Here is a 72089-nt window from a genome sequence, read left to right on the forward strand (position 1 = left end):
TTCATTGTTAATCATAGGTAATATATATCAAGTTAGTTAAGTTTAAGTTCATGTAATAAATTGGTCATTGTCATGTACAAGTCCAATCCTTTTAAGGTTAAACTTTAATTTTTAATTTGTGATTTACAGTCTCTGATCTTAACCTCAGTGATTATAGGCCGATCTCCAACCTTCCTTGTATCTAAAAAATTCTTATAACAGCAGTCGTAAAACAGCTAACTGATAATGTGCAGAGGACTGCTTTTACTGAGTTTCACTGAGGTTTCAGAGCTCATCACAGCACAGAAACAGCTGTAGTGAAAGTTACAATTTATCTTCTCATGGCCTCTGACAGTGGACTCATCTCTGTGCTTGTCCTGCTAGACCTCAGTGCAGCGTTCGATACTGTTGACCATAACATTCTATTAAAGTGATTAGAGCACGCTGTGGGTATTACAGGTACTGCACTGCAGTGGTTTGAATCATATCCATCCAATAGAGTTTGTTCATGTAAATGGAGAGACTTTTTCACACACTAAGGTTAATTATGGGGTTCCATGCAAGGACCAATTCTGATTATACATGTTTCCCTTAGGCAGTATCATTTGAAGGCATAGCATACATTTTCATTGCTATGCAGATAATACCCTGCTTTTATATCTACGAAGCCATTGGTGAACACACACCAATCAGTTAAACTGCAGAAATATCTTAAAGACATAAAGACCTGGATGACCTCTAATTTCCTGCTTGTAAATTCAAATATTGTACTCGGCCTTGAAAATTGTAGAAATACGGCATCTAATCACATGTGTACTCTGGATGGCATTACCTTGGCCTCCAGTAACACCGTGAGGAACCTTGCAGTCATTTTTGACCAGGATATGTCCTTCAATGCACATATTAAACAAATATAGGACTGCTTTCTTCCATTCGCGCAACATCTCTAAAGTTTGAATTATCCTTTCTCAGAGTGATGCTGAAAAACTAGTTCATGCATTTATCACTTCTATCCTAGACTACTGTAATTCATTATTATCAGGCGGTCCTAAGATTCCTTTAAAAGCCTTCAGTTGATCCAAAATGCTGCGTAAAGAACGAGCATATTTTGCCAATATTTTTTTCTCTAGCTCTCTTCATTGGCTCCCTGTTAAATCCAGAATCGAATCTAAACTCCCTTTCCTCACGTACAAGGTCTTGAATAATCAGGCCTCATATTAAATTAATGACCAAATAGTAACTCAATAGAGCTCTTCACTCTCAAACTGCTGGTTTACTGGTGTCTCCTAGGATATTTAAAGGTTGAATGGGAGGTAGCTTCTGTGGAACCTGCTTACAGTTTGGATTCAGGACACAGAGACAAGGGTAAACCAAGGCAGGCAGGTTGGTCTGAACTAGGAAGCAGGATTTCACAAATTTAGCACACTCCTGGGTTACCCCTAGATTTTCTGATGACTGTCTATAATTAGAAATCATCAAATGAATATGTAATTTAGCTTGACCCTTAAATGACCCTTAGAATCTGGACTCTTTTTACCCTAAGGAAAAAAATGCCACCTTCCAAAAACTGCAGTAAAATTATGGTAATTTTTTTTCCATTTTAAAAGACCCATAGTTTAAAGGCCAGTATGTTTACATAGCTCCACAGTCAATAATTGGTAACAGCATTGATTTATTTTTTCTTTAAAAAAACAAAAACAAACTGACACTCCTGATCCTAACGACAAAAAATGACAGGTTCCCGAAAACTGCTGCAAAAATACTGTGTAGTAATAATTTCTTCTACTTTAAATCATTATGTATTTTAAAGCTGCCAGCTCTTCGTCATAGTTGGTAGCATGGTGTGCAGGTATATATTGGATGCTTAGAATTTTGTGTTGCTTAACCATTTTAAGCTAATTTCAGGAACTGAGGGAGCAGTTATCCTCTGGCAAATGTGAGCTTTATTCATCCTGGGCAGCCAAAATAGCATGAAAATTAAAAAAAAAAAAAAACCCTGAGTGGCACGAAATGTTCCCAGAATTATCTAAGGGTTAAATAAGTTTTCTTTCAGTTTCTCTGAGTTCAGTATTCGGTTAGTTTTGTGTCTGATAACTGTTAAGTTGAAGTAATTGTTTGTTGTTGTATAATTTGTTAGTGGTTGTTCCTCCGTGTGTCTCGTTTGATTGGTCAGCTTTTGGTTCTGTTGGTTGGAGTTATTTTTATGTTCCTGTTCCTGGGCCCTGTATTATGCATTGATGATTGTGCGACTTATTTATATTATTTATATTCATTCATAATTTATTATTTATTTTACTAAAACTCAATTCCTATGACATTCCTGGACAAACATAGACACAAAAACATTTTCAACATACAGTTAGGTTTATAAGTTTTGGGGCAATGACACTTTTTTCTACATTTTATTGCTGTTGTATGCAACACCACTGTGGATTTTATTTCAAATAGGGCAGTAAAATGCAGACTTTCAGCTTTAATTAATAAGGTTTAACAAAAGTACTTCACTGACAGTTTAAAAATTACATCTGTTTTTATAAACAGGCCTCTGAGGCTTGAAAGGAATCGGACAGTTGACTGATAAGCAGCTTCATGGCCAGGTGAGACCAATTCCTTCATTATTTCATGACAAAATTAAAATCAACTCCAAATTAAAAAATGAAAAAAAAAATCCAGAGGTGATTCCAAGTGTTGAACTTGCGTCTGGCTGTTAACAGGAACTTTCAATACAAGGTTAAAAGAGATTTTGAATAAGTGGTTGGTTTGAAAAAACAAAATAAATATCAGAGAGATAGAAAAACCTTCAGAAGTGTCTAAATCTACAATATAGTTCATTTTAAAAAGAAATTGGCTACATTTGAAACACTAAAAGACAGAGAAGAGCACAGAAAACTTTGCCATAAAACATCTAAAAGACTCTGTCCAGAGTCTGCCAGCAATGCGATAATCTTTAAGTTAGTCACCCGATTTCAAGCCAACAGAGCATGGGAACACAGCATGTATTGTTGGGTTCTAGGTTTCACACTGTCATTGACAGCAATCATTATATTTAAAATTATGTGAGGGGAATTTTGTCCAGTTACTGCTGAAAATGGGAGACTAGTATGCAAAAAAATCTTTCATTAATAGTTAAAGCAATTCTTTTCCTAAGCTGTTTAAATAAAAGTGGAAAGTCAGCATTTCAAAGACGTATCGATTGTTTGCTTTATAATCCACAGTGATGGTATACACAGAGAAAATTACACAGAAAAGCCTCATTAACAGAATACTTATGGACCTTACTGTAGCTTTCACATGCATCTACATCCAGTCACAAACATGCACTCAAACGTACACTTACATATAGTTGTGAGTAATCCCGAGCACTTTTTTAACAACTCTTCACTAAGCTTCTGTCTAAAAAGAAGGGAAGTTCACCAACTTCTGCATTTGTCCATAGCAACTTGTGTAAGGCTCCATTTCAGTTTAAATCATCATGACCATAAGATACTGAGGCAGAGAAGGTGAAGATTTAATTAACACTGAATATGTGTTTTCTAATGAAATTCTGTGCACCAATATTTCCGGATCAAAGGTGTGTGGACCCAAATGACTTTGAGCTGAGAGTTTGCGAAGAACGAAGAATCAGCCTTAAATAGTTGTTCAAACTGCATTTGGTTGGTTTGCTTAAGAGAGAGGCAGGTGGGGCGATCCTTGCTTTCGGTTATAACCCCCGATCAGTTTTAATAATTACTCTTTTGGTGGCGAGCCAGTCCTACTTTATTTTCTTTTAAGTTCATATTTTGAGCATAAAACACCTTGATCAAGTAAGTATTATTAGGTAGTTAAGATCATAGCATTGGCAGCATAATATACATATAAAATAATACAATATACCCTTTGGTTTCGGCACAACTAAAAAATGTTTACTCGGGTGTGCAATACTTTATTTGGTTGCATGATCAAACAAACATAAATCTGTCAGTCATGTTACCTTCAGTACAATAGTTATTCTTTTCCATTTCCAGGATATATGTAATTAAAAATCACATCAGATAAGGCTGCTGGATTCTATTACTGTACATATCAACTCCTTCAAAAAGTCAAACTTTATCATCTAAAGAATGTTTCACAGTTGGTTTTCATGTTAAAATTCAATCCATAACAAACTTTCCTTCGATATATTTGAGAAAATTAAAATTACATATCTTAGCTGAAAGCTGGAACATGAATTCCTAATCAGAGTAAAATGTAGCTTAATTCATAATAGTGTCCTTGCTGAGTTAGATAACATGAAAACGCTGCACAGCTTGCGCCTTGCAAATTTGCTTCAAGCTCTGAACCAAAACATTCACTCAGTAAAAGGCAGACAGTTTAAGAGATTTTAATGTGCTTTTTCATACAGTATATTGTATGCATATCCAGCATGGCATTTCTCATACATATAACTCTCTTATATCCAGGGTTTAAATGTAGAGCTGAGAGGATGATTAACAGTCAGTCTACCATAACATTACGTTTGCCATACAGCGATGGCACTGTTCGGCTGCCTCAGAGGCTTACTTTGTACTCGAAGGGCATAATACTGATTCCAGCTGTTTGTAACCAAGCCTCCAACTTCAGAAAGAAATGACACTAAGAAACAAATATCTAAAAACAATAAGTCTGCTGGGGTTGAGTACAATATTTACAGAAAACAAAAGAAAACAAAGAAAAACAGAACAAATACAAAGTTGGAAAAGACGTCAGTGAAATCAGCCACATCCTAATCATCCATAAGTCTGAATATACATGATTTAAATCCACAATTCACAGCTGTTTAGAGGCAAAAAAACTGTCCCCTGCTTTTTTTAACAGGATCAGTATGACTATCATTTCCATCATTATCATTTTACTCATCAGTGTCTCTTTTATTCTCTATTTAGTCTCGTTTACTTTATCCAAAGTAAGGGTGATCGCTTTGGAAGTTGTAGTCTGGACACACTTTCTGAACCAGCTTATAATCAATGCTGAAGAAAGAGATGAAGATGCAGATCACCTTGAAAGGTTTAGCACAAAGCCAAGCAGCGTGGGACTGGGTGTGCTCTGTGAAGCAGGTCTGAGACGGATCATACAGGCAGGGTTTGGATTTCTTGGATCTGTTGGTTTTCTCGTACTCGACCCGACAGTTTAAGGTCTTTGCCTCTTTTGGATCGATGGTGGACTGCTGTGTCTCCTGGATCTGGACGTCCTGCTGGGTGTGGGGGTGCAGATGATGCTGCTGAAGGACCTCAAACTCAACCACTTTGGTTGGTGGCACGATACTGACCGACACATTCCCCAGGCTGGAGGAGTTGTGGCGAAAATAAACAGTAAAAGTCCCATTGATGTGGTCCACAATCTTCCCTGTCACCAACAGGCTGAACTTCACGGTCTTGACATTGAAGTAGAAGTCCCCCCAGCCAAAGATTTTCTTGGTCTTCATGGCTGTCTTTAGTGCAGGTTTACGCTTGGAGCGGTAGCCTGTCTGATCCACTAGCAGGGACTGGTTCCGGGCCAGCTCATAAGGGCTATAGGAACTGTACGGGGGTGGCTTGGATTTCACCGGTATCTGATCGATCGGTGTGGAGAAGATGGTTTGGTACGGCGGCTTAACTACTCCTCCAACGGTGCCTCCGCCCATGCCGTATGGAAGAGTCTTCATCACCGCCCCCACTGGGCCCAGATCTGAGAAGTCCACTTGCCTCTCCAACCCTTGGACCTGCAGAAGAGACAAAGAACAATCAAATTTTACTGACAGTGTAACTGACAATGCTGCACTTTGCCTTTTCATGTCTTTTTCTACCAGACAGACCTTTCAAAAACACAACAGCATCCATCCATCCATCCATTTAACCCAGCTCCTACTACCATAGTTCCAAGTTTTTAGGAATTGTAATTCATTCTTACAAATGCTACTCACTCATATCTATATTTTCATGTCTCAAACTATAATGCCAAGCTCCGCATATACCGAGAATGTTTTGAGTTTTAAGTTAGATTTAGTTTTACTGCATGTTTGCCTAAAAACCAAAAACCTTTTAGCTATTCTTTGTCAAGAACAGCATCCTGTAAAATAGGACTCCATTCATATTAGATGAGTGCCAAACAGCTGATTGACTGAGAAACTGATCAAGTGTCAGGACCCCACTAAAAAATGTCAAATTGAAAGTGATTTGGAGGGGATTCAGTCTGGGAAGGATAAGTATTTACAGTCTTGGAGCAGTTATTGGATTTGGTGCATTTCTCAGAGGTATTTAATATTAAATAGTGGCTGCCACATCACTCCTGTTCCCTGTGCTGGCTAAATGCTACAATATAGAACTCTAAGTATGGAACCAACGGCTTGCAACTAGTCCTTGGCTGACTTTGTATCTTCATTTTTAAAGAGGTAAAGACAGAGATCAGAGGTGCTACAGTTTATTCTTTGTTCTGTCAAATGAAAAGTAAATACACATAATGTGATATAATTCAAATGTGTCCAATTTCAATTTGCACTCGTTGTTAAAATTATAAATATTTCAAAGGTCACTCTTTGGTAGCATTCATGTTTACCTCCCACAAGTTTTCTTTTTCTACGAGCATCCTAGTTGTTAGATGTTGCTACGTTTCATGTCCTGAATTCAAGAGAAAAAATAGATCTATTTTTGTTAACACACTTTAATTTTGTTGTCAGTGTTGCCACAGAGAGCAAAACAACTCTACATGTAAAGTAATGGATGTGAGCCTTTGTTTGTGCAGACAGCTTTCTGCCTTTAATCCACAGCCTAGGTGGTTATTCACAGGGCTGATTGACTAGAAATCTTGCTCTGCTCTCTTATATGTCTCATCAATCACATCACTGCCATGCTCCTATCCATATGCATGCACACACACACACACACACACACACACACACACACACACACACACACACACACACACACACACACACACACAGACTTTGAGCTTGAAGCTGTCATGAAGTGACAGTGCCAAGTATTACAACTATTCAGAGGGGTTACATGCGCTTCCCCTGAGGCTGCATTTGGATGGAGTTTAAAAAACTATTCTCCCAGTTGATAAACAACACCAACCCAAAAAACAGAGGTACAGGATCACATCTTTGTGTCTAGTTAGGTTGGGACATTTTCTGTCTTCCTTCATTTGTATCCAATGCAGTGGGACCAGCAGCTTTATGCCTGCCTCATCTTTCATCAACCTCCGACCTAAAAACAACTACATATTGCTGCAGATGCAAAACAATAGCACTTATATAGATTCTGATATATTCCATGCTTGAGGCTGTTGTGATTTGGTGATATATATATAATTGAATTAAACTGAAATGAATTTAATTAACATGCCCGCAGAGCTGATTTTTAAGTAGATTGATTGAAGAGCAAATAAACGGTAGTGTATCGACTGCTCCAGGATGAACTTATAAAAGAAGAAAGCTTTAGATGAATGACCAGTGACTGGGATAATGTCTAACTGCAGATTTTCAACAGACCCCAATTCCCTCTGGTGCACTGACAGCAGGCATGTGCAGAGGTCTTGCAATTTTAAGTCTGTGAATAGATGATGTGAGCTGACTTTGGCATTGACAGGTAGAAACAAGCTACAGTTGATGGCAGAAAAACATCAGAATATGTACAGCAACAAAGCCTGTGTACAGTGCATGCAATATGGGGACTTCCTGTGAATGCGCTGTCAGCAGTGCTGTCAGCTAACTCCATGTGTTGCCATCTGTCAGGGTAACACTCTGCTGGTGCAGTCCTAATCATTACTCAAGCTTGTGGCCCAGAGTTTAAACAAGCACAATCATCATAATCCAGAAACTTCAGCGGCAACATCTCACCATGAACCTCAACCTAACCTTCAGGGTCAGCTGTACGAAGTTTTAAAGTGATTTTATTCTGGGGGGGGGGGGGGGGGGGTCTGAGGCTGACATAAGTCCTTCTGAAGGGGGAAAAGCAACTGTACATAGTCAGCAACTTTAACAAGTGTCGATCGAGTGAAAAAGATGAGTACAGAGAAAGGCCCTCTTCTTCTGTGGCATGAAAATAATAAAATACCAACACAAACCAATAAATAGATGGACTTTTTATTAGCATGAATATGAAATTTTTTGTGCTTGACAGTAAATCAATTTAAAGGGTGAGGATATGTTAGAATAAATATCAGATATTTTCTCTTGACATGAAATCCATAAGCTATAGACTTTTTGAAACAGCAGATGTTTGCTATAAGGTCATATCAGGCTGCCGCACTCAGTGAAAGATTTGAGAAATAAACCTTCATGCTTTTCTTCCTCCTCAGTGCCTATTCAGTTAAGTTACAATGAGTCAGAAGTAACTTTTAGAGCAATAGCCAGAGGGGCACTGCTGAAGTCATGAAGAGGTGCTGAAGCTAAAAGCACACAGGTGCGCACACACAACTAAAAAGTAGTCACTCTTTCAGCTTATGATTTCGATTTGAATGGAACTTAGAGTTGTAAGTGGTAGCCAACCCTGGGTAAATTATATAGTTTGTGATTTTTTCATTGAAAAGACGTTTTTGCAAATGTTTCAGTGTCGGGAACTCACAAAATAGTTGTCAGGTCATAAGTAACTCATAAGTGAGGCCAGAGAATCGCATTATTAGCCACGTGGCAATTTTAGAACTTTGTGGGTTGACCAGGTATCAGCAAATTATGGATTTCAATGTCAGAAAAGAAAGTGAAACTCCCACAAGAAGACAATAACCCCTAGCAGACTAGAAAATTCACCAAAAATACCTCAAGAAATGCAAGCTGAAGCTTTTGAAGTGGTCGTCAGCGTCAACTGACTTAAACATGATTGAAAATCTGTGGGAAGAACTCTGTGAAAGACAGAAAAGATATCTCTTGAAACCGAGAAGATGAAAACTCCTTAAATCAAGAACTGAATGACTCTAAGCCAGTTACATATGTGTGTGTGTATCTATCTATATCTATCTATTTATATATCTATAAGTTTTGTTAATCATTCTTTAACAATTCCTTGTTAAAGATTGCCAACAATTGCAACGACAACCACCACCCAATGTAAGGGTTATGCTACAGCATCCCTAAATTAACAGTATTCGTAATTACCGAAATACAACAGTAATGGTAAATCCACCGCAATGCATGAGTTCTTTAATCCAAATTATATTTTTAATACTAGAATATAATTAGTGTGTTTAGCTTTGAATTTTCAAATGTACAGTTTTACAGAAAAAACAAAAAACCCCAGAAAAAAATAGTTATTGTTTGATTAAGATCCCAAATTACAGTCATTCACTTGGATTCCTGAACAGAAAAATTTGTTTTAGTGGTTGAATGTTATGCTTGATTAATTTCTGACTTCTCAGAGAGGTCCAGGGTGCCGACTCAAATTGGAGCACTGGAGCATATGACAGGTGGACTCGTAAATTTGTTAAGCACTGTATCTGATCAAATATAAGCTTGTATGCATGAAAAAGTGTGGCCATCTACTAAAGAGACTGACTGCCATCCCCACAGCCCCACAGCTGGCTAAAAATGAATCTAGGTGCAGCTAGCTGGGAGAACACAAAATTGTGGATGACAGCTAGTTTTACGTTGTACTTTAAAAGAAACACATGCATCACTCGTCTACCAAAGTAGCTACATAACTCCGAGGTTGTATTTCTTATTCTCACGTTATATCTGAGCCACTGTTGTCAAGAAAAAACAACTCCATTAACACACACAGTCAGACTTGGGGACTTTTACAGCTTTCCAGCAAACTTAACATGACTCAAAAGGAACATTTCCGTATAAACCTGACTCAGGGGTTGGTGTGAGTCCCCTCTTTTTCAGAGGGAAGCTTTTACACGCTTCAACATGGCATTAGTGTTTCCTCCAATTAGGGATGGGACTCCTGTTTGGTTGTATGCTGCAGGAAATCACAGCAGAGCACAGCATAAGTATTGTGGTGAGCTTATACATATGTATGATCCAGACAACTCAATAACAGCACAATCACAGAAAGAACAATCAGATTACAGCGCTCGGGAGATAAAGGGAGATAGTGAAGAAAATGTTATTAGTGGAGAAGTGAGATGAGGAGAGGAGAGAGTAAGAAGATCTTGTACATTTTCTAGGAATAGGGAACATTAATCATCTTTAAATTTCATTTGGAGGTTCATATGAGCAAAAAGCAACCCTTAGTTGCTGCGTAGATGGAAGGCCTCCAACCTACCTTAAAGTCCATACAAGAATGAAATGTAGGAATTTGTTCAATGAGGAGATTATCAATGCGGCTGAGACAAAACTGACAGACAAAGCGATGAGACACATCTACAGGCAGGTAGAGAAGGCTGTAGTGAGGGAAAGAAAGACTATGTGATGAGAGGCTTCACACTACCCTATTAAATAAGGTCAGATGAGCTCTACAATTGACTGCTTAAACCTGTTATATTACATGTCACCACAATTAAGATCTCTTTTCATCATTAGGGAAGCTTTAGATCAATGCCAGCACTTCTCCCTCTGCTCCCTCTTTCTTTTGCACTCTCTGTCTATCGGTTATCTGATCTTCTGTCTGCAGTTTGCTCACTCTCACATTCATCCATAACTTCCACACCTTCCTGATAGCAAGAGTATTCAGAGGAAATGAACCATGCTCCCCGGCTCCTCAGCCCACACCCGACTCCCTCTCCTGCCTCACGCTCTCCCATTCTTCCCCCGAGGACAGATGTGAAGATGAGAGCTGCTTGTCTCTGAGCTCTCTCCCAGGCTTGTTCCTTTGTTTAATTGGAGTTTTATTGGTGACAATCAATTCATTTCTATCTGCGCTCCAGGCTGCATTGATCTGCTGTCACACAGGAGAGTCAAATGTACAGTTCCCCTCCCACAGCACTACAAACCACAGGCTCTGATGCCAGCTACTGATTGTTTTTTCTTAACTTTCTGTTTCAAGTGCCTTTGCGATTAAAAGTAGTTATCTCATTTTTCTTCAAGAAGACTTGGAAAAGCTGCAAAATGTTAACTGAGGACCAGTATTGGTCAAGTTACTTGAAAAAAGTAATCAGTAACTAATTACTGATTACTTCCCCCAAAAAGTAATCCCGTTACTTTACTGATTACTTATTTTCAAAAGTAATTAATTACTTAGTTACTTAGTTACTTTTTAAAAACACGATTTACAACCTGAAGAGGTGATAAAGCGATAGAGCTTTCAGCCCAATTCTACTTTTTCTGCATAATCCATCATACAAAATGTAATCAAATGGAAAAGTCTCTTTTTAAAACTTGTTTTATCAGTTTTAATCTTTTAACTTTATGCATCAAGCAAAAATGTAATTATATGCAACATTCTCTGACTTGAATAAATTAGTTTAACATTTAAACCTATTTTCTGCACATTCCAGCACATAAAATAAAATATTTTTTGTGTTTACACTCACTCTTTCAAATAGATGCAAGTAAAACACAGCAGAAAATAAATAAAGTCAAAGACTAAGCGGTCCTTTTGCTCTATTTTCACCTGTAAAGCAGGACTGCGGTAGGCGGAGGTTTACCTTGGTGCAGGTGTGCCGCGGTCAGTTGCGCATTACGTCGTTGCGCACTCGGTGCTTGCTTGGAAGTTTAGGGGTTTTTTTTCGCTGTAAAAAGAAGTTTTCTTCCCACGCACAACGGACACTAATGTTTTTGTCACTTTTTATGGAATCAAACTCAAAGTAAGGTCAGTACTTCCACGCTTTAAACGCTGCACGCTCATACTCTCTCCCACAATCGATATGTGATCCATTGTTGATCTGCACACAGCTGTTGTCACTAACGGCGCACTCGCTTACGTCACTGTCGTGAGACGTTCTCGCAAAAAAATCATGGTTTTAGTAACGCAGTAACGCAGCGTTCCTACGGGAAGTAACGGTAATCTAATTACCGTTTTTGCAATAGTAATCCCTTACTTTACTCGTTACTTGGAAAAAGTAATCAGATTACAGTAACGTGTTACAAGTAACGCGTTACTGCCCATCTCTGCTGAGGACAATAAGATGTAAAGCTGAATGCAGATCTTTTTTTTTTTTTTAACTTTGAAGTTCCTATTTATCCTAAATGCACCTTCACCATTTCTGAAAAAGGCAAATGCCATCAATCTGTGCTTGTGGAAAGCGAAGGATCTTGCAGTAAAAAAGTTCTCTTTTTGTAGTTTCGAACTTCAAAGATGAAATTTGTAGACATTTCTGTTCATCCACCACTGCATTCTGAAATATGCCGGAAAACCCTGAAAGGGTAAGGCCTTTCATTTCTCAGATGACCCTGACATCTTTGAAACAGTTCAAGCAAAAGGAAATCTGAGTGTCAGAGTCCTGTTTAGGAAAATCTCGACAGATTATAAGCTGTTACATTAGTTTGGTTCGCTTCATCATAGCTGATGTATGAACACCTTCATCTGAAGAAGGCTGTGCCTTTAAAATGAAGGGCGGTATTTGAACTGTCCCGTTTTACTGTGCTAATGCATGCATTTAACAGTAACAAGTCCAAAGTGATCAGAGCATGCATTCTCCCAGCACCCCTGCCATTTTGTTTTCCTCCTCGCTGCGTTGCAAAGCGAGGTGAGAAAATAGCTCAGAGGTTGCAGTACTTAACAAAACAGTCGTATCGCCGCTCTCATAACTCTGAATCAGCCGAACCAAACACAGTGATGGATGGTGACAGTATCTTAGCACAAATTCTTTAGGAAGTCAAGACACACCTGAACACACAGCACAACTAAATGGAAGATGATGTGTGTGTTCTCAGCTGATACATCTGTACAATAATGACAAAAGCAGTTTAAATACTGGAGAAGAGTTTTGTACTCAGTTGATGTGATTTAATAATATTTATTTTTTAATATAGGCAACCTAAGAAATACACCTGCCTGATGCATGTATGGTGTTATTTCATACAGCTGTGCATATAAAAAGGCAGATTCACAAGCGTTTGTGCTTGTGTGATTCAATGATTACTTTAAGGTGCTTTCTTCACATAAAGAGTTATTCTTTGATTAAATTTGAAAGTTTTTGTGACTGATGGAGTAATTAAATGTCACTGACAAAACATAGGATATAACAAACTGATTTTGGACATTACTGACTTAAGGCTGACTGGATCCTTCCCTTCAACTATGCCTCCTCAGAATTATCCAGTTACTGTGATGTTTTTTTAGTGATAGATAATAATCAAAAAAACACAAATCAAAAACTGATGTGGAAAAATCCCCTCAAGGGATGTCACAATATACTGATAGTTTATGATGTTTTTGAGTGAAATGTTCTCAGCACATATGATAACATCACACATTGCAGTGTTGTGCTTTTGTCATGCATCTGAATATTTATGAATATGAACTCAGACGTTTAATTGATTTAAAAAAAAAAAAGTAAAAAAGGTTACACATGAATTCGAGTAATAACATTATTACAACTTTTTCGGATAAAAAAAATCACAAAAATGTGATGAATTCTTTTGTGCAGGTCAACTTATGTAACTGCATCTTTTCGTCCTTATTCACAGCTTGTGTTATTTTTCAGGTCATATTTGTAGCATTATTATGCCTTATTTTATAAACCAGTCTGTGGTGCAGTGTTAGATGTTGCTGCTTCTAGTAAAAGGAGCAAGATGTGGAGTCTGGGGCATTTACAGTGCGTTGAAATGACATCAAAGATGCCTGCCGGAAGACAGGAATTATAATTTGCATCTGTTATGAATATGATGCTTAGAAATATAAGATGTGGATAAAAAGAAACATCTCTGAGAACGGATGGAAGTTTGATGACAGAGTAGTAATTGAGCTACGTGTAGACTGAGAATAAAATAAAGCTGAACTGAACATATCCGATGGTGGTAGTGTGGTACTGTAGCTCAGACGTGCTCAGTTTTTAACAGCAGTCACGCTGCACTGTTTTAACAATAATCATACTACAAAAAAAGAAACTTTTTAACTTTTAGCCTCCCACTCCCTGCCCCCCCCCTCCAAAAAAATGAGAGAGCTGAAAATGACATTTAATTACAAAAAGCAAAATAAAGCCAGGAGGAAAGAAGATAAACCAGTAGGGGAAAAATGGAGCAAGAGACTGTTGAGAGAGAGAGACAGAGAGGAAGAGGGGGGAAGAAGAGGGGGAAAAAAGCAGTAAAAGCGATTTTGCAGTCCACTGGTGTCGTTCGATTATCATGAAAATGAAAGCTACTGAGTCAGGGAGTATCAGGGAGCAAGGAAATGGAGCTGAGACAGATAACACAGCAAGGGAGAAAAAGAAAAAGAATAAGAGAATGAGTGTAGAGAAAGCAGAGAGGTCTGTAAGACAATATGAGGCGAAAGTGCAAAGAGAGAAAAGGTAAAAAGACAATATATATACGACACAGAGTGAGATTATGAGTGCAATAAGACAAAAATGAGAAACACTTCACCCCATAGAGATAATCAGAGGTTTCTTGAGAAGTAATATCTGTAATATTGTTTCAAGAAGACCAGCTCAGTTCTGAAAAAAATCACTTGAAGAAGAAATAAAGTATTTTTCCATATTTCAGACTAAATTTAATAAGCATTTTAGTTCATCATCAGCTTTAAAGAATCTGTATTTTTTAGTGTGTAGAAAATAAGGTAAATAAAAACAAGGTTTAGTTTCAAGGAAGAAAGAAAGAGATGCTTCTCTACCATTTGATGTCTATATTAGAGGATTTATGAGGGTATTGAATGCTGGCTTAAGTGTAATATGCTGACAATATTGCAAAATATTGCAGATGTGCTAAAATTAGACTAAGGGGGAAATGTAGAAAACTACAATGTCTCACAGTTATGGGAATTTCAGGTTTGTTTTATTGTCTTGGCACAACAAGGCAACTTTAGAACTTCCAACTGTTGTATATTGAGACATATTTTTACACAATTAATTAACATTTTAATTTAACCAAGTCAGCCAGCGTGAGTGGGAGTTCAATTGCTTGAAAAACTGGCCAGTCATTTTTTTTTTCACCAAGCAAGCAGAAGATCTACAACAAAAACCCAGCGGTGAAAGAAAGGTCATTAGAGGTCAGGCAGCTTGTTAGACAACACATCCATGTGTCTGCATGTACTTTTCTTTACAAAAAAAAAGCATAAAAACAAACAGAGAAAATAAAAAAATATAAACAGAACATCAAATATCTTGCAGTGGACCCATCATGTACAAATATGTGCATGTATTCAAGCAAATGAAACATTATTTGGAAAGAAATTGCTGTATTTTTTGTTTTTGAAGACTGAGATTACAAGGCCAAACATATTCTCATATTTTTGCAGTAAATAAGAGGCTCCATTTGGCTTACGATCCTTTTGACTATTACTCGTTCAATACAGTTAAACATTACACCTGCAACAGCAAAGCCTCACCTGAAGCTTCTTTATTTGCATCATAATCTAAATCCACCTGTCACTCTTATCTGTGTATTCCAAAGATAAATATTGCTGTCCAGTGATTTATAAATTCAGCAAGGCCTGCTACAACGACAAACTGAAATAATTATGTTCTTCTTACATTTGGAACGACATACCTCTTGTTATAGCACATGGGACTAAAAATAGCCTTTGCAACCACAGAGATTACCACATTAAATAAACAACGTTGCTCTTGTTAACACAGTCTTTTGCAAAACGCATTATGGTACTATATTAAATCAGGAGACTCCACAGTGACTGGCTAAGTATCAGCCACTGCCAAATAAACATACAATGCTAAGAAAACACTGGGCATCGCTGCCAGCATTGTATGTAAGTGCTTTCATTCAAGTATGTTTAAGCAGTGCTGCTACAGCCAAATCGGTTTTAGTTGTTTTTCAGTGGCATTTAATCTTCATCACGTAACTACTCCCACAGGAAACAGAATCTATGTGCTGCTGTAGACCTCCAGAAAACATTTGTTTTATTTATTACCCCCGCCAAGGAGGTTATGTTTTTGGTAGCGTTTGTGTGCGTTCCTGCGTGCCTGTCAATCTGTCTGTAAACACAATAGCTCAAAAAGTTTTGAATGAATTCTGATAAAACTTTGTAGGGGTGTAGAGTTGCGTTAACAATCTACCAAAATTTGACTTACATCCTCCAAGGTCTTAAAGGTCAACTTAATGATTTAGAATAATCCTTTAATTGTGCCACAAGGGGAAATTTGGGTGTACAAGCAGCAAGAAAGACACGTATACAAACAAACAGTACACAAGACACACAACAGAAACCTACGCAATTTTTACATATTTACATCAAGGACAATTATTGGTTGAAAACAAAAAGTCTTACAACTTAGAATCATGATTGTTTCAAGTGTAGTGTGTATTGTCAGGATATAGAAAGTAGATTTCACATAACAGCAAATATGACCTCTGACCTCTCCTTCAAGGTCGATAGATTGACCTGAAGGTCAAAGTGATAATAATGCTATATAGAACTATTTAAAACTATGTATGGGATCCTAAATAATACGTTACTTTGTCCTGCTCGCCTCTTCTTTAAGGTCGAATAAGGTCAAACTTTCATAAAATGTCTTTCATCCTTAAAACTATGTTTAAAATTCTACTGCCTTTGTTTGTCTTGGCAACATTTAGGAAATGATTTAGGTACATTCAGGCATATAGCAATTCTAAATGTCCCATTATAGTTTGCATCCAAATATCATGTTACATTTGACCTCTGCTCTCACTTTTACATTTTACACCTGCCTCTCTTTTAAGTTAACCCAAAAAATGCATTCTTTTTTACCACACTATAAACTTCTTAAAGTACATTTAAAAAGAAGAAAGAAAACAAATTGAATCTGTACAAAATATGATACTGCTCCCTTAAGCGTAAACACTGCCCAGAGAGTGAGTTGCCTTGGCAGAGCTTTGTGCTCTCTCTGTGGTTAGTTAAGATTAGCTAATACAACTATAATATTAAAAGTTTTGTGGATACGTAAATTACTTTCAAGTGCTCAGAAACTCAGAAAATCATCCACATATATAATTACAAACATGAAAAACTAAAAAGTAACCAGGGGTCTGTAAAGGAGGAGTTAGGAAAATGAAAGTTAAAAGTTTGAAAAACTCAGAGGCAATTGTTCATTCCATGCACTAATGTCTTATCTCTGTGGTCTTCCTCTTCACCTCCTGCTTGGAAGTTTGTTATTAAGCCAGTAAGGTATAGGTAAGTCAAATTTTATTTATATAGCACCTTTCATAATAAATATCACAAAGTACATCACAACAAAAATGGAAAGAAATAACAAAATTCAAGATCTTTTGTCTGATATATCCACTAACCTTACACCTCAGAAAGGTCAGGAACTTTCCTGAACAAAAGATAACTAATTGTACTTTTCTTAACTTCACTATATGCCGAAACCACGTCAACCTTGTCTCTCTAACTTATTTTCCAAAACGTGTGACCTGAGCTGTCCTGCTGATGCACTCATTTTTAATCCTGTTCCTCCTGGGCAATCCCAGTGAAGACCTTTACATCTTCAACTCTGCCACCTTCAACTCGACCTGCTGTGCAAGCAGCAGAAACATTTCAAAAACGTTTGCTTAACTTATCATTTTTATCTTACATCCAAGTAGCAACAGTTTAAGATGAATGCTGTGTCTCAAGTCCACACTTAGTACTTTTTGAGTGCACAAAAAGGGAAAAACCTGCGGCTAAATGAAGCTCATTGGATGGTGTACTCATAATGGTAAAAACAAACAAAAAAACTGCCATTTCTTACCATCTATGGTTGTCATCTTGGCTACAGAGAGGAAGCAGAGAGGCCACCAAACAATTTCCAGACAGTAAGAGAAGAATTCACTCTTGATTCCTATGATAGCTAGCATGCTAACTGACAGTGGCAGTTAGCATAAAGCACACATGCTACATACAGAATGTTGTAGCACTGTTTTTTAAAACTTTTTCTTTTTTAATCTTATGTGTTAAAATAGTCATCATCACCGCAGAAGGACTTAGCACGGTGTGGTCCGAGGATTGACAAGTCAGAGCAACGCTCACGGTCAAATCTCTATTTCATCTTGCTGTGTTCAATTTTTGGCAGCACGAACATGTCAAAAAGCATTTAGCGCACTATGGGAAACGTCCAAATAGAGAGACTAGCAAGTTCAAACAACTACCAAATCTTTTTAAGAAAAGACTAAAAAGATTTGGTGAAATTTTACTCTAACTTGAAGGGATTTGAAAGCATTACAGCTGTATTATTATTTATTATTAATAAAATTAATTTGATTTGCTTCAAAGGGCAGTTTATATGTTTTAATGTGCAGTTTTCCTTTTATTAACAGAAGAAGTAGAAATTAAAAATATTGGAAGTATTGAACAAAAAGAAATATCAGCTGTGGTTACTTCTTTCTACACAGTCTGTTGGACAGTGATGACGAATTTTAGTGAGGTTAAGGTCACTCATTGTGTTTAAACCTTCCTTGGTCAATGCATAAGAATCGTTACAAAACAACTAAAATATAGATTAGTTAGAAAAGACCTAAGACAGCAAAAACAAACTTTACTGGACAAAGATAACTAATTGTGATTTCTTAAAATCTTTCCTTTTTGCAATTTACCACAAGCTTACAATACCTTTAAAACTAACTTACAAAACAGGATGCTGAAAACACTGCTAATGTCCCATTTGTTGCATTCAGTATATTTACAGTATTGCTCTACGAAGTTTACCAAAAGTTAAAATGCAGGAAGATGACACGAAACACAATTTATCTATGAAGCCATTAGAAAACTTCCCACTGAAGGGCCAGACTTCAGGAGTCATATTTGTCCACTTTTGTTCCCTCTATCTTACTGATCACATCAGATCAACATGCTAAAGTGCTTTTGTCTGGCTTGCTGGGTGGGCACACTCCCTTCATGTCTCCACTGATGCAACCGCACCACCTGATCAATCACCCAAAGCAGGTCTTTGGGGACACATCTTAAAGGAAGGGGGGGGGGGGGGGGGGGGGGACAGAAGAGCATGGTGTCATCAGCAGAGAAGGGGTGCCTTGTTTGCATGCAAGATGCTGGGTAATGCATCAAAAGATGACAGCTTCCCCATTCTTCCTTAAATAAGAATGGTGAGACTCTTGCTGGCTGTGGTTTAACTTTAATCATTCATCTAAATAACTGTTGCAGAAGTCTGCTGCAGGAGGGGCTGCATCGCCAAGCAGGCTGCCATGGGCGTGGAGAATATGAGAACTGACGTTGTACTCCTGGATTTCTCATTTGTAAATGTGTAAACATATATTTGACTCAGATTGGAAAAGCACTAAAGTTCCCCCCCACCCACGCTCCTCCCCTCCCTTGCAGATTTATGTATTGGAAGAGTTTGAAATTCATTGAGATTAGGTTCGGAGGAGGGCTCTGTCGCAACGAGCGACATGTTGAGCAGCTAAGTGACAGTGATTGATGCCCTCTGTGTTTCACAACTTATCAAGCGCATATACACACACTCTCTGCAAACAGATAAACAGCAAAAACACCGGAGATAAATAAAGAATCAAACGAACACAGGGGACTGGCAAAGAAAAAAAAAACCCAACTTATCTGCATAATGAATAGACGAGATGGAGGAAAACAGAGAGAAGAGCGGCAGAGATTCCCAGCGGGTGAAACTGAGCTTGGGAGATGTCAGTTGGGAAGAGGTACAGGGACACATGGGCTTGTGACGACTCCGACAAGTCACCCAGGCGGCAAAATAAAGCCCGGCTTCCTCAGATTTGTTTCCAATGCTCATCAGTAGGAGAGCTGGATGACGGATGGACTGGCACTGGGCGCAACGCGAGCGTGTCAAAGTTACTCACCATAATAAAGACCTGCTCTTTTTCCTTTCCATTCGCCTTCCCTTTTTTTCTCCCCTCAATCCCTTTGCAGTCCTGCTGCCTACAACCAATTTCATTTCATTTTAAGCTGCCTTCATTTGTGTCTTATGCTTGTTCTATGTGCTTTTCCACTAATTTGCAGCATTTAGGGTATTGAAGTTGGTACATTCGCATGGTTGCTAATAAATATAATGCCACAATCATTTCCTCCCTTCTTTTGTTCTTATTCTTTTTTATCCATTACCTTCTACCTGCTTCCTTTCTTTCATTTATACCTGGATGGATCTTAATTTCTGTTATGCCATCTTTCTGCTAGCTACAGTTTCATTTTTTGGTTGTTTTTCTATCTGAAAAAAATTCCTTTGTTACCTCAATATTTAAAGAAAATCATAAAATTAAAATTTCTTTAGCATATGTCTCTAGTTTTGATTTGATTCTTTAGTTTCTAGTTTTTTCTTTAGTTCCTTTAGTCATTTTATCTTTGATTCAAACCTTGTTCATGTCACCGTTTGCCTTGTTTTACCACCAGCCCACAGTCCTCTCATATTCCTTGATTTCCTTTTTTCCTTATCCTTACACTGCTGCTTTCCTTCTTTGACAGTTCATCATTTACATCCATCTATCCATGATGAGATTATGAAAGTCTTCTGGTACTGTACTTTATTTTTCCTTTTTTTTCCACTTCTATCCTTAATGTTTTCCTTGCCACTTTTTTTGCCCTCACTTTCTTCTTTTTCCTTATCACACCCTCTATCTTTTCATCCAATCACTCATCATTAAGCTCATGATCAGATCTGTGAATTATCCTTAATTTCCTTAAGCTCTCGCCTTTTTTCCATCCATTCATTCCTCCTAAAGTTCCTCATTCCATTCTCCATAACTGCTTTTTTCCCAATACATTTCCACTTATCATCGACTACACATGAACACAATCCTTGCTCAGTTCCATCTTTCCATCCTGCTCCTTTTCTTTTTCTCATCCCTCGATTTGAACATTACCTTTTGACTCAAAATGGTGATCAATGAATGTACTGCTAAAGATCACTCAACCTGAAGTATATTTAAAGTATTGAATAAAACAAACGTATTACAAAATATGATGGAAATTCTTTCTGTGATTTGAACAATGTTAAATTACAGCACGGATTCATAATCATAAAATCATGCTCACCATGACGATTTCTACGGATTTTGTTACAAAATGACAGCAACAGAAGGAGCTGCTGATAAAAAAATACTTCATGTTAAAAAAGGAGCTACAGTCCTTTTCAAACATTGTGCATAAGTGCAAATAACTACTACAGGAGTTTGAGCGATAAAAATAAATAAATCAAATAAACAAAACAAAAGTTTATCGAACAGACCATTTTACTCAGCTGGAATAGATTTGCAAGTCAAACAAGTACCAAAGCAGTTTGTTAAATGAACAAAACTGAATCAACCAAGCAAAGATGATGGTTTACACAACATGGAAGATCTGATTCAGATACCATTTGGTCATGTTTATTTTTTAACAAAAAAAAAAGTTAAATAAATATGGCAGTCTCTTAATTAACAACAAGGTAAATTTCACAATATTCCAATTTCTTTAATTTTTTTTTTTACCTTGATCTCTTTTCCTTTTATTCCAGCACCTCCTGCTTTCCGACATCTACACCCCATGGCAAGAACACAGCTAACTATTGATCTATTGATCCATTTAACTTAATTACTTCCACTCTTTCTCCATAAATCTGTCCTTTCTTCTCTCCTATGTTTCCTCACACTTCGATTCTTTTATCCTCTATTCTTTCACACTTCTGAGACCCATTTCGGAACTGCTGGCAAAAGGGAATACTAATACATATCTGGACGTTCCCTGGTGTGAAGGATGCTCTCCATGCATTTGGGACCTAAGCTGAGTGGGGACGAGTGGGGCCAAAGCTCAGACCTGTGGGGGGATACATGGCTCTCGCGCTTGGGGCAGACTCTCTTCACCAAGGGTGATGGCAGACTTAATTGGAGAGAAAACAGTGGGAGGTGCCAGTGAATAAAACTCCTCAGAAACGCTGAGGTTCAAGTGAGGTTCACTTGAAGGTTAAGCACACACACACACACACACACACACACACACACCTGCGTCAGAGCATGAAGTGACAAGGATCCTGTAGCATTATTAGCACAAAGAGTGCAAAGGTATGAAATATATCAAATATGATTGTGAATATAAAGAACTAAAAAAACTCCCATATCAGAAAAGATAATTAAACATACGATCCAGCACATCCTTATACTATCACACAATGTATAGGAGTTTTCTCCTTAGTTGCCTTTTAGATGCCTTTGCCAGTGTATAAATCACCCAGCTTCAAGGACGTAGCATTGGGACCCCTAACTGGGATCTTTCACATCTACCATCTGGATGCAGAAAACCAGAGTGCTGACCAGCGGCCCTGCTCTCATTCTGTTCCTCAGGAAGAGATGGGGGGTGGGTGTACACTGTAGCTAGAAACCTAATCAATCCAACAACTGCTCATATAAAATCCTTTCTAAAGATGTAGAGAAGTCGAATTGTGCAGTAATGATATTTTGAGAGCGAATGAGAAAGAGAGAGACAGGGGCCAGAACAGAAAAAAAGAAAGAAAACCTGTCAGTGTCTGCTCATCCAGAACTGTCCGAAGCATTCGTTCACACGCTCGCTTTTTCTTTTTCCCCCCTCTTTGCTCGCCCTCCTCCAGAAACCCCGGTCTTCCATCATTCAAGTTAGTTTCACACTCTGAGGCTCAATATCAAAGTAGATATGAAGCAGAGAAACACAGGATTGTCTTTCCACAGACAATTGTGTCCACTGCGTTTATTTGTGTCATGGTATCCAATGGTGTAAGTAGGCCTATATGTGAGCCACCTGTCTGCTGTCTTTCCATCAGGCTGAAAATAACTGAGCTCCCTCCACCCCCCAACAAAAGACAGTCGCTAGGGAGTATCTGTCAGTCAACACACGCGTCGAAGCTATTATCAGTTAGGGTTGCACTAATGACACTGTCTCTAGTTACAATACAATACCGATACCTGAGGTTTGGTTATATGTAGCATAAAAAATATTAAAAGACTCTGAAGAAGAGACTGGGAATCATTTTTTCTATGTGTGTAAGTTAAACCACACTTAAGTTAAACATTCTTTTCCAAACTTTGCAAAATAAAATGTAACAAATGAAAATAATTTTGCAACGTGATCAATACGGTGACCATAAATATTACCCATTCTCCGGCTCGCTGTAAAATCACAGAGCACCTAAGGACAGATGAAGTGTAATATTATTAATTGAACTGATGATTATATGTTAGTGTAAGTGCAATAAAATCTTCCCAACAATGTGACGAGTGACAGCAAAGATGAGAGAGAGAGAGAGAGGGAGGGAGTAAGAGAAAGAGAGCAGCTGACAGGGAAAGCACTGTCGTCATCAATGAGCTCGTCATTTGTCTCAGCTTACTTTGACCACAGTCTGTGGTGAAGTACAACGCTTTTGCAAACATACAAATAAAAGATGCTGGCGTCTTAGCCACGAAATGCCTTCAAAATGCTAAACGATTTCTGTTAGCTTCCTTCATACTGTACTAGGTCTAATGCTAGCAGCTTGCGCACTGCTGATGTGTGGTATTGAATACAATGCAACCTTGTTATTCTTCAGCAGCTGCACATTATTATCACACAATAAAAAATATAAAATATAATTTAATAACAAAATATTTTCAAGATCTAACCACAACAGTAATTTGCATCCACCTTTGCTCTTCTTGTCATGTGAGGTGCAGTTAGCCAGAGCTCCAGTGATGCTCGATTGAGTCTACATTTGAGTCACACATCACCAGCTGTTAGCACTTCTTCTTTCACAGCCTGTTTGTGCTCAGTAGTGTGTTTTTACCTCACTGGGGAAGTAAAAACACAGGTTGGTTTTCACCTCAAGTGGGAACAGTTTTTTTGCATAGTTTACAAAGTACTGTATTTTTGTTCTTTAAATTTTATTACATTACAAGTTAAAATTAAACTTTGTATTTTTTAAAATGCTGTATTTCATTGGAGGTTATTGGTGAAATTCCCCTTTTAGAAACGAAATTGTTATTGGAGGCTCACTCCTGGCTCTTGTTCTCAGACATTCCTGGCCTTTTCTTGTTATAGACCTCACTAGGAAATGTAAATACAAAGATATTGCGATATGACATTTTTATATCATGTAAAACAGCGGTCTCCAACCTTTTTTGCACCACGGACCGGTTTATGCCCGACAATATTTTCACGGACCGGCCTTTAAGGTGTCGCGGAAAAATACAACAAAATAAAACTAGTACCGGTACCGAAAAAATGAAGATTTATTCATAACACACGTGAAAAGATCCAGGAAAACCGAGTTAACGATAAAAATGATAACAAAATAACACTGAAAACCAAAAAACCCCCTAAAAACCATACATTTCACACCTGAGCCTCTACTCTTGCGGCCTGGTACCAAACGACTCACGGACCAGTACCGGTTCCGAGGCCCGGGGGTTGGGGACCGCTGATGTAAAATGTATGCGATATTATCACAGGTGATATACTATGGCACTAGCCTAAACAAAATATCAATATATAAGAGATTTGAAAAGCAGTGTAATTGGAATAAAGAAGTGCAAGAGAACAAAACACATGAGAAGCCTGGTTATTTATCTCTGAAACTTGCTACCAACAAATTAACCTAGCTTAAAATTGATCCAAAAAGATGGTTTACAAACTATATTGGAACCTAATTACTCACCGATTTCATTTATTTGTGATGCTTATTTTGGTGTTTAACTATGTTCTCTAAACAAAACCTATAAAAAGTTAACATTTGGCTAACTGTGATAGCTGCATTTGTATTACTGACCAGCCTATTCACTTCACTCATGTGGATTCAAGAGTGGCTATAGACAGAACAAGTCTTGTGACTAATAGTCTAGCAGGATCTGTGGTTCAATTACACTGTGGACCAGCTCTTCTCTGTCCCTGGGCTAGATGCTTCACTGGAATAACTAACACACATACAAACATATACAGAAGCACACACCAGAGTGCAAAAACACACAGACTTTATAAATGTGATGTCACTGACCAAAGGACAGCAGCGCTGATACATTTCTCTCGTTTCTTCCTTAAAGATATGTCCAAAAGAAACATACTGGAAGATTGGATATTGGCACTATCTAAATGAATGTTTTCAGGCCCCGGGGAGGCAAAGGCTCACTGCACCGTCTGGGTCTTTAAAAATCAGGGGACAGATGATGAAAAGCTTGGCCGATGCAGTTTATCCACAATGTGAGAAAACACAGGAAATGAACAGTGACCTATGCCGCCGAATTCCTGCCGTTTCACAGAACTCGTTCAGATTTAGCAGATGGAATTCTTGACTGTTGTTTCAAGCGAATTCATCCTTTCACTCAGCTACTCGCCGGGCTTTTGTAATTTTGAATCCAAGGACTCGTGATATTTCGCATCTTGAACAAACAAACCTGATTAACTGAAAAATTTCAGTGATGTTGCGATCCGTGTAGCACAGCCTCACTTTGAACAGTATATTCTTAAAAAGCAAAAGAGCCTATAAAGCCATTTCGGCCTTGGCATTTACAGAAGAAAAACTGATGGTCGCTACAAAGCATGACTAGAATTTTCTTGAGCTTCCCTACTGGTCCGACCAGTTGAAGAATGACAAAAACTGAGCCGACTGACACGCCCACACGCACAAACACCCACATGGCACAAACACAAGACAGGTCTAAAGATCTGGTGTCTTTCCAGAGCAGATGGGTGGGTTGGGTGAGGGGTATGGGGTGGGCCTGGTGGGTGGGGGGTGCAGGAGAGCGTCAATCTGTCATTACTAACAAGCCAGGAGACTCGGAGCCAGGGCAGGTCACACACACATACACACACGCTCGTCGTCCTTACGCAGGCATCACATTCCAACTGTGGCATTCCTGCTAATTAGAACACAAATTAATGATCCAAGCAAGTGAGACAGGCTGGCTCTCCCTCCCTCTAGTCAACATTTAGCCTTCCTCTGAGTTCCCACTTCCTCTGTGCTGGCTCCCTCCATTTTATTTTGCAATTCACCCTTTCGCTTTTATTTTTTTTCTTTCATAATGTTCCATATTGCCTCGCTGTGCTCCTTTTTCGTTTCTCTGTAACAGGTGAGTGGAAACAAGCTGTTTCTAATCAGTTAAGTAAAGCAGACTTTGTGTGATTATTTACAGACACTCTGTGATCTTTCACTGGGAGATTATTGACAAAATCAGGTGGAAGATGGCTGTAGAACTTCTTCTGCTAATGTTTAAACAAGTAAATATGTAAACAAGGTAAATTGGTAGCTTTGATATTAAATCTCATCCAATGTTATTATATTTCTTATACACCTGAGTTTCTTTCAGGTTTTGCGTCGTTATCGGCTGTGCCATCAACAAAAAAACAAACAAACAACTACAACAAATCTGTTTATTAGCATTATGGAAAAGCTTGTTAAACATAGGAGGCGAGTGGCCAATCTTGCAAGCTTATATTTTTTGCTGTATATCCCAGTGTTGTTTGCTTCTTATTTATGATAAATGGTCGTTTTCTTCTTCTCATAATGGAAGAAATCTGACTATGCAAAGGCATACATGAAACCTGAACATACGATCCCTGCTGTGTTCAACTATCTCCTCCACGCAACACTTTAATGCATGTTTTTAGTCATTTTAAATTCCCATCCGCTATTATTATACCAAATGGAGCTGGTTTCAGTATGTGGATAAAAGGGTTCACTTTAGCAGCAGCAGCACTTGAAAGCTTGAATTGCCTATACATTTAGAGATTTTTTTCTTTTTTGACGCTGCCAGATAAAAAGAAAGTTTTAATAAAGCTTGTCACACGTTAAAATCAAAATCTTCCCCCATCTCTGAATCCTGCAGCTTTTCTCTCTCTTACATTAATTTTCCACTTGCATTATTGTGAAATAATCAGCGCATAACTTGAAGCCACAGTGAAAAATGGTCTGTAAACTTGCCAAAGAATTGCTGCTAGTTCCCTCAGAGCTCCACCGCTGAATAGATTGCTTGTTCTTTGATTGTATCTGTTTGTATTCCTTCAGGAAGAACAGTGATAAATTCTGGGGCAAAGTCACAGTCAACCACAACAACAGCTATACAGACTCAATCCGGCAGCAGTCTTCGGCGTCCAGGACACCTTGCCTATGATGCATCAGTGGAGACTGACCTTGAGCTCTTGGTATTAAGGTCAGGAAGCATCATTAGTTCTGTTTCCCCACTGCAGGGCTAAGAATAGGAACGTGAACACAATCACTCAGTCATCATCTTTGTTTTTTCACACAGTTCTCTTCTTCTTTTTTAGATCAGGGTTTGCTGGAGCGACTAAAACAATTAAACATCTTGCTGTACCTCATATGAGCACAAGTGGGATTAAATCAGAATTAGACCATAAAGCTCTGATTAAGCGTAGTTAAACTATTAATATTATCTGTACAGCCAGCCCAATATGGAATCAGTATGTCTTTAATGTCTGTATTTTTTCTGATGATCAAATCTAATCAAATTCCTTTTCTCCTTTTTTTAATCTTTTTTTTTTTCAGTTTTCAGTTCAGTTCATTTTTATTTCAAACATATACATTCACCAACATGTCATAAAAATCTTTCCATGCAGTTGTTTGAAAAGGAGAAGGCAGAAGCATATACTTATTTAGCCCTTACATGAACAGAGCATGGACATGTTGCTACATGCACACACACCTGTTATTACGGTTAAATCTCCCTAAGGTAGTGTTTCAGGCCCTGAAGTTCCAACGGCTTTGATTTAAATTAATAAATGATCCATTCTCTGCTTTAGAGTAAAGTATGCTGGAAAATATCACCATATACAGAACTGAGGGAAAGAGTTCCTTTTGTTTTGTTTTTTAATAAATACAAATCACCTGCAGTTGACAGCTCACACCTTCCATCTCTGTTTCCTTCAGTCCCGGTTGGGGCTCTGGCTCACAATCAATACCTTTCACAGCTAAGCCAATCTGCAATAATAAAAGCATTACAGACAGGGAAAAATAACATCAAATCTTATTAAATATGGGAGATAGTCTCGTCCTTTCTACTGCATGTCTTCCTGTCTCTTGTTGCCTAGGTGATCAGGAAACCACTACGTTGGACAGATCATTGCTGTTGGCATGATCCCTTAATGTTCCTGGGTGATCAACAGGCTCAGGCTCAGGGCCTGTGTTGTGGGTTACAGGTTTGAAGCTTAGCATTCTGCTCATCTCTCCTGCCAGCCATGTATATTTCACAGGATTGTCTTTTATATTCAGTCTGTGGCTCAGTGGAGCACTCATCTTTATTTCATTTTGTGGCGTTTTTTAATTTTAGCCAGAGTTTTTTGCACTCTCCTCCTCCTCCTCTCCCTCCCTCCATCCTTCCTGACAACCCCCTCTGCTGACTGAATCAGTAATGGCATAATGCATCTTGCACTATAAAACTTTCACCAAAACAAACAGTAACTTTCAGCAATTCAATTTCTGCCCTTACTGCACCTAGACTGGAAAAGGGTGAGATCTGCACTGTACTCATATTAAGGGTTTTTTTGTCTGGCTCAGTGTTACAACTTTATCACATTAATGTACAGTTACAATAGATTAATTTCATTCTAATGGAAAATTCACATGAATCTATTATGGACATTTATAGAATCATCTTTTTATTCTGTCATCGCTAAGAAAAAGTCTAAGAAAAAAATCCTTCCTTCAGTGCTGGGTTTTTCCAGAAAGCCTGATCCTTTCAAGATGCTGAAGCATCTTCTTCTCCATATCTGAGCTCCTGCATCGATGTGCCATTGGTAGTAAAGACTAAGTCACTTGTCACCAACCTGATTTCTCCAACCCAGCTGTGCCAAACTGATACATAGCGTGACACACACGGGCCCTCACTAATGGTGATGACAACAGCAAGCATAAACTGGCCATGACCCAACTCTGACTGGCTGTTCGTTGCAAACATGTGGGAGGGGCTTCTGAGCTCAGTGCTCACACCCAGGTGTGTAGCATGCTGAGGCGATTGCCACTCTGTGAGCACATACAGATCCAGAAGAAAAAACCCAAACCAAAACAACTGACCAACCAATCAAATGAAAAAACAAACAAACGTAAACATATATATATATTTTTTGTACATAGTTTAATCCCGCAGATAATTTTAGTTTCATTTTCTTAAACTTAGAGATTTCCGGGAGTGAGGTGTCCTCAGTTAACCCTTTAAAGCCGGTCGGAGCGGCACGCTCCGTTTTGCATAACTTTTGTAAAATCCCGGTAGCACTGCAACCACGTAAGCTAGCACAATAATTTTTTTTGCATATGAAATCGGAGGAGTCGTACTTACATCCATACATACATGTGCCATCAGCTTGTCCTAGGTCACAGTTTCCTTCCACATATAGCTTTGCAAAAACTGCATAAAAAGCACTTGCAGCAACAAAAACATAATATTCCAGAAACACGCTTTGCCAATCCGATCAGCTGTTTGTAACACTTCCTACGTTCATCAACTATCGCACGTCTGCCATGTCCTGCCTGAAACCGAAAGTGATTTCATTTTGCGGAAATGTAGTTTTTTACCATCAGGGCCTTATGAGCCTATACTGGTGTTTTTAAAAGTTATGTTTGACTTTATGACTTTCTGTGTCGTTTCTGGGATGCTTAGGACTCATATTGCACTGCTGGAAATAGTTTATTTTGATGCATATGCTGTTTTTTTTGCAAATTTGCATTATAATATTTATTTTTGTTTTTCCTGCAGTATATAAAAATTGGTGTATTTCAAAAATAAAACTATGAAGACACTCAAAATAAATTTCCTGTGGTGGGAAACTATTTTGTGCAACTTTTTTGTATTTACAGTTTTGAGGGATAAGCCTCTTAAATTTCTCTAACTAGAAATATATGTTAAAAAAACAAAAACGATTTAAATTTTTTTTGTAGTTTATTGCACTTTTTTGCAATTTATGTAATTACTATGCACTTAATGCATACATATTATTAAAATATGGGCTTTAATGGTTGATTTGATGTATATCAACTTGAAATGCTCCCAAAAACGGCTCCACAGCATGTAAAAATATAATATAAGCTCTGGCGCACTTGGTTCTGTAGGTCTTAAAGGGTTAATTGAGACAAAGGAAATTAGTGAAATTAAGATTGACATGCTTACACTGTGAAGAAAATACAAAGGTGAATTTTTCAAAATCAATGCTGCAGTTTCTATTTCCTTCGCTGACAAGAGCCATCCTCCAGGTTATATTTTTAAGCCTTTATTACAGACATCCAGAACTGATAAGAAGAAAGAAAGATGCAACACAGGAGTCCAACCAGACTCAAAGTGGGCATGGTGAAAAATGTAAGACTAGTCAAAGAACTCTTATGATTCCTTATTTATATGACAGTGAGCATTGCACTAAATAAAGGTACCTGCAAGGGAAGCAAGCTTTATTACTATACAATGGAAACTTTCTGCTGATCTCATTTATAAATGGATAATTTCACTTGTTTAGAATAAACTTTATTAATTTGTTCTCAGTTTTTAAATCAGCAATGTGTAATGTTGTTAGTAAGTACTTCCACTTAAATTCAGTGAGGCACAAAAACAAACTAGTATAAATACTTAAGTAAAGTAGGTAAAAGTACAAAGTGAAATCAGACATGAAGACTATATTTTTCTCTCTCTTGCGTAAACTTCACCTGTAATAAGAATGAATGTCTTCTCCCCAGTGCAGATATGGACTATCTTGTACAATTCCTAGCTATAAACCTTTACAGTGTCCTTGGAACAGCTCTAAAAGGCAACAACAATTTTAAGATTGTCTCATTTCAGTTGGTTTGATGTCAAGGGAGCGTTTAACCCACAAACAAACCAATCTAACACAGTCTGTTAGCTTTGCCAATACATCCTCAAGTCAATACAGCCCGCCAGCCGTTCTTTATTTACACATTTGTTTGTGGTCTTGGTAAAGCTGTTCACATCCCTGTTGGGCCATCCCAATTAACTGGTAATGGAAAACTAGACTGAAAGTGAGCCTTCTTGAGAGTGCTAGAATTATAATAAATCCAGATCAATTTAAATGACAACAAAAGTGGAGCCAACTTAAATTCATACAGTGGTGTTTACAAACTGCTGCATGGATCATACCAGAATAGTGTGAAGCAGTGAGAATTCTTCAAAATAAAATTGAGTGTGGAGGTTTTTTTTTTTCTAACAGGGAACACTACTGCTGGTGCACCATCTCAACCTTTTTCTTTGATGCAAAAAAATATGTCAAACTTGAACCTGCTTCTTTTTCTCGCTTTTTGAAGTATATACTTTGATTTTAAGTTCTTCTAAAATTTGTGTGTTAAAATAAGATCTAGTAATTAACTGTCAGTAGGAAGTAATGCTATCTATGATTATGGTTACTTTTTTCCCTCTCCTGTAAGGGAATAGTTACACTGTAAAAAGTAAAGCAAAGCCTCAGTTACGCTGACTTTAACGTCATAATAACAAAGACAAAAAAGAAAAAAGTTCCAGGAAAGGTTTCCTTTAACAATTTGTATTTTTTTAATATTTCAAATTAGATGAAGACGATAAATGGCATACATTTTTCAACCTTGTGATTTAAAATATATTTAAATATATACAGTCACCGCTACCTGTTTTACACCTTGGTACAGTAATACCTCTATTGCCTTCAGAATTGCCTTAATTCTTCATGGCAGGGATTGAAGAAGGCGCTGAAAACATTGTCAGAGTTTTTGATCCATATTGACATGACAACATGACAGGGCTGCTGTAGATTTGCTGGCTGTACATCCATGATGTGAATGATGTGAATCTCCCATTCCACCAAAGGCTCCACAAGATGCTTTATTGGATTTAGATCTGTGGAGACCATTCAAGTACAATTGATTCATTTTGAGAAACAAGTTTGAGATGATCTGAGATTTGTGATATGTTGTGTTATCTTGCTGGAAGCAGCCATCAGGAGATGTGTGTGTTACAGGGATTGACATGGCCAACTACAATCCTCATGTAGACTGTAGCTCCACCTGAGGGGCTCAGGGGGCAAAAAGAAAACATCTCCCACACAAATACACCAGCGCAGCAGTCTCAACTGTTGATACAGGGCAGGACGGATCCATGCTGTCATGTGGTTTATGCCACACGGCCAATCTCACAGCAGAAATCGAGACTTACCAAACCAAGTAACATTTTTCCAGTCTTCTATTGTCCAATTTAATGAACCTGTGCAAACTGTAGCCTCAGATTTCAGTTCTTAGCTGACAGAAATTGTGCCAGAAAATCCTAGAAAAATCAACATTTTCTGAATTCAGACCAGCTTGTCTAGCAGCACCATGTTCTGAGTCACTTAAATCACCTTTTTTCCCCATTCTGAGGCTCAATTTGAACTTCAGCAGGGGTCTTGGCAATTTGCGAATTCACCAAGTTGCTGCGGTGTGATTAGCTGATTAGATATTTTTGTTAACGAGCGGTTGAACAGGTGTGCCTAATAAAGTGGCAGGTGAGTGTATATTTCTTCATGACTCATTCGGAGGGCACAAAGCAAATAGCATCAATAAAACAAAGTACAGTCATGAGGAATACAGAGAAAAAGACTGAATTTAAATTAAAGACACGTATCACAGATAAAACCGTCAGCAAAGTGAGTCACTGCCGATCAACTGAGAACCAGTAATTTTTATACAGAGGATTTTATCTAAGCAGCACCACAGAGACTTTGAATAAAGCAATGAGGAGGTTGATATTTAACAGCATCTCTACTCATTTTAAAAGCTTCCAACAAAATAAAACACATTCTTTTTGCAAATATTGAAACAAAAAAACAAACAAAAAACCCTCAAATAGGTAGGTTATTGGGGAAGAGTTTCATAACAATTTAACAAATTACATTATGAACGGGGGTTCACCCATTTCTATGTTTTTTATGTTTCCACGCATCAACACATCTTATTTTAACTCTAATCAGATGGATTTCTCCAAAGTAGTGGAACTCTTTTCATTTGATCAGCTGAACGACAAATAATTTCCTAGCTTGTGGTAAAAGAAGGAAGAAAATATAAATATGAATAAATAGCACAGCACACATTCAATGTTGGTTGGACATACAATACTAAGACTTTAAGAATTGACATCTCTTTATCTGACATGACATTCAATCTGATCTATAAAACAAGTATGAAATTATTTGGCAACAGAATGTAATCTCTGCAACACGGGAAATGTGAATGGAAAGGAGACAGTGGGGTCTGATATCTCAATAAAGAAACAAGAATGAAATCATTAACTAAACCGTTTGGCAACAGAATCTAATCTTTGCTACATCAGACGTTCTAAATGAAAATAGGAGGGTGGGTAGATATCTCAACAAAGAACATTTGTTATCACAGATGAAAATCAATTCTTGCAAAAATAGAAATCACTGTGCATGCAATCGGCGTAAAGGCAGCAGAGGTGTTTAGTTAGGTGCTGTGGAAAAATGTTAACATGGTCTACAACACAAGGATTATTTAAGAACGCATAAAATTTTAATGCCGCACCCTGTGAAAGATCATAACTAGACCTGGGAGTGCATCTGGTATAAAAATGGAAAAAAGATGGGGGAGGAATGTGATTTATACAATTGAAATGGTGGTGCAGCAGGGGCTAGCGAGAAGCACTGACCTCATGGATTAAACATCCGAGGAAATTACACAAAAACATTCATCAGCAGCATTCATTTGTAAATCTCATTTTAATCTCTATTTAGTGGATGTTGCTATCTTCAAATAATGTCCATCTAGTTCAACAGAAATTGCTTTGCCTGATGAGATTTTGTTAGATGTTATAAACCTTGAGGTGCACAATTACACCAGAGCAAAATTTGTGGATGTGTCATTTTTGATGTTACTTTAAGGTTAAGTCCTCATCATAAGAATGATGTTCATCTACTAAACCCCGTTGTAAATTGTGGTGCTCCAGAAGTCAGGGTTTTACTCATTCAAGGTCTCACACAGCACTTTTTGATACCAGACTACTGCACAGGTACGTATATGAAATACTATGTTTTTTTTCCCTTTCTTTTTTTTAATGTACACTTTGCTTTACAAGGCAACAGGGCAGCCAATCTCTCACAGATATCTTTTTAATCAATTTCTTTCTGTCCTTGTGTGTGCATGCGTGTGATTTATGTGGTTCAGCAGGCCATCAGGGCACACTGCTGGCCTCACAGTACTTTGGTGTCTGATGTAGCAAGACATGAGTTCACCCTGGCCTCCTTATCTCTAGTGTGCAAAAACATCCTAGCACAGAGTGACAGAGAAAAAAATGTAAAGGAAATGAATACCTACAAAACGAGTAGAGTTGGGATGACACCGAAGTTGAGAGGAGGAGGTAAGAGAAGTGGTAAAGGACAGCAGGGATACATGAGACCGCATGTTTATGCAGCGCTGCTCTGACCTAAATAAGGTTTCAATTTTTTTTTTAAATATTCACTAATGGATACTAAAAAATTGTAACAGTATCGATGCCAACAATACATGCCTCCTCCAGCTGATGCACAACTTCACACAACCCTCACTAGCGGGATAACAAATGAATTGGAGCAGATTCAGAACCCCGAACAACATTTCATGAGGAATTTTGAGAGTTTGGTTTATGTATTAAAGAGTTAATATGAATATTAACCCATCTACCACATTAATGCCAGCAACATCCACTATCTGTTAAGTTATTGTTTAGGTAGCAGCTAGCACGAATGACCAATAGTAAAAGAATATTGTTAATACAGGAGCTAGATAGCAAACATTATCCATCCTGCCCATCTTTAATGTTAATAGACAGCATTAGTTTGACTAAAGAGCCCAGTCATTTGTTTCTAACAAGTGTTACGTTCCAGATTAAGGTTGAGAAAACTCTGCCAACAATTAAACAAAACAGTTGCCGTTTAGCTTGCCAACTCTGTTTGATCAGCAATGAACTGTAGTATAAAACACTCCCTCAGTCAACCTACAAATATTGCATTTTAACACTATCTCTGGGAAAAATTCACTTATTTAGTTATCTTAATCTATAATATTGCCCTGCTTCAGACAAGTTAAAAGTAGTTTTGTTCTTAATGTTATTGTTTGTATTGCCATTGTCTTTTAATGGTATTGAAAATGGTATCGAGTATAGGTACTGAGTTTGAAATTCTAATAGTGTAACAACCTTAGACTTACGCTGGTCTCTGATTGACCTCAATCTGAACCAAATCAGGCGTACAATGTAAGTTTGAGCTAAAAATGTCACATAGCCGTTTAAGCTTCGTATTGTCAATGTGGCAAGGCACTATAGATGTCTGTATGTGCTAACAACTAGCTGTGATATGACTGTAGATTCTCGAACAGTCTTTGAACACAGCAGCTTCTTCGTGTATTTACTTTTGTCGTTCCCGCAGTGACGCAGTTTGGTTCGCTTGGATTTCACTTCACAACCAAACCACAAGGAAAAGCTACAAGTTTACAAACACTTAAACTGATTTGGACCAAAGAAAACAACCTACAGGTGTGAAAACACCCTCAGAAACCAAGGCCATGCTGTTGCTGTCGTTAGCCAAACTAATCAGACATCGTGTGTTTGCAATGTTACACATGGCGCAAGTTTGTGCATGTTTCAGCAACACTTGATTAACGTGTAGCATGATTACCAATTTCATATAGCTCCTAAATATTTGTCTGGCCAGTGTTGAACATTGTCCATTTGAAGTGTGCTCAGTGTTAAATGTTTTCTGAGGTGTTTCTGTCTTTCAGACGAGGCCTAGCCTAATTTTGTCTCTCTCGTTTAAACAGCCAGTAGCCAGAAACATCCCTAGCTGTGACACCGCTTTTGGTGTGGACCGCCGATCTCAAGGGCGACACTGGCAAATCTCACACAATCTCACCCACTCAAATCTCAAAACTCTTGCTAATTACACACCTAAAGAGACAACTTGAAAACGTGTGGGGTGTAGCTGTCGATCAGAAGTGTTGATTAAAGACTAGTAAAATAACATTCGCTGTTTGAAAATGTAATCAAGCAGAAGACTTGTGTTATCAAGCTGGACGTGACTTTGCTGTGTTCACCATGTTAAAGAGGGTTACATTAAATACATTTCCAGTCTGACACACTGGCATGCTTCTTCAGTATCACTTTCTGGGTGTTTTACAGTGGAATGGTTGGTGAAAACAAGGGTGGGGAACAATATGAATGTTCATAGACCTGTGCATGCTTAAGGTAAAGGTGTGCAGTGCCATCCAATCCATTTTAAGGCACGAGGAGTTTATATTGGCCAGAAAAAAAACTTGTTCATGAACAGTGATGAATGAGCTGAACAGAGGTGTTTAAGCAAAGCTTTCAAAGCTATTTATATCTTCTTATTTTTAAAAATGGGTTGCTATTTCATGTGAGAAATTTTCTTTGTGCAAATGCAGTCGTCTTATAATTTGTTATGTAGACTACCTGATGGAGGTCGGCAGCTATTCAGTTAATAAATATGAATAATAAATAAATATGAATTCATCCATCCATTCGCGTCCGCTTATCCTTTTCAGGGTCGCGGGGGGCGCTGGAGTCTATCCCAGCTGTCATAGGGCGAGAGGCGGAGTACACCCTGGACAGGTCGCCAGTCTGTCGCAGAGCCAACACACAGAGACAGACAACCATTCGCGCTCACATTCACTCGCACATTCACACCTATGGGCAATTTGGATTAACCAATTAACCTATCCCCACTAAGTGCATGTCTTTGGACAGTGGGAGGAAGCCGGAGTACCCGGAGAGAACCCACGCAAATATGAATTCCAAAGTCTAAAGTCCTGCACTGAAAACAGGATGGACCAGCTGCATCAAAGAACTTGCATATTAGCTCAGCTCACCCATGACTGTGTTTTCATCCCTAAACTCTAGTCAGTTGCACTTCATGCATTCTATGATGCAACATATTTCCCTACAGCAGACATGCACTGGGAGTTTAAGGTTATGCTGTTTGCAACTTATTTTCCCAAAGTCAGAGGCAGAGAAAGAAGAGTATGGTCAGCAATCTCCTGCTCGGTCCTTCAGGGATAGCATCCTGCTGTTGTTCTCCTTGTTGTTGCTGCATCGTATTGTTCATGCTCTCCTCAGCTGAACTTATTGAAGCACAGCTCTCTGCAGAGAGATGCCCAGCCTCTCACTGGTGGGACATATGATTCTGTTTCTTCATTTGTCTCTCTATCACTTCCTAGAACTCATTCTCTGTCTGTCTGGTTCTCTAGGTGCCATATTATGTCACTGTCACTGACTGGTCATGTTGCTACAAGCAGGTTGGGGTTTGTCCAAGTGTTTGCTGAGGGGAGGGTGACATCTGCTGAGCAGAGTGAACTGAGGCTTTAGGAAACTGGTTCCATCTGCACCTTTTTGATCAGGAAACAGAAGAAACGAGATTTTCTTTATGAGTGGTTTTGCTCCAGCTGTGAGTGATGGGTGCTGCAGTCCCACTTGCTTCCATTAATGCCAGAATCTGAGGTTCCCTCTACTGAATCTAAATCTAAAGTGTTGATGTGTTTGTTGTCACCTAATTGGTTCTAGTGTTAAAGCAGACATATCAAGCTGTTTCAGCATGTCAAATGTCTGCAGTGTTACAAAGCACAAAGTCCATGCAGTTATTCTCTCCCACAGAAAACACCTACAGTAAACGTTTTGGCAGGCCAGAGATTCCTCTCATTGCTTATCTACGTCACCGTGTAAAACATTTAGCATAAGTCCTGCCAAGCTGGCCTAAAACAAAGCATGTGTATTTATATCTACTTCCTAGAGCTGCTTCGGTTAACTTCACAATGTCTCATTGATGAGTCAAGTGCACCAAATTATCTCTTACTGGCTGCACAAGTGAGCAAAAGTGTCAAAGCTCTGCTAAACATAAATAAAGTGTGTTCATTTTTTTATAGCAACATTCCTATGACAACAGGAAAGCACATTAGCAAGTTGCACAGCTAATGTGGACAACAATAGCATTGCTGTTATTCTTAATATATCACTTATGTGTTAGGTTTGGTAAGTTTATATGCTCAGACACTTGATTACTGATGGGGAACAATTGTGATTTTGTAGGAACTAATTGATTATGATGAAAAACCAGTCTCCCTGCAAGTTGATAACTGTCCTGGAACATTTATTCCCATTAGGAGCTTTATCCATGTTTGTTTAAATATACTGACCTTTTGTGGTTATACAAAAGGTTGCTTTTAATATTACAGTGTAAAGCATGGATATTTTAAGTGCTTATCAACCAGCGTAGTCTGGTGTAATACGACTGGACAGTTTCCTATATAAGCCTTTAAACATCACAAAGATTTAAAGGATTTACATGAAAGATAATCTGCTAAAACATTTACGACTCAGCAAAATTTAAATAACATCTCTTATTACCTTAGAACTTAGAGCTGTACCCAGAGGCCCACGTTTACAAACACAGAACTATTATTTGATTTTGACGGAACATTTCTATTTTTTTCATATTTACAGTAGAGTTATTTTAATTGGTGCAGTGTTTTCCTTTTTCTTTATTGTTGTCATTGTAATGTATGTACACAGAAGAGCCACTGAATAGGAATCAGAGAAACTTTATTAATCCCAGAGAGAAACTGAGTTGTCATAGCAGCAAATATACAACAAACATCAAACACTCATATAAACTGAGTGTAGAAAAAGAGATATTGATAGATAAATATTAAGATAAATAAATATAGAGATAAACATATAAATATAAATATACATAAATATAAAAGGACATGAATGATATTCCAGACATTTGTTTGAGAAAATTTTCTCTGACTGGATCTACTTAAATTAGATTGAATACCCCTGCTTTAGAAATACCAGTCCATTGTTATTCTGTAAAGTAAAGCAGTTTTGTCAAAGCTGCCGGCGTGGTTCATTTATTCATAAGAGGTCCAGTTTTTTTCTCAAACCCAACCAATTAGTTCTTAGTGCCTAAAACTAACCGGCAAATGGAAGCCAAAGCACAAAGGAAAAAAAATGGAGTGACATTAGAAGGTAAAATTTTTAAATATATATATATATATATATATATATAAATAAAAAAAAAACACATTAAAACATGATAAAAAACATCTGTTTCCTGGTTGACAAACCTCCTACTTATGCCAGTACCTTCCCTCCAACATCCAAAGGTGAACTTTGCAGGTCTCTAAAATAGTACCATTATCTCTGGCCACTAATATTGCAGTGGGCTGTGTGTCTAAGCATCAATGCCAAAGGACATTTTGCACATAACAGAGGGGACAGGACAGCAATATATTACAGCCCGGGATGAAAATGTGTAGGAACCGCTAAAGAAGTCAAAAGGCACGCACTATAAATCTGATGCCCATGCAATTTTTCCTGGAAAAAAAAAATCTAGCGATCATTCCAGATACACAAATTCAAGATGTCTGCAATTAACTTCAGATTAATGAAGAAATAATCGCAGCCTACTGTGTCAGGCATTTCTCCTCTCAGGCATTTTTAAAAGTGGATTTTATTCTTACCAAGAAAATGTTGCACCCCAGCTAATAGCGAAAACAAACATACCACAAGCTTTATGAGAACAATATGTGCTGACTGGTTCTACGAGGTTACTTCCTCACTCAGAGCTACATTATGCATCGTTCTCTCGTTCAGAACCTATAATAGCATTAAAAGCACAGAGTGGTAAAATGCATGTCAAGGTCCTCCAACACATGCTGACAGTTAAGCTCTGCATAAGGAGTATATTACAATTTTGTGAGGGCAGTTAAGATGTGAGATGTTTTTCTGATGTTTCCTTCTGCCCACACAGCCTCAAGTTCAGTTTGCTCTTCACTCCTCTCCTTCTTTACCCCTGACCTAGACTCCCTCCACAGCAGCCTCCTTTGGGCCAACTTGGACTAAGTTAAAGGAGGGAAAGTCTACCCTCGCCGCCTCCACACAGACCATTTCTTTCCTCTTGCCATCAATCTCCCCGTGCCCCCTGCTTCTTCGTTGCTCGGGCTAATTAACTAAAAACCAAGCAGAGATTTTATATAATTCAGCAGCAAGAACTGCCACGTCTCGATCCAGAAACACACAGAGAAAAAAGTGGTGACTGAAGCCAAAAACCACCAGGAGAGGAAAAAGGAAAAAGTAAAGGCCAAATTTTGTCTCCCTAGCACAAAAATATCAGAACACGAGAACCTGGAAGCCAAAACTATGAAATTCTCTCGACATATTTTATTTCTTCCATGGCTACGTTTTAATCAGACACACTGGGAAAATTAGTCGCAGGCCGGGCATGACCAGTATCAAGGTGTTGGAGCAGGGAAGACAAGGAAGTGGAAAGAGCTTGCAAGAGGAGAAATGGCACAATGAAGTGGAAGATAGAAGCTCAATTGTGAAGGTTTTGACAGGTGCAGGTGAGAGAGCTGTAAGATGAAAGACAGCCAGAGCGAAAGACAGGGAAATGGACTGTGCGAGGCGCGAGGGATCTGTGACCAAATGGTCTTTGCGGAGTGCTCGCTTCTCCACTGAAATCTCCTGACCACTCTCCATTAAGCTTGAGTCCAGGGAACAATATATAAAGAAAGTTTTGACATGGGAGAACAATGTGCAGGAAACAAATAAAAATAAAAACCCCAAAGAACAAAAAACAAACAAAAACGTGAAAGTGTATCGAATAATACATCCTGTGTAGCTTCTGAAATCCTGCACAGACTAAAAAAAGAATGCAAGATGACAAGACTATATTATTACACATCTGCTTAAAAAACATAACATGAAACCCTTCATATGTCCGCTGCGTGATCTTTTATTTATTAAGATACTGTGAGTCTCGATGCATACTGAGGCTTACCAAAAGAGTCACCAATCCAGCTGGGTTACCTATGTCTTTTTCCCCCATCTCATCCTCCCTCCCTTCTCCAATAAATTCAATGCTTGTCTGAATTAATGCATTACAAGCTGTGCTTGCGATATTAAAAAGTGATAAAAAACGAATCCCTCCTCCACGGTCTCATGTGAGGCAGGGTCCTCACACTGAGCTGACCCTGAGCATTCTCTGCCATCTGCACCATGAGTTATGATATTTGGTGTCGCTTGGATTACGCTTTAATATTTCATTACAAAATCCTATTCTATATATCTCCCCCAGGTGTGTTACTATTAATCATAAGATGCTGTGAATACCCAGGGCTCAATCATACCACCTAACTGCTACAGGTGCGTGATATTCATAAACAAATATTTTGCACATGTATAAAAAAAGGTGGAAAAATAAGGTGCAGACTTTGCGAGCACTCAGCTGCATTATATAGATATTTTGTTCACTTCACAAGAGATTGCAAGAGGAGCAAACTATACGCAATACTTTTCAATGAAAGTCCACGTCCACCCTTTATGACCTTAATAATAAGCACAACCTAGAATTATCACGTTTCTGAAAATGTATAAGACCTGATTGTAAACTGTCATTGCATAATGCAGCACAGGTGTTCCCACTAAAGTGCTTGTTTAGTGTATTAATAAAGGTAGTTGGAAATTGTGCATGCAAACCGCCACACAATGACACACACACACTTGCACAATCTGTCATCGTCTTAAGATTCTGCGTGTTGTCTCACTGCTCCGTGTGAGCTCGGGTTCAGTTCACATGGTTGTTTCTCGCACCAGTAAACACACGTGAACACACACTGCTGTATCAAATAGCAAAAGTATGAAGCACAGCATGTGTTTTCTCCCAGGGGGAGCTGAGCGTTATGCCATAACTGGTGGCCCCCGCCGAGAGCTGAGCTACTCATCATGCATGTATGAAACAAACACAGTGCCCATCATCAGGAGCCAAGCGTCCCTTCTGATGTGATCTATTTCCAAAGCTCGACTCTGCTCCTTGCAGCCAGGAAAAAGAGAGCGAGGGAGAGAGAGATTAACACGCTGCTCACATCACAAAGATGGCTGGGGACCTCTCAAAGTGGAGCAACGCGAGTAGACCAATCCAAAGTAGGGCTGACCACTTCACCTAGAATCTCCCTCTGCTGCTTTATTTTATTAAGTCACGCAAAAGAGGGCAACAACAACTAAACCCCAGCGGAGATTCAGGAAAAACAACAGCAGAATACATTACAGCAAACAAACAAAAATATGCATCAATCACTGATAAACTCATCAGCAAAGCGTTTAGTGAGGTCATTGACTGAAAGAACTAAGGGTCGTTTTCCTGTAGCTTTCTTTACAACCAAGCATCTTTTTGCAACCAGTAGAGTCGCCCCCTGCTGACCATTAAAAAGAACGTTTCCGATTTAAATCCATCTTTTGTATCTATGGGTTTAACTTATAAAATACAACAATAAGATTATGATGCTTCAAAGCTAAAATATTGACTATTTCCATGTTAGAATATTAGCAACATGCTTTTTCTCACTATAAATACAAGACACAGTTGGGACTAGTTTCACCTGGTCATAATTCAAAGCGTTGATCAAAATAACTTATTGACCTGATGTGGAGCTTTAAAGGACGTTATATAGTCACCAAAGTGATAATATTTCATCTTTATAATGATATTAGTGTGTGTCTTTCATGGTAATCCATCCTATAGTTGAGATATTGCATTAAAGAGGAAAATGTCAGCCTCATGACAGTGCTTAAAGAAAGGTCAGGGGATCAACAAAGTCTTTAAGATACATCCTATCGGGACCACAAATGTCTGTACGAAATGTCATAGCAATCCATCTAATAGTTGCTGAGATATTTTAGTTTGCAGCAAAGTGGTGGATTGACTGCTAGCATGGCTAAAAACAAGCAAGACAAACAAAGACTTTGTCTTTATAACCCGTCATAAAACTGGGAGATGTTTTAAACTGCGAAATAATTAGAATATATACCTGACCAGACAGCATGTTTAAAGTGCACCAGAAAAAAAGCAACTCCTAAATAAATCAACCTGAATATTTAAAAGAATGCACTCAAACGTTTGGGTCTCACTCTGAATTAAAGTTGCCATTAGAAAAAAAGGAGGTGATGGATAAAGTGATGGAGTTCCAGCTGCCCTTCTCCTCTGGTCAGGACACCACGCAGTGATGGATGTCTGCCCTCTTGGCAGATGCGTTACAGGGTCACGACACACCCAGCTGTAGTGTCCCTTTATCGGCGTCAGCTAAGTGTTCATTTTCTCCTCCCTGCCATCATAGCTGCAACACCTCAGTGGTAATTGCTGTGTGATAAATAAGCTTTGTGTAAGCCCACGTTGGTGATGACAACACAGAACAATCACGAAGCCTTATTCCCTGCATTCCTTAATTTCATCTCTCAGCTGTAAATGCGAGTGTTTGGGGATAATTCATTTTATCGCAGGTCCATTCTTTGCACGCACGTCTGTGTCGCACATATTTACAGCCAACAGATTACGAGGCATATTTTCAAATTGATGTTATCAGCTCCTCAGAACCCCCACCCCCTTTTTTCTAAGCTACCAACCAACTCCTCTGGAGGAGCAATTTTCCACTGTTGCTCTATATGACTTGGTGAGTCATACACAGTACTATTGTAATAATGGTAGACCTTCCATTGAGATAGGCGGGGATGCATTAAAATGCTGTGTGAGTGTGTGTTCTGCAGTGTGCCTAGAGATCAGTTCAAGACAGTTCAGGTGTGGTTATCTTGACCCGGACCTCCATATGTGCTTTGCCCGCTCTGCCCTGATCCTTCTCACCTTCACTCGAGAGATACAGACCAAACAAACTTTGAGCCACTATAAAAGGCTGTGAGAAAACAAAAATGATAATGACAGAAAATAGAACAAGAAACACAGTTTCATACCAAAAACCTCTAGCTATCTCCATTATTGCCACATCCTCCACCACTCAAGCTGGCAGTTACACAAAGATCAGCATCGGAGGCTGGACGGTAGCTTGGGCCGGGAGACGTGAGACCCTCTTGAGGCTAAGGCAGCAGCTGTCCACAGGCCTTCTTTTCCAGATTATCCTGGCAGTGAAACCTGGGTCGCATGGTCTGATGTGCAGCCCAGTGTTCTGCCTCTCTCTGTTTGGCCGCGTTTTCACTGAAGCTCAAGAACTCACTTTTCCAGCAACAGGTCAGGGATGTTTTGTGCTAATTTTAAAGCTTACACTGTGACATGTTGGTTGGAACACTTACTGGCTTGCTGTGTGTTTGTCTCACCAGGGTCTGAATGAATAAAGGAATGCCTTTGCTACTCTAATCCATGTTATATGTCAACCTTCATTTTGGATATAGTTAGAATGCAAGTACACATACCACTCTGAATCAATGGATGCACCAGTCTAACCTATATGTAAAGTATATGTACTGCACTGAACTTGTAATTTGACACATTAAAACCGCTTGTGTCCTGCTGTGTCTATTAAATTTATGAGGTAGCAAAAATCATCTCTATAGCATTTTATTTTAAAATGACAGCCTATTTAAAAACCAACTAAAACTCATCTTATTAAGCTTTGTTTTAAAGTATTTTTGCTATTTTTCCCTTAAATATGCAATATAAATAACAATTTATTAATTTTCATTTTTCAACCTATTTTAACTTCATGTTTTTTTACTAGTAACTGAATGGTCTTGTGTGTGTGTGTGTGTGTGTGTGTGTGTGTGTGTGTGTGTGTGTGTGTGTGTGTGTTTTACATAAATACACCCTACAACACAGTTTCTATAATTTAAGGACAGTATTTTTAACAACTGTGTTAATTTGCAGATTATGATGTTATATACAAAAGAATGATGTGAATCATTAGTGAATAAACTCCCCAAACTCCCCATTAGTGTTTTATGAAAGAGAAAATTGTACATGCAATCAGCAGCACTAAAGCCTTTTTCAGTTATTAAACTCTCATTTGCTGAATTCAGATTGACACAGGAACACAGTAAGATATGTTTCATTGAGCCAGTAAAGATGAATCACCAAACATTAAACCAATGAAAACACATTTTGCCATATCTCCCATGATGCTTTAAACTGTTACCAAACAAAAGACATTGTGTTTACCATTTTCTATTAACTTGAGCTTCCTGAAGCACCAATAGAGACCAGACGAGACACGAAAAGGGGAATTTATTCAAGTTGTCTGCTTCTGCCGCTCTGATTTCCATGTGTTTCTTTCCAACATAAAAGCTTCAACCGATTGCCAGTGTTATTTGCAGTAATGTGAAAGCCCACCATCTGGCACTCACAGCCCAGTCAGTCTAAACCAAAGCAAGACTCCTCTGACAGCTGCGGGCTAGTTTGCAAAATTCAACAGAGAAACCGGCTTATTTCATGCAAAACTGCTTTTGTTTCTTACTATAAGTAGCTTGTCCTAGTTAATTTAATTAAAATTTTGTTTTTCTGGAATATTTATAGAAAACAGCAGACATGGAATAAACACTAAGAGTTAAGTTAAATTTCATCTGATCCTTTACAGGGGATGGTACTGTTAAAAGGGTGAACCGATGATTTTAGCGAGTTTACACGTGCAGTTGTTGCACAAGCCCTCAATTTGATACAAGAACACACAAACAGCCCAACTAACGTCACTGCATCAGCATGAATTAGTCTTATAAACGTTCAAATATTTCAGGTGATGGGTTCTGGATTTTCACTTTGCTGGTATTTTTAGCTTTAAGGAAACCGGTCAGCCTAATACGCCAGCATTTGGTTCAAGATGCAGCATATAAAATGTACATTTTTCAGCTCATTTTATGTGTTTTTAATTGTTTTTTTATTTATTAACTTATCAATTTGTTAAAATATGACTGAAAATGTGTTCCACTTTATTAATAATTAAAGTTTAGCTTTATTTGTATTTAATTACCAATACCTACATGCTATATTATTTTCTTCCTCTCTCTTTTCTGCAGAGAAAAGCTAACAGTGCTAACAGAATTAGCACCATCAATGCAGTAAAGTGATACACGACTGCATGGTACTGATCATTTTACTGATAATGATGAGGCAAATTTTTTTTAATGTTTCACCTACAATAGAAAAAATGAGCAACAACTAAACAAAAAGGAAAATTGTTTCACGTTTCATTCAAATAGCACTCCAACGTATTCACAGTTTTTCACTCTTAATGACTAAACCTTTTTACCTTGTTACTGATCGTTGAACAGATTGTACTATGATGGTGTCAATCAGAGTGAGAGTTTAATAACTATTAAAAAAAACTGTGAATTTTGAAAATGTGTTTAATTCACAAAGTAACACAAATATACTTTGGTTTTAAGTAGGTGTAAAACAGGACATGTAAAAGAGGACTGACACATGCAAAATATTCATATTTAAAATTTATTTAAAAATAGTTTTTAGAACTTTAAGGGAACCCTGAATTTTGCTTCCCTGATATTTCTCTTCAACTGAAAAAGTCTGTTTGCATGTTCTGCTTCAGACTGGCAGAATGAAGTAAGGAAATGAGCTGACGTGCCATTTACAGCCCAATATACATCAACAACACCTTCCATACTAGATTTTTTCACACTTACACAAAACCTGGGCTTTTTAAGACCCGTGCTTTTGTTGTATATATGAATTTAAGGAAATTCACCTGGATCAGTTCCCCCTGGTGTTTTTATTCTTGGGTAACTTAGAGCGTTTAGAAATAGCATCAACTACTAGCAGCATGACCATACTTTTATCCTCAGAATTAAAACTGGCAGAAAATATAGAACCAGCAAAATTAATTAAGTCTTAGAAATCTTGTATTACAAAGTTTGAATGCAAATTCACCAGCTGTGATGACACTACCATTACATGAAGCAACACAAAAATAGAAATTGTGAAGTAAAATCAGAATTACATGAAAATAAACCCTTGTGATAGTGATATATAACTGAGTATTTTCACTTCAGGGCTGTTCTGTGATTCACTTGCACTGTAGTATTTCCATTTTTTGCAACTTGCTTGATTATAAATAACTTACAGCTGTAGTTACTTTAAAGTTGGAGGCTACAACTGATCAGTTAATAAAGATAGGATTAACTGATACTGATTAAACTAACTGATTGTATAGATTAAACTGGTTTGGCCAAAAGTAAAATCCTGCTTAAATACTAATGCATGCGCAACAATAATCTAGTAGAATAATATAAAAAAGATTGGGATCCTTTTTCGTTTTTATGAGCACTTTTAGTGAATACTTTATTTGAAGCTCATTACATGCATGCATGACTGTTGTCAGTATCACAACTCTTACTTAAGCAACTGAACATATAGAATAGAATAGAATAGAATAGAATAGAATAGAATTCAACTTTATTGTCATTGCACATGTCACAGGTACAAGGCAACGAAATGCAGTTTGCATCCATTTCCCTATAACTAATAATTATCAGCATTGAGAGTTGAATATTATATTAAAGATTGTGTTATGCTTTGGCTTCAAAGGTTGCAAGCACGTCGAGGTAGCTGTTGTTATAATTTTTGCATTATATAAAGAAAATTGGATTAAACTACATAAAACTTTGGAAAAATAAATTCACAGTGCATGAAAGGTAACTGAAAGCCTGACCCAGGGTCATCTTTTCTATCTGCATGTCAAACAGAAACTGAAAGCTCTGACAGGGAAAGAAGCAAACACCCGCAAAGGCCTGTTCAGCCGTGAGAAGAGCAGCAGCTCTTTCCAGAATCTGCAGCATGTTCTGGCTTTCTCTTTCCATGCATCTTAAAAATAATACCATTGCCTTATCAATAATTTCACACATAATGCTTCCTTTCTTGCAACTCCACATGTATCTGAGCTGTCTGCCAAACAGAGGGTTGTACACTTTGTTTGTAATTTAATTTTGGCACCATTATAGTGATTTTCTGCCTGCTGCTTGCCTCCATTTGTTATAAGTGGATCATCTAGAGTTTTCATAACACTAGTGGGATTTTAAGGTTGTTAGTACCCAACTTTACCTCTGCAAAATTTTAAAAACAGTGCAATAATTCAATGATCAAAATACAATCAAGCTTGCATTTACTGTCTTACGTGCACTCCAACAACTAAACAATGATGATTGTGGTTTTATGCAAAGCAGAATCTATGTAATGTTTTATTTTACATCAATCTTCGCACATTTAAATTCCCTCTCCTTAAGGCTAATACAAAGCCTGAGGTGTTCACTGCATCAAGCAAGGGATGACTCATTTCACAAGTAATGGTTTGTCAAAAATGGGGCATGGTGCTGTCGAAGAAGGAGAAATCAAATTAAATAAAATGGATCATTGGTTGACCTTAAGCAAACTGTCTTAGAACTGAAATTTAAAAAAATTAAAATACAGTATGAATCTGTGCTATTTTTGTAGGTTAATTCTTTGATCTCAGGGAATAATTTCAGAGGCAACACATACAGCAGTAATGTGATTGCTTCAGTCATCATGTTTTATCAGATTACATATCTAATCGCTTTGTAAATGGAGAGTATAATTTGTGCAGATTACAGGCCAGTGGTGGCTCCTGTCTGCTTGACAGTTCACATGATCCGCAGACAGCCAGAAGGATGGGCAAAAAGACAGCAAGTGGGAAGGAAACCACCAACCACCTGCTTTAATCCCTGATGGAAAATCATCTGATCCTGCTGTTTCTGATAGCCCAGATTTTTTCCCCCACAATGGCGCGAATAAGTGAATAATATGTAGGCACGCACTTGAGGCATGGAAACATACTCGGCTGCATTTCTCACACACGTTTACGGAGACTATGGAAACGCAAAGCTATGCAGAATACATGAGACATGATTGCAAAGGAAGTAGGACTATATATAATGAAATCAAAGCAACTCAGTTTCTGAAATATCCCTGGGGTATATAGCTAGTTGTTTTATGGGGGGAGATAAGAGGATTTTGTCAGGCTGAGATGCTGGCTAATGCTATTGTTTCTACAGGGAGCATAAAACAGCAAAGAAGCTTTTCACACGTCTTTTCTTCTTTTGTAGTACTGTTACTGTAGCTATCATTTCAAAGCACAAGGTGGAAAAAATTATAATATCGCAGCAGAGGACATATTATGAAGGAAGTGCAACTGTTTTATTAGGTTTCTCTCTTCTTCTTTTTTTTGCATGAATATGAAAACCACCCATTCAAATACATTAAAGCAAATTCATTTTAAAGATATTATGGAAATGATCTACAAAATAGGTTTTACATTTTAAATGCTGTCAAAAACCATAAAATGAGTTTAAGGTATCCTGTGAGAATTCCGATTCTCTCTCGCTCTGTCTCCCCGTCTTCCCTTGCAAACTCACTTATGCACTTACACGTGTACTTAAACAGCCCTTTAAGTTACTCTAATAGACCATTAAAGGTGGTCAAATTAAGTTAGAGGTGTGGTTAGCGTAGCCCTCTCTTTCCTTCTGCTGACTTGTCTTTTCCCTCATGCCTCCTCGCTGTTTACCCAATTTTTCACCTGCCTTCACTTCTTCACTGCCTCCTTTAGCTCGTCACTCCTTAATCCCTCAACCTAATAGTGCTCCCAAGGAGGCAACTTGTCATATTATGCCAGCCAAATCACTGTATCATCTACACGGCATAGTTGGTGAAAACAAACAAGATTCTGTCCTCCTTCATCTCTATCGCAACAATTTCAAATGGCACATTACAGAAAAGCATGGTTGATTCAATCTATTACCAAGTCAATCCTAATACTTGAATCTAGTGGCACTCTCACGATGAGCCTTAGCGGTCCTACTTGGCAGGTGAAATGATTTGCATTCAATCTTCAAAAGAAGTGCAGGGGCTTTTACCTGTCACAATACAACCTAACCCCAATCTGCCAGCAGCAAAAAGTCTTTAAAAAAATTGCAAAACAGACAAGTCATTTTTGAGTCACTTTTTGTTTTTTTGCTTGGAGAGAATATTGGTTATTGTCGGCCACGAGGCAAATCTGTTGGAACTCAAGGTTTTTCGCCCAGCTGCCATCTTTTCATACACTTTGTCACTTAAATCAAGCAGCATTTGCTTGTTAATAAGACTTCACAGTCTTCACTTTAAAAAAAAAAAAAAGCAAATTAAAATGTTTTGTCAAAATTCAAGAATTATTAAACAGTTTCACAGTTTTTTATTTTAAAAAAAACCCCAAAACTCTATTTGCAGACGCATTAAACGGCGTATTATAGTGATAAAGAGATCTAAACTGGAGAAAAACTAAATTGAGCAAAGATGAAGAGGAAGATGAAGGAGTCACAGGTACGGAAAAGGGAGAAGAGGAAGAATATGGTGAAAGGTCATGTTTTTATTCTCTTTTATTTAGCTAAGGCCAAAGACACACTGAGCACAGATGCTGTGTATCTGCTGGGACAGCCAGCCTTCTATTGTATTCTGTTGTACTGTATTGTACTCTGTCATGTGTGGAAGTCTGTGCATTATTACAGTCAGTGTAAAGAATAAAAAAGAAGAAACTCTAATATAATGTGCACAGCCGACTGAGCACGCGTGTGCGTGCACGCGCATATTCATCCACACACAGCAGCAGCTGCAGCAGCCAAACTAGGCGCACAAACTCTTTGCCATAGCGATGACGAGATAATAAAAGAAGCCACGGGCGCGTTTAACTTCAGAAGGAAAATTAGAGGAAGTTGCTAAGAGCACAAATAGATAACTAGATAAGGAGGGGGCTTCTTAATAGGGGAAATGCTCAGACAGCAGAAATCTGCGCCTTTTGGAGACGGGCAAAAGTCACCATACCCTTTCTGCAGTCAAATAAAGCAAAATTAAGCCTCCAAACAGGCGTGTTGTTGTCTGTTTCGTGGTTAAACTGGTGTTTTGAAGATATAACTTTAAGCCAAGTTAGACTAATTGGAGGATTTACGCAGTTAAAATGCGATTTCTTACGAGGAAATAGTAAAAGGTTATTGCTTGCATCATTTTCTCAGGTGAGTGATCTCTAGGAAACTAAACCTCTAGAGGAAGAAGGAAGACGATTCTCTACGAAATCATCCAAATCTCCGTGGACCAACACACATTTAATTCCCTTTTCTCGATATGACAGTTAACTCACCTTCCGTAGGATCCACTGGCTCAGGAGAACTATGGTCCAGCTGAGAACCTGCATGTCACCTTCCTTTTAGCGGACCACGCCGAAAAGCTACGCGTCTCCCCAGCTGAACATATAAAGACACACCGCGGAATCCAAGCAATCCCAAGTGGCAGGCGACAAGTGATGTTTTTGAGAAAAACACGGATAAAGTTGTTTGTTTGCTTAGTCGGAGTCACAGTGATTTCTACAGACAAACTTTGAGCGGTGGTTTCAGTTTCTCCGGTCCGCCTCATGTGGCACATCCATGGTGTTTGCCTCCGCTCATGCTGGACGTCTGACGGAAGTTTGGTGCGAAAGTCAGTTTGGAAGGTGGAGGCAAACAGCGGAACGTTTGAAGATCACCTGCGCTTCTTGTGTTTTGTGATACTAACTGGCTGATTTTGAGAGATGAGATCTGTCGCGCGCCCTATCTCTCCTTCTCCTCCCCCCACCCCCTCTGTCTTTCTCTCCCTGTTTTCGCGCGGGCGTCACGGCGCACAGCTGCTTCTCCTTTATTGGAAACCGCACTGACCACAACTGCATGTAGATTATGTTGTCCAGTCAGTGTTTACACCGAGAGGTGACTGCTGACACTATCTGACGCTCTGTTCGTCAAACAGGATGCTTTTGTTGGATATTTATTTATACTGGACTGATTTTTAAGCGTAACGTCTCTTTTTTAAGTTTCCAAAGTTGTTTTTCCCCTTTCTTTGTTATATGCGACAGCAAATTGAATATTTTTGACTCATTAGTTGGACAAATCAGTCAGTTTGAAAAAACGTCCCCCGTTGCTTTGACTGCTTTTGTTTTTGACGTTAGTTGAGGAGATATGTTATACACTAATCAACACATAGATTGCAGGGAATTTTAGCACAAGTCTTGTGTGATACTTCCTCCTATATGACATCTTCATATAGTTTGTTCTTAGTTTGTTTGGCTGTAATGCAGGATTTATTAACATGGATGGAATCAACTTGCATTTTAATAGATAGATAGACAGACAGACAGACACTGTCTAACACTAATGTATGCCATTGTCTCCTTTTTGTGACTGCTAAACAATCATTATCTTACACAAAAATCTCAAACCTCCACTGCTACATTTAGGTGACTGTGTGTGATGGAGGGCAACAACCCAAGCTAGCCAGACTATAAATTCCCAGAAAAACAATTTTGAAATATTAATGTTGCATGGATATATTGGGGCAGCGCGGCCCCACATTTCTCCCTGATGGCCAGTCCCAGCTGCCGCTTGCCTGATTGTGCCACCTTTAAAATGAGCTGATCTGGGATGCACAGTGTTTACTTGCCTGTCTTGCAAGTTTGTGCAGAGATCAGTGTGTTGGCCTGCTGAATTGTTTCTGTCTGCGTGGCATTATATACTGCTGTCAGCGACTGAGCGACGGGCTCTTCAGTATAAGCATAATGGCTGTCTTGACTTTCTGTCGGCGTATGATGAAGCATGTCCCTCCTGTATAACTGTCTGTCTGAATGACTGACCAGCTGTCTATTTTTCTGTGTCTGATTTGTTGTTTTTCAACCTGTTTTTCTGTCAGTAGCTTGACCCAATATTTACAACATTTATACTATGAGGTTCTTATCCAGTATACCAACTTTTCTTTTTCCCTGTGTCTCCCAAAAGAAATTACTGATGTTCTTCTCTGATCTTCTCTCCACATTCCTCATCTGCAATATTGCAGATTTTATTTTCTGCACATGAAGAGAAACAACAGCCGGGGATATAAGTCTGCAGATCAACTACTTTCTTCTTCAGATACAGCATATTTCACCTGTAGCATGCCATTATACTTCTAGTCTTGTGCTGACAAGGCCAGCTACTGGGACCGCTTCAGCAGCCATGTTGATGGGCTCAGAGGTTGCAAAGTAGGGCTGGTCGGTCACAGATGGAGAGGAGGTGCTCTGTAAAAATTTGGAGCTTTGTGATTATCTGTGAGTTTATATATTGTACATTAGCAATCTGTTGTCAGTCTTTGGGATGCAGGCTCTTTTCAGCCTGATTGTAGCTCCCATCAATGTGTGAATAACACAGCACTGCCTCCCTGCGAAGGAAAGCGTCACTGCACACTGGGGGCAAACACTGAAATCAGCTGAGAAGACACAAACAGTGATGAGGAAATGCAGTGGCACAACGATTATAATGACTGCTAATCATTTCAACAGTACAATCCTGGAAACTAGAACAAAAATCAAGACCAAATATTCTATTATTAAAAAATCTTGTTCAGTCATCTGTGGGTTACCAACAGATAATGCCAGGGGAAGTGACACTTTAAAATTACAGTGATCTACAGCTAAATATATCATAACACAGTAAATTGAGAGTATTTTAAAACAATATCAGTTTGGAAATGTAATTTTTACAATAAAATGTTTATTGTGGATTTATCTCCATGTTTTTGCTGCCAACTGTTACTTTAAACAATATCTGCTGCGGAACTGAAGCTAAATCCAGCTTGTTTTTGGAATTTAGGAAACTCAGAATTTCAGTACATTTTGGGAAATCCAACCACTTGCTGTGTGCTTTCTCTAGTAGTATCAAACTGAATAGAAAATTCTTTTTTCAAACCAAAGTTTTTGTTGCATGCACCCAAGTGCACACAGGCACTGAGGACGCAAGCACAAAGTCAAAGTCAGTGTCAAAGTTATGGACGCTGGGCACCGATCATCCAACCTGACTAACTTTTTCATAAAATATATTGTAAAAACATTTATTTCTCTCAAAATATACAAATAAATATTGCATGATGTTTGGCTAAACAATTTGGGACATAATGAAACTGCACTTCTACTTCGTAATTCATCGATTTTAAAGAATAAACTACTTCCAGCAGACTAAGTTTCTCTTATGGCTTCTGTCAGTGTTACGGCTGCTGTAAATCAGTGTGTTACACCCATTGCTTCATCTTCAGCAGACCATGAAACGCTGTCTATCAAACACAGCGGGTCTCAAAGAATGTGACCATTTCCCATTTCCATCACTGCCCCCATTCAATCTACTGTCTGTGATTTGTATGGCTACAGCATGCTCTGTCCTTCTGTTTCCCTTAATTTTTTTCTTCCCACTGCTGGAGAAGAACTTGCTGGTGTGAGTGCAATTTCTGATCCACATTGGAAGTGGCAGGTGAATTTCGCCCAGCTGCTCCCCTTCTCTGTTCCACTTAGCAGCGACACTACTATTCCGAGTCACTCAGTCGCTGCATGGTTATAGTAAATGAATGAACATGCTCCGAGCAAGAGCCGAGTGCATCTACTTTCACAAATATCATCCCCGCATCATTATTCCTCTTTTGCCTCCCAAGATGTCAGGAGAAAGTTTCATCATTTCTAAAACTGCACACTTAAAGGCTGCTCGTGTTTATCATCGCCGCGTTCGCAAACAAATTAACAAACACGTATCATTAAAGAAAACAGATTACAGTGAAGACTTAAGAGTAGGAAAATGGTCACGTTTTATCGTTAAAGCTCTTTGATGGATTGAGCTTAAGCCAGGTGGAGGATGAGAGAAGGTGGTAAAGAGGGATAAGAGAGGAGGACAATGGTGCGAGTATGACGGAGGAGGAGAAAGCAGGTAGTGGAAGCAGGATTAGAAGCCAAGGAAAAGCAGAAGTGGAAGGCCAAGAAGAATAGGCAGTGGTGGGGGAAAGGGACAGAGGGAAAGATGGACAACAGGGAGGAGGAGGAGCAGAGGGTGGGAAGGAAGGATGCAATATCTCAAGGAAGAGGAAGGGATGAAGCTAAGAAAAAAAAGCTGGATTTATATTAGAGGGAATCTTGTTGTAGAATGGGTAAATTCATGTGTTAAAGTGTACACTGGATTAATGTATTGCATGTTACTTATTTGCTCTTATTAGACTTTTTTTTTTAGCATTTAATGAGCACAAGAAAATGGATGGATGATGGATGATGAATCAATGGCTGGATGGGATTTCCTTTGTCATGAAAAGAGACAGTGTACTAGTACGCACACAGTGTGAACGCACATACATCATTTTTCCTTCTGATTTATAATCCTCTGATTGAAGATTCTGTTTACATTTAAACAGGTGATCCGGCACATTTAATCGTAACAGTGTGACATGCAAAATAGTGATGAAAATGTCATTCATTTGTCTTTAACAGCTATCAGCTACCTGATTATGGTTATCTATCGTCTCTTCAGCACAGTAGCTACCATCATGTGTTGTTCTCCAGTCTTTAAGAGTTTGCTCTTTGCAAAGCACCGGTTCAACTTTGAAGCTGCCATTTTTGGAAAATTGTTTATGAAAATGTTTATTTCACCTCTCTGAATCTGCTTGGTCGATTTTGGCCTGATTGAGGTGTTTATATGGAGTGCTTTTAATCCTCTTTGGGGCTTTAAACCAATTCTAATCAGAATACCAGGCTCAGTTGAATTGCCTACAATGTATTTTACCTCACCTCATTACTGACACCCCTGTTTCAGAGAAATTACACTTATTTGCTTTGGCTCCAAACACCACGGGACACTAGTTTCGTGAGAAATAACTGTTTCTAAACAATGAATGTGTTGCAGTTATTTCTTTTACTGAGAACATGATAATTCTGATGAGCAAATTGACAACACATGTATTATTATTGACACTGAGTCTTTCAGCAGCTTGGTGCATGACATCTCCATTATCAACAATCTCCATTAGAGTGGAAACCTAGAAGGTGGAACCCAATCTGGCAGAAATCTTCCTGTGGTATCTCCTCAGCCACTGCAACCCCGATGGGTAGTTACAATTTCCAGGAAATCTACGTCACGTAATGAATATAGCTTTTTATGATTCACAGTTTACGATCATTCTAATAATCTTTAGTGTATAAAACAGACTGGTTTGAGCTCTCCTCCAACATGTTTTAATGCCAACTTTCTTCTGATTGGCTGCCCCTCGTATGCAGAGGTATGAACAACAGGTAGGTGAGATTTCTGTAATCTCAGGCAGAGCTGTGTACTTGAGATTACCATATTTGGGATAGCTGCTTTTACATCATGCGTTAAGACCAAGAGTTATAAGCAGAAAGCCTGAGCTTTTGGCCCACAGGGATTACTTGAACATACTCTGACTTACTATTTGAATTTTTTAAACTTTAAACATGCATAATGTGAATATGAATGTATAATATACAGTGGGTGGATGCTAATACTGTCCTTAATGTACATTATAAATCCACTTAGACTTGGAGGACAATCGAAGAAAAACAAAGATAGCGAAGCCGTAACAGAGGAAGAAATGGGGATAAATGTGGGGAACAGAAAGAAAAATACGCTGCAAAAGAATTAATCAGTATTGTTACAATACATCTATTAAATCTTTGTGTGTATTCACAGATACCAAGATTACTTGTTTATATGTTAATGCACACAGAGGCAGTGGGTTGTGGAAGCACTTCAATAATTTGTCCATTGTGGATATACAGAATAAAGTGTCTTAACTACCAATAGGATGTTTTTTTCCTAAATAATTGCACCTATGTTTCAATGGACAAAGGAAAATATAATTAGCACTGCCTCTGGCACCTTTTTTTTTAAAGCTGGAAGTCTTACGACTAAAAATAGAAGGCCACGCAGTCATTGCAAACATGACAGCAAAAAGAGGGTGAGGAAAAAAAACCTGAGGATGAATGACAGGATGAATTCCTCCTCACTGCATGAGGAGCTCTGGTACAGACACAATTACATCGCTCAGTCACACATAAACACACACAAACACGCCTGCCAACACACACACCGACGTGCCGATTCTGGGGTGTCTAACTCGGAGGTTAAGGAACACAATGACGAGAGGTCACCTGGCAGTAATGGAGCCTTTTGTGTGTGGAAATAGTCATTTCCCTGTGTAGTCTCGGGGTATCACAGCAGTGATATGAAACCCTGTCATTTTGTTTTCCTTTCTATCGATTTCAGAAAGGAGAACGTGTGGAAAGGAGAGAGGGTGAGAGAGGCATAGGAGAAGAGCAGGAGCACTGTGTCTGTCGCTGGTGTTTGGACTATGCCATTGTCATTCAAATGTTTTGTTGCAGGAAGGGAAATTGAGAGGAGAATGGGAGATGAGCACTAATGGGGAGCAAAGGGAGAAGTGGAATAATTGGATTTGATTACGTCTGTCTGTCAGAACAGGGCAGCACATAATATGTGACAGGAATTATTTGGACAGTGACACAATGTGCACAACTTCTGGTGAAGTTGGTCTGATGTGAAGAACTTTTGGATCGAGAACAGCTCAGTTTGACTCTTATCCGAGATTTTTAGACCCACTGGCAGTGTGACTCTAGGCACAGCAATGTCTATCAGTCAGTCAGTCAGTCACCCTTTATTCTTTGCAGTCCTTTCGGTTTCAGGGTGTCAGTGTAGGGATGGTGGACTTTTTACTGAGGCGTAGTGCCATATGCTGCAATTCTAACCTGCCACATTATGTTTGGGAGAAGAGTCTGGTCATGGCATAACCATTAAAGGTAAGTCTAAGTTTAAGAAGTCTGAGAACTCTGAAGCAGAATCCAACACAAGACAAAACACATGTTTTCTTACATTCATTAATCAGCAAAGACCCAGGAATGACGAAGAAACTTGCAACTGCAATCACAGTTTGGATGAGTAACTCTGTGAGACAGGAGAAGGAAATTAGTCCAGGCAGGTTTTGCAGCAGACACTGGATTATTACTGGAGTGTTTTCTCACTCGAAGAATCATGAGAGAACCTAAGGGCTTGACTGGTCAAAGATCCCAGTTCGTTCAAGGACAGGGTAAGTGAGTCTTGTTGGTAATAAGAAGACAAGAAGACAAGAAACCAAAGATGGAAAACACAAGATCCACAGAGCAGCTGGATTACCAATCAGTTTTTTAACAATCAATAGTTTTTATGTGACATCAGAGCTACTGGGGTATGGAAGGACAAAACAGTACTGTGGTCCTTTGCCCTTTAGCCAAAATGCCACATAGTTTCAATTCAATTCAATAAAACTTTATTGATCCTGAAGGTTGACCCCCGAAGGAAATTGGGTTAAGGCTGCCGACCTTTGCCAGCACCATCTCACCCTTCTGACCATACATACATGACACAAACATCACATGGGGAAGACAGGTCAGAGAGGTATAACAATGGAAAATGCAAAACATGAGGAAAGATAAGGAGAAAAAAATAACTCCCCCCAGACTGAGCTCCAACAGGGAGATCAGTTTGAGAACAGAAAAAAACACCTCTGCACAAAGCACATGAAAAAAACTCTTAATACACCAAAGAAACACATGACAAGCAACAGGGGTGGGTAAAGGGTGAGAGACAGCCAGTGTAGACAGTGCATCCGGGCCTGCAGCATAAGCGCTGGTCTCCTTGATCCACCGTCAGCATCGGAGGGGAATAAGCGTCGAAGGCGTTTGGAGGGGAAGGGGGGATGAGTGTACATCTGCATGTGTATATATGTCTGTGTTTGTGTGTGTGTTTATGTGTCCAGAGTTCAGCTGAGACAGTGTCCTTCGCCCTGCCAGGCTAAGTAAACAGTCTTCCAGCCAACCCAGGTGGCCTTGCATAGAATGGGAAGAACAGTCTAAACACAGTCGTTATCAGGGTGTTGTTGTTCAGCTCCAGCCTTGAGACCGCAGCTGGCGCAGAAGGGGTATCCGCATGAAGTGATGGTGGATTTTACTTTAGTGCGAACAACTCATGAGAATTTCAAAGCTGTTCTAACAGTTCGACACTGGTCTCTCAATCTCCCGTTGGAGAGCCGTGAGCTTCTCCGTGATGTTATCAAACATACGCTCCGTGATGTTGTCATTCTTGTGCTCAAAGAGCCGATTCTGAGAACTCACGTCCGCAGTGAGCTTCTCCAAGATGTAATCCAGTGTGCGCTCAGAGGTGTTATTCTGAGCGAGCCCCTCCAAGATGTAATCCAGTTTGCACTCAGAGGTCTTGTTCTGAGTATTCACGGCAGCCGTAAGCTTCTCCAAGATCTTATCCGTGCTGCACTCAATGAGCCCATTTTGAGAAACTCACGCCTCGTTCCATCGTTTCAATCCCAGCGGGCAGCCTTGTGGGGGTTTGAACAGCCGGTATCGCTTTCTTGATTCTTCGATAAGTCAGGGCCAAGCCAGCTCAGATCAGCAAGAACCCTGTTATCATTGTTCCGAATAGGTAGATATCTTCAGCACTCAGGCTCACCCGAGCCCAGACTTCTCGTTGAGAAAAGGGTGTCAATTGCATTTAGGGACCAGCTGATCAAATCCATAATTCCTCTTTAGGTTTTAGAAAACAGACTGTGAGAGAGTGTTCCAGGGAAAAGTAATACAAAAAACACGAGACTAGACAAGGACACAAGAGGCTAAGCAGGGAAGCCAAGGGAGAGGAGGAGTTTCTGTGCTATTGATACATTAACCAACATTTATTGACATCAGCCAGAAGGGCTTTTAATATGGCACCAACTTGTGAACACACCTCTCCTAACCCTGCTTTACAGGCCAAATTGCACCAATCACTGCTTCTCCACAGCAACCCTGGCTGTCAGCCAGAACTGTCCTGGCCATAAACTGTAAAAGTCCAAGTCAACAAAACACAAGATTTACATGTGGTAGTTCGTTTAAGCTAGCTATGTACTACTTTCTTTTCCTTTAACGATGAATAATTGCTTGTTTTTCACTTGCCACAAACTGGCAGTGTAAGGTGAGGGGTTCTCTATAAGACACCGCTAGATATCACTGAAAAGACGTCACCACTTTGAGGGATTCAAATAAAGATGAAAGGCAGAATATGGATTACAAGTCCCCAATACTTGTAGTCTCTCTTCATATCTTTGTTTTTGCTCTATAGATAAATGATCCAAGTAGTCTTGGCTCAAGACAGATACAACCCCCTCTCCACTATTGACCATCACAATGGAGTGATGCTTTGCCTGCCAGAATAGTGACGTGACTGAAAACTATAGATTGAAGACAATCTGGTGGAGAGTGGATGCTTACACTGGTCTTTTAGTGATGGCCTTGAGGAACAGGTGAGGCGGCTGAAGAGTGGGAACAGGAGACTCTGCCTGCAGGAGAGCAGTCTTAATAAATAGCACAGGGGAAAAAAACCTTGACCAGTACAGGACCATGACAGACCAATCATTTCTCTTGAAAATAATGTTACCATTCTTGGAAGATTAAGGTCATTCTGGTGCACAGACAGTAAGGGAGTCTATAGATTACCTTTCTCCTGACAAGTGTCAATAAAAAATGTATAATTTTTAGAATCAACTTCATGCATTGTCCTTTTCCCCTGCTGGGAAAATCTTTTCATTGGTTTATAACCATTAGTATAGTGATAGAACTATAAAAACACAGTTAAGTACATTTACTGGTTTGAATTATGTTTTAATATTTGTTCCCTTGTTAATCTTTAGCAACACCTTAATTTAATGGAATATAATTACAGTCAAAACATTCTTTTGTAATGGTGGGGTCACGATACGTATAAGTCTATACCTAATGCAGTTGGCATTTTCTTTTGTTTGCAGAAACAGAATAAAGCTTTCTGGCAAAGGCTCAAGGTGCATGGAGGAGAGGAAATATCTGAAGAGATGAAAGGTGCAGAAACACTTGTAATATGAAGAACAACTTTATTACTTGACCAATAGGTTCCAGCCCTTGTCAGGGCCATCAGAAAATATACTGCATACAGCATTTTAAATAGCATAGATGTTTAAGCAGGACAAAATGTTTCTAGCAGGGAAAATTTTGATTTAAGGTGACACATCCACCGGAGAGATTTCTCTCCACAACTGCAAAATGCATGCAATTTCAAATCACAGTCCACAGTCCATGCTTGTAGACATGTTTGTGACTGGTCATATGATTAATCTATTAATCATGATAAGGGCAACTCTGGGTTTTCTGTTCAGGAGGAAGAGCCAACTTTTCGCGGGTCAGTTACCGGTTTGATAGACTGTTTTATTTCCTGATTCATGCATTCAGTATAAAAGCACATAAATGTACACTTCGGTGTAGGAAACAGACAAGAATTGCTGAAAATTGTTCAATTCTCAGGTCAGAATTAAACCTATAATTTGTCTTTCTTTGTAACAATGTGAGCAAACTGCCAACCAGTTTGCCTGCATTGAGACATTTTCTGTACATTAGTCAGCACATTTTTCAATAAAATGTACCTGTGTGCAGCTTTAGAGACATCAGCCAATCTTCAGAGCTCAATCATTTGTCGTGTTTTTATTTTTTATTTTTATTTTTTTGCCTTAAGGAAAAAGTTCTGTTGCATTTGGTATCAATTTGAAGATTATGTGAATATTTCTGATTATCATGCAGCTAAAATGATTTTAAGGTTGTAAAACTGGACTAAATTTAGTTTAAAAGTGTGGTTTTGAATGGAGGGTGCAGATCTGAATGTGTTTTAATGTTAGCCTTTGCAAGATTTTATTAAAAAAGAAGTCATTCTTTCATTTATCTTCAGCTGAATCACATTCTCATGAGCTTCAGATGTGCTCAATGTTATGGATGAGAAAAAAAAGCCCCTGTTTTGAAACTCCAGTTTGAATAACAGATCGAAGAAATTGAAGGTGTATCAGAAAGCATCACAAATCACTGAGGTGCCATTTAATCCTATTGCATTGCAAACAGTAGAAATCCATGACTGGGAGCTGATATTGCTCTACTGACATCTTTTTGGAAAGTCTTTCTCTCTCTTCTTGAAATCTCACTGAGCATTCTGTGTTGTGCTTTTGGAGTCATCCACTTCTAAGGTGAATGACCACAGTACTTAATCATCTCCATATATAGATTTTACAGTTTGTCCCACTGTAGACAGATCAATATCTAAACTTTGAGATGACTTTGTAACCCTTTCCAGCTTTATGTAAATCAACTCATCAATTCTTGACCCCAAGTCTTCAGAGGTACTCTTTTTTTTCCAGGCATAATTAACATCAGCAGATGCCTGTTGTGATAAGACAACTTGAAATGTTTATTTTTGTACAGGTCAAATGAGCTCTGACCCACACTTTCAATCTTGTTTCACTGATTAGACCTCATGTTTGCTAACTTGTGACTTCAGTTAATGTTTGTTGATGTGATTTTCCCAGGGATTTATACTTTTCTAGCCTACAAGGTAAATGCAAATGTGGTATTCAGCATAGAGAAAAATAATATGAGAATGTGTGTGTATTATTAGCATTTGATCATAAGATGAATATCTCTGCATGTTTTAATTTATGAATAAATACAGATAAATCTTAATATTCTTCATTTTTGGAACACTGGTGGGTTTTAAAAAAAATTGACATGAAGCCAGGAGAGTTGGTGGCAAAACCTGCAATTCGAATTTACTTTATTTACCACTGATACTATCCAAGATTATATAAACAACCTCAGGATGGCCATGGATGATGAAGGCTGATGCATAGGCCGCTGACCAGACTTGGACACAAGCTGGGAACTGATCGATTTATGCCTCGAGGCATGGGTGAGTGTGTCTAATGTTGAAAAGACCCTAAACACTCTCCGTGACCTTAGATCACATAGTTGATGTAGCCAATCGCATCAGAGGCTGCACATTCAGCTCAATGACAACACGCACATAATCTAGTCTAATAAATTTAAAATTCTCGTTGATCAAACATAAATGCATTCCCATCTGATTCAGCAACATTTCAGCTTCTACTGTGTTCCTGTGTGTGATCCTAACTGTTTAACAGGTGCATGTTTTGCTAAAAATAAAGCGCTAGACTCACAGGTACTGCTGTGTCCTGGTATCTATTGAATCTTCTTGTGATTCCTGCTGTGCTTCTCATGCCTCTTTTAATTAACTTTCGAAAAATCATTACAGTCCGTCTTATTTTGAAAGGTCCTTTCCTTATGAGTTATTTTGCATTTTATTTCCGGACTTCATTCTTTGGTTTCCCTCTCTTTTGTTTGCACACTCTCATTAACATGTGAGTGTATTTGCAGTTTTCCCTGTCACCTTTCCTGGTCAAATTTATCTGCTTACCGCCTCTTCCCTCACATGTCCATTTTCATGTGTAGGTCTTTAGGTGTTTTTTTGGATTGGTTTTCATTGCCTGTTTTGTTTTTTCTTCATTTGTGTCCTCTTTTTGAATGAAACAGTGGGACCTATCTTTTTTCATTTTTACAAGCAAGCTGCGCAACATGAGCTCATCTCATCTGACTCATTTCACCATTTGAATCAAAAGCCATATTTTTGAATTACACATGCACATGTGTGAGAGTTCTGTATAGCTCAAAAAATTGTCTGCAATTTCCATCATTTGGGAACTTCTCATCAGCAGTGCTGGCAAATTGTTTTTTTGTCAGGCCGGCCCCAGTCAACTTGAGTTCTGACTGGTATAAAAAAAGAAATCTACACACACATTTTCACACGTTCACATCACAGTTTGGTTGACCATCATAACTCAATGGAGATATTATCTATAATAACTTTTGCTACAATAACCATCCATAGTTTTTACGTGACATCAGAGCTACTAGGACATGCGCACCTGGAGGGCAAAAACAAAGCTGCAGCCCTTTGCCCTCCAACCGAGTTTATCTTAGCCAAAATACTACATAGTTGCTGTGCTATCGGACCCACTAATCAACATTTATTGGCAGCTGCCAGAAGGGCGTTCAATTCAATTCATCCATCCATTCGCTACCGCTTATCCTTTTCAGGGTCGCGGGGGGTGCTGGAGCCAATCCCAGCTGTCATAGGGCGAGAGGCAGGGTACACTCTGGACAGGTCGCCAGTCTGTCGCAGGGCTAACACACAAGGACAGACAACCATTCACACCTAGTGGCAATTTGGATTATCCAATTAACCTATCCCCACAAACTGCATGTCTTTGGACGGTGGGAGGAAGCCGGAGTACCCGGAGGGAACCCACACAAACACGGGGAGAACATGCAAACTCCACACAGAAAGACCCCGGCCTGATGGTGGAATTGAACTCAGGACCTTCTTGCTGTGCGGCAACAGTGCTCACCACCGTGCCACCGTGCTGCCAGTTCAATTCAATTCAATTCAATTCAATTCAATTTTATTTATACAGCGCCAAATCACAACATCTGTCACCTCAAGGCGCTCTATATTGTAAGGTAGACCCTACAACAATACATACAGAGAAAAACCCAACAATGATATGACCCCCTATGAGAAAGCACTTTGGCGACAGTGGGAAGGAGAAACTCCCTTTTAACAGGAAGAAACCTCCGGCAGAACCAGGCTCAGGGAGGGCCGGGGCCATCTGCTGCGACCGGTTTTAGTTTACGACTGATTTGTAAGGATATTGTGTTCGTCCTCGTATTGCTGCCTTACAAACCAGTCGTAACATAACCAGCACTCATAAATATTATTTTGTTCAGAAGAAGCGTCATATGATGAGTGAAACACCCCTTTTTATACGAGAGAACAAGGAGCTTAAAGCAGAACCTAACAGAAAAAGTTGATACTAATTATCTCCAATTGGGATTTCAGGTTTTGCCGAGCCAGCTAACATAAAGAAAGCCTGGCTTTGCTGAACTTCCTTTGTTGTATACTCCTCCATGCTTCTTTTGGATTTTTAATTAAATGACTCACCCTTTGTTGACTCGTTCTGTCTCCTGTGCTTCAACAATTGGATTCTAATTCTGCACTCTAAGAATTATGCAGAAATGTCACAGCACTTCTAGACTAAAAAACATGATATGTTCTATATAAGACCAAACATTGAAAAAAAAAACTTGTTCAGTCTAAGAAAAATCTGTTGGGATGCCAATCATTTATAGATTTATGTCAAATACTTGTGCTCTGCTCCCTTTGAGCTCCCACACAATCCATTGGTAAATTACAAGATGACCGTTAAACATATGTTTACTGTAATTGATAAAATATCATTTGTGTGAGTGCTATTACAACCTAAAATGTGCTCAGACATTGGTATTTTCCGCTGGAGTGAAAGTGAACCTGGAGCTTTAATATTGTAAAAGACGGCATTTTAAGAGCCCAACCAGTAAAACCAAATAAAAACAAAGGGGGAAAAAGTAAAGGCCAAATTGAAAAGAGATCCCGAATGGGATTCAGACTTCGTTCTCTTTGTTGAATGGGAGTTTTAAAAACCTGCACCTCATGTGTCTCCTAATGCAGATTTTGTTGGTTCTTTTAAGGGAACCGTTCCCATTCGTTGTATCAAAAACACTCGCATTAAGTGCGTTGCACTGTATCGCTTAGTCAGAGTCATTTTTAGAAATAAATTCTCAGTTACCAAAACCTTTGCGAATAGGTAGTGGGGATGCTGAGGGAGCCAGTAAAACTGACTCATGCATGAAGAAGCCGATGTGTGAGCTCACTGCTGTGCTTGAGATAACACTAGGCTCCATACAATAAACATCAGTGATTCCAAATAAACAAGCCATTTTTCAGAAACTCAAGAGGTTATGGTATCTGGCCTCCATGTTCTGTGTTCACATAAAGTATAGTACATTTTCAGACTCTTTTTTTTTTTATCTGCACACCTTCTCACAAACACTCATCTCCATGAGTGAGTGTATTCGAATCCTCAGTGCTGTCTTACATATATATAAATACAAAAAAAGAACCACACAAATGCTCAAACACACAAAAAAAGACAAGAACACAGAAATAACCGCAGATCCATTCTGCAGGAGCCACTTCCATTGCTATTATTGGGGTTTTGTGGTATCAGTAACCCTTGAATATAAAAGTCCCTTTAAGCAACAATGGTTATAAATTACCAAAAATAATCTGGCAGCCAGGAAGCATAGAGGGCCTGTCAGCACTCTGCTACTCCCCATCTGTCACACACATACACAGATGCATACACAAACACAACACACATACTGTAACAGCAGCATGCATCTGCTCCCACCTCCTCTTCATCCCCACCTTATTAAGATTCATATCCCTGAAAGGTGACTTAGTCGGGCACGCTGACAACTCCCCACCCCTCACCGCACTGCCCCACAAGCTGCCTGGAGGTATAGGCACAGTGACAGGTAGATTTTCGGTCCCCTGGGCCCTGGGCAGAGGTGCAGAGGTGGAGGTGTATGTGTGTGTGTGCTCAGGGTTCAGGGCGGTATAGGTGACGAAGAACAGGATTATCAAGTCAAAGATGCCCCCTGCAGATAAGAAGTCTCTGGGGACAAGTGTCTGTCAGAGAGCTCTGGGAACTGAAGCCTCTCTTTCCCTCTCACTTGTCCTCTTACTAGCAGTGTTGCTTTCTGTCTGTCTGTCTCTCTTTTCTCTCCAGGCTTACCTACCTCTCACCTCCTACAGCTTGCCAGTCTCTTTATCCTCTGACACTGATTCTCCCTCCTCCTCTCTCTGTGGCACTCGTAACTCTGAGCACTCCCTCAGCACTCCAGCAAATGAATCCAGCCACTTGACTTCTGATCCACCATGCTGTTAAAGCAAATACACAGCTCCCCACGGCAGCCATATGTGGGGGCAAAGATTGCACTTATTCTCATTCCCCTTTAGATTGTACCGTTTTGTAAGAGGTTGAAAGTTCCCTGTTTGTTTGTCTTCCACAGGAGCTTGGCGGCCATTCTGTTTGCTCTCTTCTGTCCAGCAATATTCACTGGGAAGCATTTAATCATATAAAGTCACTTTTTCTTCGTCCAGAATATTTATTCTCCCATGGAGCTTTTCATTATTCCTCCAGAAGAGAACATAAAAGAAAAATATGCCTTTAATAACTAATTATGCACCCTGCATGCAGTGGGACAGAGATTCCTTTGTGTACTTACCTAATAGAAATAATACAATGTAGTCAGAAAGTATCACAGCAGTGATGTTTTTTCTTGGGCTGCTTATCCACCACAGTCTTGCTTGTGTGCGTTATTTCACATTTTGGGCTTTTGTTGGTTTTGATATTATTTGAAACTTTGTAACAATGAACATGATAGCTGATGTAAAGAATAGGTGCTGTCAACCCAACAGAGAGTGTGTCTGGGTCTGCTTCATTGTCCACTCAAAGAGAAATCATATTTCTCCCATATAAGCTCCTCTTCATTGGCTCCCAGTGAAATCCAGAATTTTAGAATCCTTGTCCTCACAGTCCTGAATGACCAGACCCCATCATATTTTAATATTATCCTAATATAGCACTTTGACCTCAGACTACAGGCTTGTGGATCCTAGAGCTTCTAAAAGCAAAACAGACTCTTCTAGTGTGGAACCAGTTCCAAGTTTGGGTCGAGAAGACAGAGATCCTCTCTGCTTTTGAAAATCACCTTTAAAATTTCTGCAACAGGCGGTCCTGAACCAAGTACAGGTTAGTTTGCTGGGAGACTTTTTGTCCTTGTCTCCCAGTTTTAGTTTAAACATCAACAACATGGATAATTTTCAGATCTGACTTATGCAACACACCACAGTGTGTACTGCAATCCAAAAATAATTTCAGTTCTGGTTCTTTTTAGTCACTTTATTTCAAATCTGCTTCAAAAGTCCAACATTTTCCCCAGTAAGACTTGGACAACCATCAGTTTTAACCCCTACCAGTTTGTCTCATTGTCTCATATATTGTAAGACAGACCTGTCTTACAATATAAAATGCCTTGAGGCAACTGTTGTTGTAAATTGCTGGTATAAAACTGAACAGAAAATTTGGCAAGCTTAAATCAGAAGTGTAAATTCATGTTAATGAGTGTGTTAAAGTGTTATCAACCTTTGCATTAACGCTATGCTCCATTTTTTATATTCTAAACTAAAGATGCAGCTGAAGTTAAATTTATACTTTCTCACTACTCGTGAGGAATGTGCTGTCCTGTTGCAAACAGTGGTTCCTTGGGACCAGAGAGTTTGTGAATGGTGAGAGACTTTCAAAAAAAGTGAAAGGCCAAGCTAAAAGACTTAAGATAAGAATCTGGTTGGTGGTACCCATCAGGTGAGGTGTTTAATGAGGCAGTCCAAGTGCACAGGCAAGGCTAATACCTTCACACCAGGCTGATTAGTGTGAACTTCCCCTAGGCTGGCAACTAGGAACAGGTCTAGGTGCCACCCTGGCCCTCATTATTACATGTCAAGAGAAGAAAAGAGTCAGTGTTTTTTTAACCCCTGTGGTGTTTCGACAGAAGAACGGAGACGGCTTGGTTTGTAATGGAACGTATATATTCAGCAGTAGTTCGCCATTTTACATCTCACCATACACTTCACTTCTTCTCTCCTTCCATCATCCTTAGTCACAGAGCCCCCTACTGGTAACTGAGTATATGTTCATATTCAGTCCCCCTTGTAAGCAACCCTTCACCATCTTAGCAGTGTATGTAAACACAACATCTCTCCTCATTCTCACAGAATTCTACTACCTCAGTATTACTTACTTAGCATGGCAACATTACTATTTGCACAGAACATTATCAGTAGTAAACTTTGCAACCAGACAGCATTTTCAATACCTATTTCACTTATAACATTAGTGGGTGTTTGAACTATACCCGTGATCTTAACATACAATCTTGTTATGGTGCCTAAATCGTCCTTTATAATGAATACTTGTACCGTTAAGGTTACTGTAGTAACTTAACAACCTTAAGTCACAAAACTCACAAATAAATCACAGTAAATCAATCCTCTATTATACTTGGACCTCAAAACTAGCAGTATGGAACTTAACATTAGCACCCAACAGCTCAAGCGTGTTTTTTTCATTTTTTTTTCTTTTCATTTTTTTTTTTTTTAAACTCATTTCATAACATAATCCTTGGTCCAAGCTGGTAACTGTCTCGGTCTGTTAGGAACAGAAGGTCTTTTAGGAGTTTCTCTTGTGTTATTTTCAACCTCGTCACCAGCCTGCAACGGCTCAGCATTCTCTGCGCGGCAGAGTGAGAGACGGGCTGCATTCCATCTCTTTCCATCACTCAAGATGAAGGTGCTCAGTCCAGTCTGTTGCTGCACTGACAGTGGATCAGTGAACTGTCTCTCTCCCTTCCCCACTCGGAAAGGTTTACGTATCCGCACCCTGTCACCGACCACAAGCTGGGGAGGTTTTGCCCCCCTCTTTGCATCAGTGTAGCGTTTACTCTTACGTTGCTGGTGAGAGACTCTGGCCCTGCATTGGTCATACTGTCCTGTGTCTTTGGGAAACGGCAGGACATTTAGCTTTGTTCTCATGGGTCTCCCTCTGAGAAGCTGGAACGGAGCTGCTCCAGTCGTTGCATGAGCTGTAGCATGGTAATTCTGTAGCATCTCTGTCACGGCGGGCTTCCACAGCTTCTGGGACACCTGTGCAGCCTGAACACAGTCCTTCAGCACTCTGTTGAATCTTTCAACACACCCGTTCGCTTGAGGGTGATACACACTTGTTCTGATGTGCTTGATGCCCCTTTCCGTCAGGAAATCAGCAAAGGCAGATGAAGTGAATTGTGGTCCATTATCTGTGGTAAGCTCACAAGGGTTTCCCTCCCGTGCAAAAACTGAAGACAAGAACCTAATCACAGTGTCTGTAGTAGCTGATGAAGTAAAGGCTACTTCTGGCCATTTGCTGAAGTAATCGACCAGTGTGATGGCAAACCTGCAGTCCTGCGACCCGCGGTCAAAAGGTCCAACAATGTCAACGGCCACATGCTGAAAGGGACCATCTGGAAACTGAACCGGCTGTAAGGGAGTAGGAGCAGTTTTGGCCGTTTTGTCACACAATTGACAGACTGAGCACGATGACAGAATCGCATGGACTTGAGTATCCATGCATGGCCACCAGTAAAGCTCTCTGAGCCGCTGCTTTGTGCGAACTATGCCCTGGTGACCTTCGTGTGCGAGGCATATCACCTTTTCCCGCAGGGACCTTGGGACCACCAGACGTGTCCCCCGGAAAACCAACGGTGATTCCACAGCAAGTTCATGTCGCACCAGGAAATACGGCTGTATCTCAGGTGGGAGAGACCTTTTCACCTTAGGCCAGCCTGAGCGGATAACCTGTTGCAGCAGAGAAAGGTCAGGGCAGTCCTCACATTCAGCTTTAAAATCCGTCAATGGTGTCGCTGTCAAGAGAGGAGAAACTTCAGCTATCTCCAAGAGAAGGTCTTTTTCAGCATCAATGTCAGTGCTGGAGTACATCAGGGGAACCCGTGAGAGGCAGTCTGCGATGACATTCTGAACACCAGGACGGTACTGCACATCATACTGAAAACACATCAGCCTTGCAGACCATCATGCGATTCTCATGCCCGCTCTGTTCATACCTTTGGTGCTGAGAAGGGTAGTAAGAGCTTGGTGGTCAGTACGAAGTGTGAATCTGTGGCCCCATACATATGTACGCCATCTTTCCACCGCCCAGACACAGGCTAACGCCTCCTTTTCTGTGGTGGAGTACTTTCTTTCAGCAGGAGACAATGTTCGGGAGGCGAACGCCACAACCCGCTCCACTTGATCTGGATGTAACTGTGTCAACACAGCGCCTAGCCCATAGTCTGATGCGTCTGTGGTGATAAAAGCAGGTAAGTCAGGGTCATAGACGGCAAGTGCGGGACTTTCCAGAAGGAGTTTTTTCAGGTTACTGAAGCTCTCATGTGCTGCCTCGTTCCACTGGAGTTCGACTTTCATGTCTGTTTTCAGCAACTGTCGCAGTGGTTCCACCAGTGTAGCATAATCTGGAATAAATTTACTGAACCAGGATGACAAACCCAGGAACGAGCGCAATGCAGCCATATCCTTTGGAGCAGGAGCCTCAGCAATAGCAGTAAGGTGATGTTGGCTTGGACGTAGGCCTTCCTTTGAGATTACATGGCCCAGGAATGTGATGTGTGACTGGCAGAAGGAACTTTTCCCAGCATTAATCTGCAGGCCGACATCTCTGAGACGTTGGAGAACAGCTTGCAGGCGTGTATCATGTACCTCCTTTGATGTTCCGTAGACGATGATGTCATCCAAGTAGTTGCGAACACCAGGCAGATCTTTCAGGACCGTTTGCATCATTTTCTGGAACGCCGAAGGTGCTGATGCTAGGCCAAATGGGACACGTGTGAACTGGAACAGTCCCTCATGAGTGATGAAAGCAGTCAGCTTGCGGCTCTCCGGATGCAAAGGTAATTGGTGGTATGCTGAGCTGAGGTCAATCTGGCTGTAGTGAGTGGCACCTGCCAAGTCAGAAGACAGATCCTCCATATGAGGAAGAGGTTGGCAGTCAGCAATAATGCTCTTATTGGGTTCACGAAGGTCAACACACAGTCTCAACTCCTTTTTTCGCTTTCTGGCCACGACCAAAGGACTCACCCACTCAGCTGCATCGATCCTTTCAATTATGCCAGCTTTGAGTAAGCAAGAGAGTTCTGCTGACACCTCTGTACGTACACTTAATGGCAGGCGTCTCAGCTTTTGGCGTACAGGCTGCACATTGTTGTTTACCTGTACTTTATGGATGAACCCTTTAACACATCCAAGTTGAGCTGGTGGAATAGGATCAACATTGTACACAGCAGACTTCTGGTTAGACGAATCCGGCTCATCTGCAGTTTCATCCTGAATACGGTCCACTTTGCCTCCGACGATGCAGACGTTCAGTGCTCTAATGAGGTCGAGGCCTAATAGTGGGGAACCAGCTTTGACAATGTAGAAGGAAGCAGGAACTTTTTCATTCTGTGCATGCAGTGCAACTGATGCAGGCAGACAACCCATCACAGCCAACTCATCTTTAGCATAAGTAACTAGTTTGACTTTAGGTCGCACCAGTGAACAGTCTGCAAAATACTGTCTGTAGATAGTTTCTGGCAGAATAGACACAGAAGCTCCAGTGTCTACTATCAGCTCTACTGTCTTAGAGCCACCTTGTACAGTTTCAATGTCGACAGTGCAGGTAAGCTTATCTTGAATAGCTGCCATCATTTTAGCATCTTGCACGCACAGTACTGCCAATTCTGGAACCACTACTTCTCTCACTTCACTGACTGACGACTTACATACCTTGGCAAAATGTCCTTTTTTCCCGCAGTTATTGCATTTTGAAGAAGCAGCCGGGCAGTTTTTATCATTAGCTAAGTGCTTGTGAGAACCACACCTGAAGCACTTCCGCTGCTGCTGCTTTGAACCTCCCCGTTTGCGTTGGTCTGGAGTGCAGCCTTTAGCGGGGCGAGGTCCTCTCCTCTGGTGAGAGTGGGAATTTGCCGCGTCGACTGTCTGAACAGGCGCGGTCGGACACGAGCCGGGTGTGGAGAGTAGAGTAGCGTTTTTGACTGCTGCTTCTACCTGGCTCGCAATAGTTAGAGCCTTATCCAGTGTGAGTTCATCCTCCAGTAACAGTTTGTCTTTCACAGCGCTGAGATGAGCATTGGAGATCAACTGATCTCTT

General features: G+C 39.4%; 1 protein-coding gene across 1 annotated transcript; it reads right to left on the minus strand.

Moving 5' to 3' along the window:
- Positions 1-4323: 4323 nt before the first annotated feature.
- On the minus strand, positions 4324-51339 carry nxph4 (neurexophilin 4). Its single transcript, XM_085457656.1, has 2 exons — positions 50803-51339; positions 4324-5695 (listed from the first exon to the last, which is right to left on the minus strand). Exons 1-2 carry the CDS (start codon positions 50854-50856, stop codon positions 4892-4894), a joined length of 858 nt encoding a protein of 285 aa, XP_085313782.1. The 5' UTR covers positions 50857-51339; the 3' UTR covers positions 4324-4891.
- Positions 51340-72089: the final 20750 nt, after the last annotated feature.

Source organism: Copadichromis virginalis, linkage group LG5 (genome assembly GCF_057382275.1).
Source record: "Copadichromis virginalis isolate Kocher_CV1m ecotype Utaka linkage group LG5, C_Virginalis_male_GT1.1, whole genome shotgun sequence".
Lineage (NCBI taxonomy): Eukaryota > Metazoa > Chordata > Actinopteri > Cichliformes > Cichlidae > Copadichromis > Copadichromis virginalis.

Excerpts from the sequence above, each read along its gene's own strand:
- nxph4 (XM_085457656.1), bottom strand. The coding sequence starts at position 50,856 with ATGCAGGTTCTCAGCTGGACCATAGTTCTCCTGAGCCAGTGGATCCTA. Across the intron at positions 5,696-50,802 it reads GCCAGTGGATCCTACGGAAG|GTCCAAGGGTTGGAGAGGCA; the intron begins GTGAGTTAACTG and ends TCTCTTCTGCAG.